This window comes from Drosophila montana, unplaced genomic scaffold (genome assembly GCF_035044405.1).
Source record: "Drosophila montana isolate Dmon_TW-CO22-7 unplaced genomic scaffold, ASM3504440v1 contig_3844_1, whole genome shotgun sequence".
In the NCBI taxonomy this organism is placed as follows: domain Eukaryota; kingdom Metazoa; phylum Arthropoda; class Insecta; order Diptera; family Drosophilidae; genus Drosophila; species Drosophila montana.
This window is the reverse complement of record NW_026998716.1, coordinates 1-53,523: the sequence shown is the minus strand read 5'-3', so window position 1 is coordinate 53,523 and position 53,523 is coordinate 1. Positions and strand designations below refer to the sequence as shown.

Below are 53,523 nucleotides of genomic sequence, written 5' to 3'. Positions count from 1 at the left end.
TGTATATAGGCAAATCTTGACGTGCACCCGCCGTACACCATTAATTTCCTACTCGGACATGTTCAGTGTTACTTATCTAAATAGATTTAATAAATAATAAATAAAACAATTTCATATCACCATTTTTGCAGGGCGAACGCGAAAACAGCTTGAGGAAATTGACGCAGAAGACAAATAAATATAGTTTATCCCAAATAATAAATATAAAAAATAATTTGTATATTTTGCTAGGTTATGTTTATATTTATTTTGGTAGGCAAGTTTAAGTCATAGCCGCTTGCACGTATGGCCTCAGTGGTGTTACTTCCTCATGTATCTTTGAAAGTCCATGTATCCTCGATGGTACCTCTGTTGTTGTAGTCATCTTATTTCTTTCGTCCTTTGAAATAAGACCCATCCTTCCTTGCCACGAAATTATTATTCTTTGTTTGTAGTCTCGATGTTGTATCTTATCCTTCCCAAAGAATGTAATTCAAATATTATTAAAAAGACGAAAAAATAAGAACAGAAAAGACAACAGAAAAAACCAAAATAAACAAATCCCTAATATATATACCACGACTATCAAAACGCCTTATAAGCCCAAGGAAAACAAGGATTAGTCAACATATATCGCATTAAGATATCAAAATAATATACAAAAAAGAGCACTAATGACCCACTGTTTGAGAAGCAACCACCCACCAAATTTTGTTGCAACAACAATCCTACAACAAGAACAACACTACAAATGCTACACATAATTAACACACCACCCAACAAACGACTAAACTAAAATACGAAAAAAAAAAAAAAAAAAAAAAAAAAAAAAAAAAAAAAAAAAAAAAAAAAAAAAAAAAAAAAAAAAAAAAAAAAAAAAAAAAAAAAAAAAAAAAAAAAAAAGCTATAAAACGAAAGATACTTGATATATATAGACTATTCTATAAGCTACATGTCAAGTTCTCGTTCTGCGCGGACATTAAGATGAACTTCAAATTTAAAGTCTCTAGCTCTTATCTTATTCTTATATCCTTGCGTTCATACATACAAACGGACGGACAGACAGATGGACAGACAGATGGACACGGCTACTCAGCTGTTGATGCTGATCAAGAATATATATGGGGTCGGAGATGCTTCTTTCTGCCTGTTACATACATTTGCACAAATAAATTATGCCCCTTGTACCCATTTTTAATGGGTTCAGGGTAAAACAAGTAAGAGGTTCGAGTCGGGAGCCCCCGACTAGGGGATACCCTGAACCCTCTTATTCCAACACGAAATGCAGCTGTCGCTGCGCGCTCGTTCGCTTTAGTAGTGATAAAGATAAATTAAAAAAAAAAGTTTTCTTGGTAGGGCTCGAACTCGCAACTGACCGCATTACTTGCTGCCGTCTTTACTCAACAGCCACACCAGCCAAAACAAAAACAAAAATTGTTTCCTCGCTAGGGTTCGAACTCGCAACAGACCGCACTACTTGCCGCCGCCTCTACTCTCACCAATAACAGCAGTCACACCATTAATTGAGTTTTATCGGGAAAAAACGAATCAATCAGCAGCACAGAAAACAATACAAACGCAATTGCAATGCTATCGATAAATTTTAAAGCAGACGCGCCCGAATGTGTGTGTGTACATGTAAACAGAAATTCTTGGAATTTGCGCTTCCTGCCGTTGATACGTGGAAAGCCAAAAAACGTTTTCTTTAATTACTTCTGTGTTTCTTAACAGATCTTGATGGAATTTTTAGCAGTGTGTTATAGAATATTTGTGTATTCTCAAAAAGTCAATTGCATTTAAATTATGGCTTATATTGACTGACAGTATAAATTGGTGTTTTCACTTGATTTATAGCTACGAGGTAGTAGCGGATAGGTGGTGATAGCTATAAAATGAATATATATATTAATATATGAACATACTTATATATTGATATATATATAGTATTCTAGAAGCTACATGTTAAGTTTGGTGACTCTAGCTCTTATAATTTACCAAAATTGCTCAAAAAACAGGATTTCGATACCGATTTTTATCGATTACTTGGAAAAGGTGAAAGTTATTTAATATCGGAAAAATACTCGATCTGCGCAGGCACTAGTGGGACCTGCAGCAAAAATTTCAAGTCTCTAGCTCTTATAGGTTCTGAGATCCTTGCGTTCATACACACGGACGGACGGACGGACAGGCGGACATGGCTAGATCGCATCGGCTGTTGATGCTGATCAAGAATATATATACTTTATGTATATCGGCGATGCTTCCTTCTGCCTGTTACATACATTTGCACAAATACATAATACCCTTTTTACCCATTTTCAATGGGTTCAGGGTATACAAAATGGAGCATGAGTAAGATATTTACAGTCTTGTCCAACAAGTGCGAACGCATTTCTCCGTTATTTGGAGTGTCATGAATTCGACATACATAAGTATTTAGTACTGAGATTTAAAATTTTTTCTCAAATTTTCTGAAGAATTGAAAAATGAGACCGGATAAAGAGAAAATAATTAAAAATAAATAATTAATAATTAATAGTAACATCAGTTAGTCTGTTGTTAATTCGGAATAACATAATAGCAAAACTACAGTAAAAATTTCAGGCTCCTAGCTCTTACGGTTTGGACTATGCCTTTATCTGTCACGACAAAGAATTTGTAATGATCCGACTTGTCGTTCACATATATTTAATTGATGTTACTGCTAGACATAGATCAATTTATTATTAACGTCGGACATACGAATTGCGGTTGCTGTTCGAGCACACAGTCGAACAACCTGAAAAAGTGCGTATGGTGAACAGATATTAAGGTCCACCCTAACGGAGCCCTCTCCACTATGAGTTGGCCATATAGGCAAATCTTGACGAGCACCCGCCGTACACCACCAACTTCCTACTCGGACATGTTCAATATTACATTTAATAAATTCACCCTTAGCATCAATAACAATTTCGTGTCACTAATTTTGAAGGGCGAACGCAAAACGACTTGACGAAACTGACGCAGAGAACAAATAAATAAATATATTTTATCCCAAATAATAAATATAAAAAATAAATAAGTTTAATTCATAGCCGCTTTCACGTGGCCGCTACCTATAAATAATGCAATTGCTTATAATTAATAGTAAAAAGTAACAATAATTAGAATAATAATAATTAAATTAGTATAACATTACATCTATTCAATATTAAGTATATTAATAAATATATTCTGATATTTTCTTTAGATAACAGTTTTATTTTAAGAAACAGCTAAGGCCACCTAGAGGTGGTGGCCAATTCGCTCCTCTAGTGACCCTTCGCCTGTCCTTTTTGGAGATGGAGGTGGAGATCCAATTGAGGAACATATTAGCCTAAGTGGTGTTACTTCCTTATGTATCCTTGGTATTCCATATATCCTCGGAGGTACCGCTGTTGTTGTAGTCATCATAATTCTTTCGTCCTTTGAAATAAGACCAATCCTGAATAATTGTGCCAAGAAGTTGTTATTCTTTGTCTGTAGTCTAGTCAAATGTTGGATCCTGTCCTTCCCACAGAATGTTGTTAAAACATTATTAAAAAGACAACAAACCAAAACAGAAAAGCCAACAGAATATACCAAAACATACAAAAAACTCAAGGAAAACAAGGATTAGTCAACATATATCGCATGAAGACATCAAAATAATATTCAAAAAAGAGCACTAATGACCCACTGATGGAACAACAATCCTACAACAAGAACAACACTACAAATGCTACACATAATTAGCACACCAACCAACAAACGACTAAACTAAACAAGTAAGAGGTTCTAGTCGGGAGCTCCCGACTAGGGGATACCCTGAACCCTCTTATAATAAAGATAAACTAAAAAAAAAAGTTCCCTTGGCAGGGTTCAAACTCGCAACTGACCGCATTACTTGCTGCCGCCTCTACGAAGGTGGCTGCTGCGCCAAAAAAAAAAAAAAGCTTCCTCGGCAGGGTTCGAGCTCGTAACTGACCGTGATACCTTCCGCCGCTTCTACTCAATAGCCACACCAATAATTAACGATTAATGTAAAAAAAAGCGAATTAAAATAGCAGCACACAAAACAAACAATCGCAATTGCAATGATGTTGATAGAATTCAAAGAAGACGCGCATGAATGAGTGTGTGTACATGTATACAGAAATTCTTGGAATTTGCTCTTGCTGCTGCACGTGTTTGGAGGCCAAAACACATTTTCTTTCGTGTTTCTTAATCGATCTTGATGAAATTTTCAGTGGTGTATCTTATTGTACTATAAAATATTCGTGTATTCTCAGAATGACAATTGCATTTAAATTGTGGCTTAATTAGATTGGCAATACAAGTTGGCTTACTAACATGATTTATAGCTTTTAGGTGGTAGCGGGGAGGTGGCGATATATATACTATTTTAAAAGCTACATGCCAAGTTTGGTGACTCTAGCTCTTATTATTTACCAAAATTGCTCAAAAACAGGATTTCGATATCGATTTTTATCGATTACTTGGAAACGGGGCAAGCTATCGATGATCGGAAACAGATCTGCGAATGGGCTAGGAGGACCTACAGCTAAAATTTCAAGTCTCTAGCTCTTATGGGTTCTGAGATCCTTGCGTTCATACAAACGGACAGACGGACCGACGGACAGACAGACGGACATGGCTAAATCGACTCGGCTCTTGATGCTGATCAAGAATATATATACTTTCTGGGATCAGAGATTCTTCCTTCTGCCTGTTACATACATTTGCACAAATACATAATACCCTTTTTACCCATTTTCAATGGGTTCAGGGTATAAAAACAGACACAGAAAATTGCGCTCACTTGTACAGACACCTATTGAATAGTTTCAATCTCAACGTCAGAAAGCGCAGACGTGTTAAATAATATATGTAAAAGGTTCAATTAATTGTTTAACTTAATGTATTTTAATGTTAATTGTTTTAATTGTTATTTTGTATCTTGGTGTTAGTGCCGTAAAGACAGTTTGCCGATGTGCAACCGAAGTATATTGAAAGAGAAATTGATTAACTTTATGTATTTTAATGTTATTTGTTATTTTGTATCTTGGTGTTAGTGCCGTAAAAACGGTTTGCCGATGTTTGCCGAGACACCAACTTAGTTTCGAGGAGTTTGGTCCTGATTATCGGTGCTGTTAATTAACATAATTTTACTCGCTGTCTCAGTGACAAATGTCAAAACGGCTCTCAACTTCGCCTTGAGGTCCCACAACAAACTTGCATTTGCTGAGTTCGGTCTTTCCGTTTCGAGCGATCTTCGAGAGCAGATAGGTCCACCTCCAACAATAGTTCCCAGATTGCAAATTTGTCACGGCCCAGAACATAGAGGAAATCAATCCGCACAATATATAGCCATCTAAGGATATAGGTCGGATAAGGTAATTCCAATAGCCTTCACCTGCAAACGGCTGCAGCCCAATAAAATATTTATTGACAGGTAACAAAAATAGTTGTTCGATTCCATCATGACTGACAATTCATTTATTGAGACCCCGGCCAAGCAAACCGATCTCTGTGCAGGCGAACAGGAGTAACAGAATCATTGGCCAATCAAGGCGAGAACCGAGGCGAGAAACGAGGCGGTTGCGCTTGCGCGGCAGTCCCAAATAATATGTTTCAACCGAAACAAACATACTAAATAAAAAATAAATAAAAACAACAAAAAGCCGGAGTATGAGTAATATATTAGCAGTCCTGTCCAACAAGTGCGAACGCATTTTTTCGTTATTTGGAGGGTCATAATTCGATATACATAAGTGGGAATCAAGGTATTCAAGACTTTTGCAGGTGGGGCTTATCGAGCTTAATATATTTTACTCTTGTTTCGGACCCCGTATATTTATTAAAGATAAATTTTAAAGAAATGCAGTTCTTTATTTGATATTTAATTCCGTTATCATGGGAACAGAAAATAATGCCGCTTTTGGTGTCTTCAACCAATAGCAATTTAAGAGACCACAACAGCAAAAGAATACTGCCTCCACTTCAAAACATTTAGAATGTGCCAAATGTTGTTTAAATTCAGGTCATCGCTTGGATAAGGCATTTGCATTCGCGCAGTGTAGATCGGATGTTTGTTATTTTTTTGTGAGGATTGTCACATAATGGTAGATTCAGTAGGGACTCTATATAAAATCGTATGTAGTAGCGATCAGCAGCGGCAGCAAAAACCACCATCCCGCTAGAGCTAGGGTATTATAGGGTCTTGCGTGCGGCTTAGCTGTTGGTCCACTGGCCCAATGCGAGTAATCTCTGCCTGTGGCAGAAAGTGTTTAGTGCGGAGACTCCCAAACAGGGGGCGATTTGCTACATCCTCCCAACAACAAAACCGCTCTCCTTTTTAAAAATGCATAAAAAAAATGCAATAACAACTCGGCATATTGTTTTGCTTCGTTTTTTTTTGTTGTTTGGATTTGCCCTTTGGATGCTTGCCCTTTAAACAGGAGTGGAGATCGGGCTGTTGTGGTTGTTTCATCAGCGCCAACGTAGGCCATCACCTACACCCAGATTCTTCACAAACTTATATCTACTGCTTCAGTTCCTTGGTGTAAAAATTCCCAACGGCAACCCTCGCAGCGTCTCGAGTTCGAAGAGACTGAATCCGACCACCCTCGACTCTGCACTTGGCGTATTTGGGACAGAAATTTGCGTTGCGGCTTTTTGCGAAGTCACTCATGATAAAGTTGCTCTTGAATATCTCCTATCGGGATTTCAAGTTGTAAGGTCTGGTCGCTTTCTCATAGGCTGCCTGCATAGTGCCCTGAAGGCACAGCGGGATGGATCTATCAATCTGGTGTATATCGACACGGGCCAAGTTCTGCACCTACGTGTCGCCTACGGCCATCAACTTGCGTGCCAGTTTGTAATCTTCGCCGTTCATAAACATATGCTGTCCGAACATAGCGACGTTCCGATACTGCTGTGTATCGCGCTACGCAGCGATGCCTGTATATTAGGCAGTTGCTCGTCCCATCGCGCATGATCGTCGCCGATATTAATCTGGAATGCCGCCAGCACAGACTGGCTCACCCTCTTAGACGCGTTCGCTTGTGGCGCATAGTTCCTAGTTTTCTGGAAAGCCATCCCATATTTACTCAAGCATTCGGTAAACTCCATAGACCTGAATTGTCTGGCATTGTTTATGTGAACAATTTCAACTCCGAACTGCGTTAATATATGATCGCGTAAAAATTTCACCACTGCCATAGTCGTCGCCTTTGCCAGCGCTTGCAGCCAGACGAATTTGGAAAATTGATCCACTATAAAACGGTGTGTATTGCTATTTCGAGGACGGGGATTTTTTCCCAAAAAGTCCATACATAACTTTTGACTTCCTTCCCCATAGGTGGACGACTAACCTGTGTTGAGTGCTTTGTCTTTTTACAGGCTTCACAGTTTATGATTTATTCTTGAAATTGAATTGAATTGAATCCCGGGCCAGTAGTAGACCTACTTAACTCTGACCAAAGTCTTCGCAATCCCACCATGCATCGCCATCTCGCATTCGTGCGACTTTTGTATAAGTGTCGACGTAACCGCTTCAGCTACCCACATTTTCAAGAACAATTCGTAGCTGTCTTCTCTGTTAAACTGTTTTCTTTGAAATAACAGTCCATCCTCGATCCGTAAGTACGGGAACTTTTCCATGTGCTCCTCGACAACCCTCAGCCTTTCCAAATCCTCCTTGCTCTCAAACTCGGTGTCTTTGCCTTTGCGATCTTCTATATTAAAGTTGAATTCCAAATTGGCTTGCGTCGCACTGTATATTATACTGTATAAAGTGCTTGCGGAAATCAGTGTGCGCCAGTACGGTTCCACATGTGAGTCCCTCCTTGGGGTTCTGAAAAACCTTTTTCGCTTCTACGGTCAAAACTAGCTTCGTGTTCGCTTTCAACCAGTCTGTCTGTTAGTCCAGAAAAGTGCTGGGTGAATCTTCTGTATTCTCGCTGTGCCTAAAAAGCTTCGCGGTTGCCCAATGGTCTTCAAAAGAGCGATCTGCAGTATTGCCTCTACCTTCTTTGGATTGGTGCGCAATGCGCCATCTCCGATGATGAACTCAAATATCAAAGGTATTTGAAACAGATTTTAGATTTTTTCAAACCCGAGTTCGAGATGATTAGCAAGTCATCCAAGTAGGTTAAAACGAGATCGCCCAAGCGTCGAGGAATCACCTTATACATCAATCTGCACAATCTCTAAACTGCGTTGCATAGCCCGAATGGCATCAATCGGAACTGATAGAGAGGCCTGAGTGGTATAGTGAATGCTGTGTATTCGCGACTCTTGGGGTCCACTTCTATCTGCCAGAACGCAGGCTTCAGATCTACGTTACTGATGTATATTGTGTAGTCAACCCTGCTCAGTATAGACTTGATGTTCTGCAACGAGTATGCATCTTTGATGGTCAAGTTGTTCAACTTGTGAGCATCATTGTCGGTTCTTTCCGGGCTTCCTGATTTATTCGGTTGTTCCACGGACTCTCGCTCGGCTCGATGACTCCCAGTCGAAGCATCGCTCTTTGACTGGCACCACATCATCCTCTAGTAGAAAAGTAAGTATTTCCATATTTGTGTGTCCCAATCGTCGAGATTCGTAATCTATGAAACCTTCTTTTGCCTCTTGCAGTCGATGTTGTTGTTCAGCTTTCATGAGCTACTATCGCTTCGATTTGGTCTGCATCGACATATCCCTCCTCGACTCCTAAAATTTCCGGTGCCAGACCGAATTTGCTTGAAAAGCCTACTCCTAGGTAAAGTGACTGCTTGAGAGATAGGCGTAGGTACAGCGCTATTTGGTGAGTCCGGTCGTCGAACGATATAGTGGCATAGACACGACCCAGAATGTGATGTGCGTGCCCCCAGCTGATTGAACTGTCGATCGTACCCGGTATATTTCTAATCCCAATTCTTTTGTCAATTGCAGGCAACCTTCTCCCAGCAAACTGACGGATGCTTCCGAATCCAGTAGCGCAGCAATCTCTCGATGGCACAGCTTGGCCGTTACGAATGCTCGATCGTCACCTTTGACTGACGATTGTGTCGCAGCGAATACCATCCAACGCTCCTGGCGTTGTTTGTGACGAAAGCGCGCTCGTTTCACCCTGGGTGTGTTCTCTGCTGTCGCTTCCGGGATGCTGTCGAAAATTTGTGCTTAATTACTTTAAGTGGATTACGCTCTGACCATCTAATTATTATTAGATTATCTTTAATATTAAATTATTTACTGAAGTTATCACTTATCTCTACTAACGCGTTAGAGGAGGTATTTTGTAAAGAAACAACATAAGCACGTCAGTGCTGGTCTTCAATAATATTTAGAATGTTCTTTATTCGGAAATCTGTCCGCTTCGAAACCTAAGATATTGATATTATTAATAATTAAAAGAGAGAGAGTATGTGGTATGTGCATGCATTGGTGAGTACATATATGGTACTCTTGGTACATAAGCAAAGCGTGAGATATGCGCCGCCAGCTAAACGGCCAGCTAGAGTACTAGCGGTCCGCGCTGCGTAATATGAGGTTGAGTCAATAAACTCAAGTGGCTCTGCGCTTTTGGCTTTATGTTTGTTATTGCATGCAAAAAGTGTCGCATACTTATTTATTTAAATACAGGGTGTTATTGACACACTACACCTCCAATTTTAGAAGAATAACGTAATATAATGTAGTTGTTCAATTAACTTATATATCTAGTTTTGTATTGAAAAACTTAATGGGGTCTTGATGAACAATAAGTGAGTTGATATAGAAAAAAAAATTTTTTTGTTTTATTCATAAACATTTTTTTTTTTGTTAGGATAAATTTTAGATTTTTACTTTATATAATATATTTTTTATCTATGTTTATGTAACCTTTTTTCCCGATTGGACAAAGAATGGATTATAAAATATAATTTTTGTAACGATAATTTTTTTTTATTTTATATATTTTTGTAATTATATATTGATAATTACTTTGTGGCTGATCAGGCCTAAAAATGTAATATGTTCTATGCTCGAGCAAAGCTAAATTTTGAATAATTTTAACCTGTTCTTATGTATTACTTGGGGTCTCTTTTTTCCTACATCTACTTTTCTGTTGTTTCTATCTTCTATACTTATAACTTTATAAGGATTTAAATATTTACTTTCTAATTTATGCGCTGTGTCGTTCTTTAGTAGAACTAAATTTCCATGTTATATATAGGGTCTATTTAAGTTTGGTTATTAAATTCTATGAACTGTCTTGGTAATCTACCATAAACAAGTTCGTATGGACAGTATTCATGTACTGTCGATGGTGTAGTATTGAAAGAATATGTGAAATAATTCAACCATATGTCCCAATCGTCTTTGTCAATTGAAATATATGAACGAATAAATTCGTTAAATGTTCGATGACTTCTTTCTACTGTTCCAGACATTTCTGGTGATGATGTGCTGTGATTTTATATTACTTATAATCATATTAATGCACAAGTCATTTATTAGCAAATTTTTGTATTCAATACCCATGTCCGTTATGAACGTTTTCATAGGACCGTACTTTAGTATAAAAGATTGAAATATTGCTTTAGCTACTGTTTTTGCACTTTTATCTGTTACTGGAATTGTAACTAGATATATAGTCAGATCACATATTATAGTAATTGCGTACTCGTTGGCATTCTCTGTATGAGGTAATGGACCGATTGTGTCTATTAAAACAGTGCCAAATGCAATATTTGGTGTATTCGTTAATATGATTGGGGCTCTAGTATGTGTTGTGGTTTTTGCTAATTGGCATTCCACACAAATTTTCACACACTTTGTAATTGTCTTAGTCATTTGGGGCTAGTTATAGTATTTCTTAAGTTTTAAGAAAGTAGCCTAATCCCTGTATGGCCTCCTTCTATAGAATCATCATGATATTTCGACAGTATTGCTTTTATTTGACTTTCGTCATTTTTGTCTATTTGTGTCACTTTTGTTAGTAGCGCTACTTTTAATGTATTTAAATTTTTATTTCCCATATTTTTAAACTCATGTAATGATACAAGTTCGAAAATTTGTTCATTTGTTGACAACTGTAAGTTAACAATTTGAAGCCTTTGAAAAATTGACCTAGTCGAATTTTCCATTGGAGTACAAATCATTAACGAAACTTTTGAAATCATTCGTTTTTCTCTTTTAAGTAAACAATTTATTTTACCGAATTTTATTTTCACAAATTTCTTTACGTCGTTATTACTAACGACTTCATAGACATTGGTCTCTTTTAGATCTTTTTGCAATTTTATTTTGACATCTGCGCAGATGTTTTCCTTTTTGTCTTTTTTCAACCATTAATATTTTCCTATGCAGGTCAATTAGTGTCTCTATGTTTATGCGGGATAATGCATCCGCTACATGGTTATCCCCTTTAGGTATTCTACCGAAGATTGGTATTCTTCTAAGTCTAGTCTCATCCTGGTTAATTTTGATCTGGGATTTTTCATTGAAAACAAATAGGTTAGGGTCTATGGTCTGTTTTAACTAAGTTATGCCTTCCATAAACATATGGTTTGAAGTGTTTTATTGCCCAGTGAATAGCAGCTAATTCCTGCTCTGTAGTTGATTTACTGCTTTCTCCCTGTGTGAAAGCTCGTGATGCGTATGCAATTGGTAATTGCACGCCGTTGTACTCTTGGGATAGTACAGAACCACATGCATGTTTTCTTGCATCTGTGGTTATGCAAAATACTTTGCTGAAGTCAGGGTATTGCAATAATGTTGGTTTCATTAATGCCTTTTTTAAAATATTTAAATGCATATTCGCATTCTTTTGTCCATTCGAATTGGACATTCTTTCTGCACAATCTAGTAAAATGATGTGAGTGTTGTGCGAAGTTGTGTAGAAATCTTCTGTAGTAATTACAGAACGCGATGAAAAGTCGTTCACTATCCGCATCAGTAGGGGTTGGATAGTTTTTTTATAACCTCGTACTTTTTGCCATCTGGAAGGATGCCATGGTCTGTGCACTTATGCCCAAGGAATGTTACCTCGTGACTGAAAACGCACATTTCTCTGGGTTTAATTTTAAATTATGTTATCGACAAAGAGCAAATATGATTTTCAAGTTCTTGCACATGTGCTGCTCTGAGCAGCCGATAACTACTAGGTCATCCATATAGAGAAATGCTTGGGATAGCTTTAGGCCTGAAAATGGGAGTGTCTTCATTCGCATAAATGAACTTGGTGCTACCTTAGGACCATATGGAAACCGCGTGGAACGATAAGAGTCTGTGCTCGTTGAAAATGATGTTATATTTCTAGATTTTTCATCTAGTTCAATTTGGTGGAAACCTGACATAAAATCGAGACATGAAAAATATTTATCTCGTCCTAATTGGTCCAGTATTTTCTCAATTCTTGGCAGTGGTTATTTGTCTGATAAAAGTTTTTTGTTTATTTGGCGATATTCAACTACTAAACGCCATTTTATGGAATTTGGGAGAGATTTCTTGGGTACCAAGAGAAGTGGGCTATTGTATTCTGAGATAGATGGTTCTACTATACCATCTTTCAATAGTTTTTCGACCTGCCTGTTAATTTCTGGCTTTTCTGTGCCTGCATTTCTGTAGTTTTTAATATATACGAGTGTTCAGTCTGCTAATCTTAATTTTTGCTTATAAAAATTATTACTTGAAATTGGTCAGAAGTGTAATTTTACTCATTACTTCTGATCTAGCTGGTAATAATATTGAGCTATCAATATCATTATGTAATAGTGATACATGTATTTGATAATAAAACGATTTTGGTTTCATGGTGAATTCATCATATTGGTAATCTATTATACAATTAAATTTTCTGATGAAGTCAAGTCCAAGAATTCCATCGCATGGTATGGGAAATTCATTGTGGACTATTTGGAAATTGTGACTGATTACGAAGTAATCGAAAAGTAGATCAATTGTGGATTGTCCAATTGACTCTATTGTCCCCTGTCCGATTCCTATGATATTTGTTTTGTAGTTTTTATTTATATGTAAATCTATTTTATTTTTCTTTTAAATTGAGAAATTTGCTCCTGTATCTACTAGCAGAGTTAATGGTATATTATTTTTCCCATTGTGTATTTTGATGAGACTACTGAGTCTATGATTAATACGCAACATTTTTATTGTTCGTTGCTCAAAGGGGTTTGTTGGTTTTCCGCGGTTTCCACCACGAGGAGAGTAATATTGGTAATAAAGGACAGTATTAGTTTGTCCGGTTGCATCTGTGCAACTATCGACAAATTTGGATATGGCATGTTATTGAATTTGCCTGCCTGCATGATAAGTTTCACCCTATCTATAGCGCAGTTCTGGCAGTCATGGCCTTTGCTGCTTGGGCTGTACTGTATTTATTGGCCAATTCTGGCGTTAAGCCATCGTTTATAAAAGCTCCTTCTAAAGCTTTTGTTAACTGCTCAACCTCTTGAGTGTACTTGTTAGCAGTTTTCCTTTTTTGATGCAAGTTAATTAGTTTGACTGACAATACTTCGACTGATTCGCCTTTTACTGTGCTTAATAATTTTGCAATGACTTGAGCGATAGTTTGCTCATTGCTTATTAAGTTTCTTGCATGGCCTTTTAGTTTTGTCTTTATAAAACTGAAAGCTGTTGCTTCATGATCTTCTTTTAGTGAGTCTATAAGAATTAAAGCATCTTTGAAGCTTTGTAAGTTTTCTGCATTACCATCAAACTCTGATAAGAGCGATGAGGATAGATTGAGAAAACTTAAAGCTGTTTGGGCCATTGTGTTGTCAATTGATTGGATATTTACTTCGGTAACTGAAGGTTTAGTATCAGCTGGCAATGAAAGTAGTTTCGCGTCGAATGACGCTGAAGTGTTAGGAGAATTTGGAAGGAATATTGTTATATTATGCCTATCCGAAATTTGTTTAATGTTTTCTTTTAACGTGTTTAATGCATCAACTGTCTATTTCTTTTAATTTCGTTGCATTGTCACAATTAAGTGCACGGCTGATATTGTAGGAATCTACAAGAATTTTAACGTGTTGTAACTTTGTGTCGTTTGAAATCGGTGCACTTTTGTTAAGGTACTTGAAAGATTTATTTAACTCGGCACCTTGTTCCCTAAGAATGGTAACGATTTGCGTCCGTTCCATTTATTGAGATTTTTAATTTATCAGTGCAAGCGCACAATAATAATGTCGATAGGTCCTAAAATAGGGTGTTCTAATTGAAGTGTGTTTTTTAATGCTACAAAATTCAACGTTCTTCCTAATATTGGGTGTTCTTTAATTACTGATCTCACTTGCATACCAGGAATAGTACTTAACACTATTCCTTTTTGAGTTTTTGAGCAATGTATCAGAGGTGAGTGATCGAGATTGAAAGTATCCATATATAGAAACATAAGTTCGTATATACTTATTGGAGTTGCAGTTACTAATTGCTGAGCTCTTTCCCTAAAATTTGGGTCTCGTAAATAAACTTATGCTATCGCTTTGTTCGTAGCCATTGAGTTTATTTAGGAGAGATCATTTATTTTTTCTTTAAGCACCTATTGTGCACTTTGTACAATTTGAAGAAAAGGCTAATGCACATTAGCACTACGATAATTACAAGGAGAACTGTTATTATTTTTAAGTCTGGTGTTTCCATCTCAACTTTATTAATGACGTTGGCGGTGGAATCCACCGTCTTTGTGTCTATTAATCCCATGTTAGACCAAGGGAGATGATTATGGAATGTGAATAATACCTCCGTTTTGAAGGCTTGAAATATAAAAATTTAATAATTAGCGTGAAATTAAAAAAAAAAAATGTTTAGTGAATTTATAAAATCAATAGGAGAACACTTTGTAGTGTACATTGGCAAATGTCAAGTTCACAAAAGTTTACGTAGCATAAGTTTACGCTACAAAGTGTTTGTTAGTTTTTTGTTGAACTGAGACATTGTTAGTTTTCATACCTAGCGCAAGCGCAAGATGGGTTCTTAAAAAAATTAGGCGAGGCACTAACGTGTGAATCTCCTATATTTAGTGTCTGCTTCTCCTTTTCCCCATTTCGGCATTATCAAATTTTATTTGCCTAACAGTTTCTAATTGTTTTGGCAGCCACTAAAGATTTCTGCTCTTTTGTATATTTATATATACATTTGCACATAAATAATTGGGTGAGAGAAGTTTTGTGTCAGGGGGTGTCTTTTTTCTACTAATATATGTTATCCGTTTTCCTACATTTTTATGCAGATTGGCTCCTGGCTATGGCAAAGGAACAGCGCTATGGACAACAAATCGCAAGTGACATATTTTGAGGCACCTGCTGGGCCTCAATCTGTAATTTAAAATTTTCTTTTATTTAAATTTAGACGAAAAATTATTATTAGATATTATTTGTGCTTCACAGATTTTTTATGATGTATTGTACTTGACATTTAAGTTGGGGCAGCAACAGGTCAAGCTTTAAGATCCTCCCCGCAGTCAACCAGAGGTGAGTAAGACCTCGAGGAATGGAAATGTCGGTTAACAAAATAATTAGTATTTAAAATCGGACTTACGTATTTTTGTTGCTTTTCGAGCACATAAACGGACAGCCTGCAAAACATTCATATGGTGAACAGATGTTGAGGTCCACCCTAACGGAGCCCTTTCCACCATGAGTTGGCCATATAGACAAATCTAAACGTGCAGACGCCGTACATTTCCTATTCGGACATGTTCAATGTGACATACAATAAATTAACTCTTAACATTATTAACAATTACATATCACTATTTTTGAAGGGCGAACGCAAAACGACTTGACGAAACTGACGCAGAGAACAAATAAATAAATATATTTTATCCCAAATAGTAAATATAAAAAAAAATAAGTTTAAGTCATAGCCGCTTTCACGTGGCCGCTACCTATAAATCATGCAAATGCTTATAATTAATAGTAAAATGTAACAATAATTAGAATAATAATAATTAAATTAGTATAACATTACATCTATTCACAATTAATTATATGAATGTCTATATTAATATATATTCTGTTATTTTCTTTGGAAAACAGTTTTATTTAAGAAAACTCTGAGGCCTCCAGAGGTGGTGGCCAATTCGCTCCCCTGGTGACCTGATCTTCGCCTATCCTCTTTGCGGCACCTCCCCTATTGTGACACTTTTTGTTCATCAACACTATTAAATTTAATTATATCTCTATATATAAAACTGTTTGTCCTGACTGACTGACTGACTGACTGACTGACTGACTGACTGACTGACTGACTGACTGACTGACTGACTGACTGACTGATTGGTGATCAACGCACAGCCCAAACCGTAAGAGCTAGGAAGCTGAAATTTTCACTGTATCTACCTTATGTGATGGAGGTGCACGTTAAGACGGGGTTTCAGGAAATTCCACCCGCAAGTGTGGCAAAATCGCGAAAAATGTTTGTATGTAATTTTTTTGTTTACCATCGGATTGGCCTCAAACTTATTTTCAAAGATCTTTGTTCAAATTCATTTGAGGGGTGTTTCACACTTTTCGAAAAATACGTTCCTCCTTGGTGGAAATGGAGGTCAAAAATTTGGTGGGTGACGTTTCGCGCTCAAATTCATTTCCAGAGATTCATTTCAAAGATTTTTTGGGCGAAGTTTTAAGTTGTGTCCGATTTGCTTCAAACTTATTTTCAAAGCTCTACATAAGAACTTAATAAATACGTATTTTAGCGATTTGGGAAATTCCACCCACAACAGTGGTAAATTGGCGGAAAACGTTTGTATGAAAGTTATTTGTTTACCGTCCGATCAGTTTCAAAGTCATTTCAAATTTTTTTGAGAACATTGATTTTATAACATACGTGCCACGGGCAAGGCCGGGTTATACCCGCTAGTATATATATATTTTTATTATTTTAACTACCCTTTTATATTTTCTTTTCATCACTTGTCTTTTATTTATTTTATTTAAATTACCACAGTTTCGATTTTTTTTTTATAATTTTCAGGCTTTGCATACGGCTAGCTTGTAGTGGGCTCAGGGATTTTTCATTTTCTAAGGCACCGCCCAACAGAAAACCCCGCTCTCCCTTCGAAAATGCAGAGACTCACGCTAAGGAACTTGTCACTCCGATAATTGCGCACCCCTTGAATCCATCGATAAATTTTCTCATCCATCTTCAATTGGCAATCGACACATAGCATATTGTTTAATTATTGTGTTTTTTTTTTATATTGTTACGGAACTGCTTGTTTCTCAGTGGACCGCGCAGGCTGGCTCATCGGGTTCTCTGGGTGTAGTCCCATCCCTTGTCCGCAGTCCGCATAATCGATAACAACAAAGCTACAACTTCTGTACACAACACTACGCAAAACCACTAACCAAATAACATATAGACCGGACAAACCGTACTTTTGATGGTGACATTCGTTATTTCTGCGGCTGGTCCAAACTCGCCTTCGTTTTTGTTCGGGTTCGAGACATGCCCGCATGCTCTCAGAGCAAGAGAGTAAGAATACATATGGCCTGTGTCGGGGAACGGCAACGCTGTCTTTTTACTCGCTCACTCTACAAGAAACTCCTGTGGCTTACTCTCATCCATATGATTTGTGCGATAGAACGGCATCGCTGTTTTTTATCTCGCTCCCACTACAGGAAACTGCTTTGGCTTACTCTCAGTGCTCTTTCAATTTGTCTATGTACCGTTTAAATGTTTGTGTGTGTATGTGTCCGCACAAGCAAAAATGCCCACAAATTCAATTTTTCTCAAAAGTCGGTGGCATATCTTCCCTTTTGAGGGGACGAGTAATATGAAATAATGAAAGGGTTTGCCCCGTCGATGCGAAATTCTTTCATTTTAGCTCGTTCTTCTTCGAAAGGGTACCTAAGCGTTGGCATGTGTGCATTTAAAAGTTTTTGGACTTGCTATTCACGCATACTTGCGTATTTTGTATATGAATAGAAGCATTTATGCGCATGTGTGCCTGTTGGTCCCTGCCTGCCTGTCCGATGCAAATTTGACAATATTTTTGGATTTCTGAATTTCGAGCTCTACACACACACACAGAGACACAAATGTGTGTGAATGGGCTGATCATGGGCGCAAAATTTAAAAATATCATTATTGGCACGCGTCTGACGCGCGCCCTTCTTTTTATGATTTAGGGTTTGAATTGATGAATGAATGTTGACCCCTTATTACCTGCAGCAGCCCGTTGGGCCGAAAGGGTCAACTTTTGGCAAACACCTGCACCTGCATATGTAGGTCAAGTGACCGATCACTTAACTAATTTTAGGAGCAATTATATATTGATAGTATTAATAATTTTATTGTCTTAAAATATTTAGCTTTTTCATATATGAATTTGATCTACAGGATTTGGTGGGTGACGTTTCGCGCTCAAATTCATTTCCAGAGATTCATTTCAAAGATTTTTTGGGCGAAGTTTTAAGTTGTGTCCGATTTGCTTCAAACTTATTTTCACTCGCGTGTGGGCATTTTTGCTTGTGCGGACACATACACACACAAACATTTAAACGGTACATAGACAAATTGAAAGAGCACTGAGATTAAGCCAAAGCAGTTTCCTGTAGTGGGAGCGAGATAAAAAACAGCGATGCCGTTCTATCGCACAAATCATATGGATGAGAGTAAGCCACAGCAGTTTCTTGTAGAGTGAGCGAGTAAAATGAGGGGTCAACATTCATTCATCAATTCAAGCCCAAAATCATAAAAAAGAAGGGCGCGCGTCAGACGCGTGCCAATAATGATATTTTTAAATTTTGCGCCCATGATCAGCCCATTCACACACATTTGTGTCTCTGTGTGTGTGTGTAGAGCTCGAAATTCAGAAATCCAAAAATATTGTCAAATTTGCATCGGACAGGCAGGCAGGGACCAACAGGCACACATGCGCATAAATGCTTCTATTCATATACAAAATACGCAAGTATGCGTGAATAGCAAGTCCAAAAACGTTTAAATGGACACATGCCAACGCTTAGGTACCCTTTCGAAGAAGAACGAGCTAAAATGAAAGAATTTCGCATCGACGGGGCAAACCCTTTCATTATTTCATATTACTCGTCCTCTCAAAAGGGAAGATATGCCACCGAATTTTGAGAAAAATTGAATTTGTGGGTATTTTTGCTTGTGCGGACACATACACACACAAACATTTAAACGGTACATAGACAAATTGAAAGAGCACTGAGAGTAAGCCAAAGCAGTTTCCTGTAGTGGGAGCGAGATAAAAAACAGCGATGCCGTTCTATCGCACAAATCATATGGATGAGAGTAAGCCACAGCAGTTTCTTGTAGAGTGAGCGAGTAAAAAGACAGCGTTGCCGTTCCCCGACACAGGCCATATGTATTCTTACTCTCTTGCTCTGAGAGCATGCGGGCATGTCTCGAACCCGAACAAAAACGAAGGCGAGTTTGGACCAGCCGCAGAAATATCGAATGTCACCATCGAAAGAAGGGTTTGTCCGGTCTATATGTTATTTGGTTAGTGGCAAAACGAACCACAAAACCGATAACATCAAACAGTCGGAACTTCTAACTCATGAACAATGAACAGCTGTAGCAACCAAAAAATGTAAACAGTCTTCGATCTCCTGATCTTGTCTCCCTCATTTTGGCCACTAGATGGCCTGCATCAGCTCGTGTCGGCTGTTATGCCCACTCTCCCCATCAAGTTAAACTTAGCCGGACATTCTTTTCCGTCAATATGTGCGTATAATTGGTTGCATTCTTTATAATTATTAACAATTAATGTTTCTTATTTCTTTCTATTTTGCAAGGTATCTCCATTCAGTTATTTATCATTCTATGCCAGCTGACTTTCCATACATTTCAACAGGTGTGTATTCCACTTTGCATTATTTTATAATTATAGGCAATTGATATATATTTCTAATTGCAATTTTTCTTAGCAGGGTATCTTCACTCGGCGATTTATAATTGTATACCAACGAACATTTCTTCTCAGCTCCAGCAGATGCTTATAATTATTGTGTTCTCGTATTGTTATGGACAGTTGACATTAATTTATAAAATTTCTATTTTTTTAGAGTACATTGGTCAGAGGTTATTGCCAGGCGCCGCAAAAAGAAAGAGAAAGCAATTACGAGGCAATCGTTGCACCGATTTAGGAACAGTGTACCCACGCAAATACTTATAACCGGATATGTCACGATAATCAGTCGTGCAGCAGGTAGGTGATATATATTAAATCGCTTAATTCTACCTTACCCTACCTAACGAGCTCTCTGGGGGTGGTAAGGGGCGATAAAAAGGGGTAATTCAAGTTTGATATGTATGTGAGTATTGTTCGCGCAAGTACCAAATTTGAAACTTTTATATTTTATCGGCGCATATGCATAACCTTTGGAGTTTTCCCTCACTGTTCGAACTCTAAAGTGAAGCTTGGCGTAAGTACCTATGTATATATAATTTACAAACAAAAAAACTAAATTTAACAACTACAAAAAATCTGCTCTCTTTCAGGGAGCACAATCGGGAGTCTACGTCTGACTCTGCCTATTACTCGGGCGAGGAGGGCCGAAATGGAACTGGCTCAGTCGGAGGTTGTGGGCGTGGTCTCGCCTGTGGCCGATTCTTCGCTTTATGGTTGCGCCGAGGCTTGGGTGACGTGCGCCGCCGATAATGCTGACATGCACCGCTGATATGGCTGACGTGCGTCGCTAAGCCAAATCCTGGCCTTTGGGGTGACCTGCTGGACCCTCTGGTCCGAGAACTGGTAACTTCGTTGTCGGAACCGGGGGTCGTTTTCATTTAGTAAGTGTCTTACTGTTTTTATGTGTAAGTCACGTGTCGCGCTTAAGTTGTAAGTCTTTCTAATTTTTGTCTATATGGTGACCCAAATGGTTGAATTCACGTTTATTTATTTAATTGCCAGAACAAAAAACGATTTTATTTGTTAATTTTTGTTGGTACGCGCCGGCTTAATTAGCCGGATGGATAAACTTTTCTCGAATATTTGGAGCCGACACGCAAAAGGAAGAACTTAAACTCGCTTCGAGCCGGCACGCCCGCCGTCGACAGCTAACAAAACTAAACTCCTCGCTGGATACCCAACGTTGGCCACACCCACGACAAATACTCTGTACTGGCGCCGCTGACCAAAGAGGACGGACACTGCCGCCGTTAACGCCTGTGAGGAAATTACGCTTATGTTCGTAGATCTTCTGCGTAGTAAAAGCGCAGCACACGTCTCTAACTCGTAGGCGTTGGTACCTACGGCTTGGGCGACGTGGCTCTTCAGGAATTTCTGGGCGAACTTGGCATTGAAGGCCCAGATGGAGTTGGCGCGCGCGTTGTTCATAGCGTTGGCGACTTCTCTCGTACGCGATGTGCAGGTGTTCCTTGAGCTGGTTTCGGATTACATCCAGTCTGTCCTTCGCGTCTAGGTCAGAAATGCTGTGTTCCGCCAATGTCCTCTGCTTCCGGGCCAGTTTGTAACTGGAACCATTCAGGTCCATGTGCTGGCCAAACACCGCGAAGAACGGAGTCACTCCCGTAGCGCTGTGCACCGCATTCCGGATCGCCACTTCTACCTCTGGTAGGTACGCGTCCCATTCTCTGTGATCCTGGCGCAAGTAGGTTCTTATTGCAGACGGCGCTGTGCGGTTCACGCGTTCGGCGGCGTTACTCTGAGGCGAGTAAACTGGGGTACGCAAATGCGTAATGCCAAACGCCCGGACCATTACATCGAATGACTTGGAAATAAATTGCCGCCCAATATCCGAGTGGATCACTTCCGGCACGCCAAATTTAAAGAACACTTCGTGGACTAGAAAGTTGACGACTTCCACCGCGGTGGCTTCCTTCATGGCCTTCAGAAAGGTAAACTTTGAAAAGTGGTCGACGACGATGAATATCTACGCATGTCCTCGTTTTGACCGTGGATACTTCCCCAAGAAGTCGACGTATATCTTATATAACAACAAACAGCCGGAACTGTTAACAAATGAAAAACACAAACAGCTGTAACAACAAGAAAATTTAAACAACAAACGTGAGACGCTCAATATAAATTAACAAAAAAACACTATTTATCCACTTTACTCTTCCAGATCGGGTCCCGGTTCCAGACCCTCGTCTCTCTCATTTTGGCCACTAGATGGCCTGCATCAGCCTGTGACGGCTGTTATGCCCACTCTCCCCATCAATTAAAGCTTAGCCGGACATTCTTTTCCTCCAATATGTGCGTTTAATTGGTTGCGTTTTCTTAGAATTAATAACAATTAATATCATTTCTTACTGCATTTATCTTTGCAGCCACTTACAATCTCATGCAAGCGGACATTGCATTAGCTTCACAGGTGCGTATAATTATTCGTGTATTCTTATAATTATTGACAACTAATATTACTTCTATTGCAGGTATCTCTGCAGGCTATCTCCACTCAGTTATTTAAGTTCTCATTTCTTCACCACGTGCGTATAATTGTTGTATATACTTATGATTATGGACAATGTGTATTCATTTCAAAAAAATGCAATTCTTTCCTAGCCGAACAACACAAATAAAGGGAAAGACGTCACCGAAAGTTATGGCCAACTGCAGCTGGGAACAACGTTGGAGGACAAATTTATAAATCTTAATTGTGCGATTGGCTAAAAAAAATTGTATGTAGTAAAATTTCTTACATATAAAATATTTATCTGAATTAAATCGCCTAATTATTCTTAGCCTACCTAAAGAGCTCTCTGGGTTGCTAGGGGCGACGTAAGTAAATGAATATCTCGTTTATATAAATACATATTGTAAGGCGGCTACCTAGAGCGGCCACCCCACAATTCTGTTTCACGGCAAGGAGCCGTTAGAGTTATAGTTTTATTGTTTTGTTAGTTATAAGTAGCATAAGTATTAGTTGTAAGGAAGGCAAGGAGCCATTAGATTTATAGTTTTATTATTTTGTATGTAGCATAAGTATTAATAGTAAAGAAGGCAAGGAGCCGTTTCTGTTAGTATTGTATTGTTAAACATCTATTGGGAATAGATTTGTATTCGAATTTAACCGCCGGCCATCGCAGCAACCGTGCGTTGCTGATCGGTTGCTCATCACCGCCTTCGAGAGCGCAGCTTCGATTCGGCGGCGTAGAGCGAAAGCTCCGAAGCGAAGCTGCGCTCTCGAAGGCGGTGATGAGCAACCGATCAGCAACGCACGGTTGCTGCGATGGCCGGCGGTTAAAGCCCGTAAAGCCCAGCAAGTATGCCCAAATACCCAAATACCCAAATGCCCAACAGGATATTTTTGAGTCGGGCATACCTTAGAATGTATGTACCCCAGCAGAGAACAAGAGAAGGGGAAGACATCATATTGGGGTAAAGTGCCAATCTAGGGTAGTAGACAGTCGAGTATACCCTAGTAAGTGCACTTCATACCCTATGTTAGGCGAAAAGGGAACACCTGCAAGATTTAGGCAACCAACAATGTGCACAGAAGTCAAGCTCGCAAAGCAACGGGGAAAAAAAAGGAGAGATAACGGTCGGTCGAAAAGAACAGCGCGCGCGCGCCAGACGGGCGACGTCGAGACCACGCTTGCACTCGTGTGCACAAACGCGCGCCGCAGTCGACGTCGGCGTCAAAGGGCCGTTAAGGCGTCGCGGCTGTACAGTGGGACGAATTCAGTTCACACGCGGTGAATTCGTCAGTACAGTCGGCGAAAGCGACTACGACGGGTGTGCTTAATAAAACGGAGTGAATAATAAAAGGAAAAAAGGAAACGAGTCAAATGAACAAAAGACTACAAATTAAAAGAACACCAAGTGGGTTAATTTTTTTGTTTTTTTGTGAAATGAACGGAAGATAATATATATAGCAAAGAAGAAAAAAATTAATAATAATAACGAACAAAGGCAAAACAGAAACAAGAAAAAAAAGGGAGAAGCTGAGTGAGAGATGGTCAAAAGTCAAAAGAACATTAAGTGCGATTTTTTTATTTTTTTTTTAGTTCTGTGGGGGAAAAAAAAAGGAGAGAAAGCGAAGAAAATAAAAGAACCAAAGACAAGACGAGCGTGGAACAAAGTAAGCCTACGGAACGAGAGTCGCCCATACAGAATAACAAGGAAAAATCGAACAAGGGCTCACGAGAGGGAGAAGTCAAGCCCAGAGTGAGTAATAAAAACTTAAAATTCAGTCAGGTGCGTCCCAAAATTCGGGTGTAGGCGTGCGCTGGATCCACCAGGGACTTTGGCGGACGGCCGCGTCAAAAATCGGAACCCGACCTGAGGAGCTCGCAACTGTACGAGCGTCTGCAAATTCCGACCCCTAGCTTAGCCGTCACGGGTGTAGGGGAAGCTCATGAGATTGGAAGCAGCGGAGCTCGTCGGACAATAGCGGTCGACGTGGGGCTGGGGCGAACCCCCTGCGAAACGAATAGTGGTCCTTATATTTCTCGGCAATATTCGCAGTCAGAGGCCAGGCATCTCGCAAACGTTCCAGAACAAGTCCGAAAGTGGGGCATGAGGTACGATGGTCGCTCCGACCCCCTTGGGTTTCTAGAGGACATTGAGGAGCGCGCCATCACGTAGGGTATAACCCTCGATCGATTGCCCCGGGCCATGAGTGAGGTATTCTGCGACCGGGCCGCTCGTTGGTTTTTGAGCAGTGGACTGAGGGATGTGCCATGGTCGGTATTTAGGAGGGGTTTCTTAGAGTTCTTTCTACCACCACGCTACTTCGAGAGGCTAGAGGACGAAATCCGATCCCGCCGGCAGCGTGTGGGGGAAGAGTTTAAGGAATACCTCATAGAGCTGAGGGCTTTGATGCATCATGCCACATATGAGCCGGCACAGGAGCTGCACCGTATATATGAGAATGCTGCCCCCGAATACAGGCTTTACGTACGACGGCAAGATTTCTCCACCTTATCCCAGCTGACTCTGCTCGCCGTGGAGTACGAAACGGTGATGAGACAGAGAGCGGAATACTCCGGAAGCAGGTCAGGGAGTCAGGTGGTCACGAGCTCAAGTAGCGCAGAGTGGGCGAGGACGGTACAACCCCCGGGGGGACACCTCAACCCGTTCCGGTCTACTCCCATCGGATCCGGAGCCGGCAACGGCCCCTGCGGAAGTGGCCCACCAAATGATGGAGGTGCGCACAGGAGGGGCACTTTGCCAGGGAATGTCCCAACGCGCCCGTCGTGTTTTGTTGGGTATGCGGGCACCGGGGCAGAAGTAGCCAGGTCTGTTGTCGCCGCACGGAGGCGGGAAACGGGCAACGACGTCGCCCAGGTCAGGGTCCGGTCGACGCCGACACACAAGGGACTCGGAAGTAGTACACCCGCTTAAGGTGGAAGGTGGCCGGATCGTCGCCACGATGCCCGCTACTATCGATACAGGGGCCACTTGCAGTTTCATGAGTGAAGACTGTGTACGTAAATGGGCGATTCGGGGTAGAGTGGAGAACATGCAGGCGCGCATTCGTCTGGCAGATGGATCCACGCTCGAAGTAGGGAAGGCATTGAGGTTAGACGTCGGCCTAGCGGGGAAGGTGGTCAGCATGTTGATGCTTATCATGCCCTCAATGCTGGACCACGTCATCCTAGGGATGGATTTCTTGGGCGCGATGGGCACTACAATCCGCTGCGGCATTGCAAAGCTGGACCTAGAGACGGTGACGGCACCGATCGTGGGGCCAGGAACGAGAGAAGAGCCGAAAGAGGGTCTCACGCGTCAAGAGGCGGGAGCACCTGCTCGGCTACAGGGAGAGAATACCAAGAGGGAACCGAAGGAAGGCCTCCCAGGTCATGGAAATGGAGCACCTGCTCGGCAACCGATGGAAAAGAACTTGAGGAAGGAGCCGAATGAAGGCCTCCCATGTCATGGAAGGGGAGCACCTGGGGGCGGCACGGCGGAAATGTGCCAGAGGACGGAGGGACTAGGAGCAATAGTTAGGATCCACCCAGACACAGGGGATCAGGAGCGACTGCCAGAATGGAACGATCATGAAGCTCCATCTGTAGTCGGAGTGATGCCCGGGATAGACGAGGCACAGGGCGAGTACAGCACCGAAGAGGCAGAGTGGCCAGCGGATCTGGATCCGGAACTTAGGGAGTTCCTGGAGTAGGAACTGGCACTCTTCAAGGGGCTGCAAGGAGTCTCACATATCGCGGAGCATAGGATCCGGCTAAAGGATAACAAGCCATTGAAGCAGAGATACTACCCGAAGAATCCGGCCATGCAAAGGGTGATTGACGAACAGGTGGAGGAGCTGATCCAGGCAGGTGCCATCGAGCCGTCGCGTAGTCCGCACAGCGCCCCAATCGTCTTAGTCAAAAAGAAGACTGGCGAGTGGCGCATGTGCATCGGCAACTCAACGCGCATTCCATCCCAGATGCTTATCCTGTTCCCAGGATTAATCACATCCTTGAGCGGTTGCGTCACGACCGGTTCATCTCCACTCTGGATTTGAAGCACGGGTACTGGCAGATACCGATGGCAGCCGATAGTCGGGAGTGTACGGCGTTCACAGTCCCCGGAAGAGGTATTTTCCAATGGCGGGTGATGCCATTTGGTCTACACTCGGCGTGTGCGACCTTTCAGCGAGCATTGGATACAGTAATAGGACCGGAAATGGAGCCTAATGCGTTTGCCTACTTAGACGACATCGTGGTGATAGGGGCAACGAAGGAGCAACATGTAAACACGATATGCGAGACCGGTGTTCCGCCGGTTAAGAGCGGCCAATCTCAAACTGAATAGGAAGAAGTGCAGTTTCTTCCGGGAGAGGTTGGTCTACCTAGGACATGTCATTTGTGGGGAAGGAATACGTACCGATCCAGAGAGGGTGGAGGCGATACGTAATCTGAGGGCCCCGACAAATTGCAAGGAACTGCGGCAGTGTCTCGGGATGGCGTCATGGTACAGGCGCTTCGTTCCTAACTTCGCGACTCAAGTACAACCGCTCACAGCGCTCTTAAAGAAGGGGCAGAAATGGGCATGGGAGCAAGCACAGGAAGAGGCATTGCGTCAATTGAAGGATAGCTTGACGACTGCCCCTGTGTTGGCTTGTCCAGACTTTTCCGCCAAATTCGTCTTGCAGACTGACGCGAGTGAGTATGGCCTCGGCGCAGAGCTGACACAGACAATTGAGGGACAGGAGCGGGTGATCGCTTACGCGAGCCGGAAGTTACTAAAAGCTGAGGTGAACTATTCCGCCACCGAGAAGGAGTGTTTAGCAATCGTATGGTCGATCCGGAAGTTGCGTTGCTACCTAGAAGGGTACCGATTCGACGTAGTAACGGACCATCTAGCACTCAAGTGGCTCAATTCGATCGAGAGCCCGTCAGGAAGGATTGCGCGATGGGCATTGGAACTGCAGCAATTCCAATTTCACGTTCACTACCGACGAGGGAAGCTCAACGTCGTGGCCGACGCACTATCAAGACATCCTCTAAAGACCTGTCAGCAAGCAGTGGCGGCCGAGTCACCGTTTAAATGGGTCGCGAGTATGCGTGCCAGGATCGCCGAAGAGCCAGCCAAGTTCCCGGATTACACCCAAGAAAACGGACAGTTATATAGGCATTTGGGCCATCGGAAAGACGACGAGGACTACATCCCCTGGAAACTATGCGTGGCCAGTAGTCAACGTCAGAGGGTACTGCGGGAATGCCATGATGCTGTCAGAGGGCCCCAAAGATACCTAGAGCTGCCACCCCACAATTCTGTTTCACGGCAAGGAGCCGTTAGAGTTATAGTTTTATTGTTTTGTTAGTTTTAAGTAGCATTAGTATTAGTTGTAAGGAAGGCAAGGAGCCATTAGATTTATAGTTTTATTATTTTGTATGTAGCATAAGTATTAATAGTAAAGAAGGCAATGAGCCGTTTCTAAAAGTATTGTATTGTTAAACATCTATTGGGAATAGATTTGTATTCGAATTTAACCGCCGGCCATCGCAGCAACCGTGCGTTGCTGATCGGTTGCTCAACACCGCCTTCGAGAGCGCAGCTTCGATTCGGCGGCAAAGAGCGAAAGCTCCGAAGCGAAGTTGCGAAAGCTCGCGGCGAAGTTGAGTAATCGAGGCAAGCGAACGAGCCGGCACTTTTGGAGAGACCTTCACAGTGAGTAGACGTGTGTCAGCAATAACAAAGTGGGAACATAGCCCCAAAATGGGTAGCGGAGCGTTAGGGCTCCAAGCAGTGCGGCTAGTTTTTATCGCAAGGGAACCGTAGGGTAGCCTGGAATAACTGTAGAGATAAGATAAAGTGAATAAAATAACATTCGTAATGAAGTTGCTAATTGTTGTCATCCTTTAATAACTTTAACCTCGGGTACCGTGGCTAGCCGGTACTCAACATAACCTCCCCTACCTAACTCAAAACGTAGGATTGAGAGACGAGGCTTCATTCCGTCGTTCACCATAACAACCCACTTTCCTAACCTGAAGTGTAGGGTACCGCGAGAGACGAGGCTTCGTTACGTCGCTCATGGTATCTTCCCAACACTAGTTTGAGTGCGGGTCGAGACGGACTCTGGCAGGGACTGCTGCGCTATTCATCGAACGCTGAAGGCCCGCTCAGTCGTTCCGGATATGCGCAGGTCTTTCCACCAGACGGGTCGAAGGCAGAGCAGTGATATCGTCGGCGCCCCCCTCGACAATGTCACCCGAGAGGGCAGTCCGAACAGCAACTGACGAGGTGGACGTACAAGTGGACGAGGAGGACCTCCTACCCCTCGAGACGGACGAGCACACGCCACCAATGCGAGAGCCCAGATCGATGGAGGCGGCAGGAGCAGGAATTCCACCGTCGGCCCCAGAAGTCGAGTCGTCGCCATCGGGTGTAGCATGCGACACCCCAGCAGCCGACGCAGAGTCCGACCAACTCCGCAGCGAATCGGACATTGCCGAGAAGAGGAGCCAACCGACGCCGGAGCCCATAACGGACGAGGAACCGTTATTCCGTCGCCGCCTCGCCACCCACCGTTTGGAGGTAGACCCTAATAGCCGCTTCCCGTGGATTACTCTGCGCTACCTGCCAAAGATCCCCGAGATAAGTGGTGCATCCCGTTCCGGCCTTTCAAAGCGGGGAAAATCAAGCACACGAGGTAATCCTGGGGGAAAACGCCGGCGAAACCGCCACCGTCGTCAGACAGCCACCAGAGGTAAGCGTCGCCGAAGTGGGAGCCAACGGCAGCCCAGTGTCGAGAGGACAGCAGTATCCACCCCCAAAAGGTCTCGCTCGGAGACAGAGGCACCCAAAGATCCGCAACTTCGTGTGCCGCGTTCGCTCCGCGAGCGCCAAGAGGGTCCTTCTCAGCCTGAGAAGGATAACCGGAGTTGTGGAGCCGTGGTTACTCCCCCAGGGGGATGTTCCGATCCCTGGAGGGTACCAATAACTGTCTGCCAGATGGTTGCAGAGGAACAGCAGACCAGAGATGATGATGCGATGCCCCCCCTCGTGCCCATAATACGCGCACGGGCACCTGGCACCCCTTCCCGGGAGGAGATGGAAGAGGCATGGTTTGGGCCGCAAGACGGGATGCCGCCGCTGGTGCCCGTCACACGCGCGGAGATGCCGGTTGCCGCCCACCGTACAGATACAGAAAGCGTATGGTTCGAAGAAGCGGAAACGGCACCCGCTTCATCCACAGAGGTCCACAAGACCCCCTCCGATAGCGAGCTGTGGGGGGACGTCGCGGAATTGTTCGACGGAATCGACGGGTGGGACACGAGCTTGGAGTCGGTGTTCGACGAAGAAGTGGACCTGGGAGCAGTCCCTCTGGCTGCCAGTCCCGAGTACGCGCCAAGGACTCCTACGCCTACGAAGACCGTCAAAAGCCTTGTTTCTGATTCCACCCCCTTGGGGTGGAGGGTGTTTCCCCGCGGGATGCCTCTGTCGGCGGCTTTAGTGGATCTCATCGAGGAAGAGGTTACAATCCGCTTGGGCCGATTACGACGGACCCGCTTCCGGGTGTCAGAGGGCCCCAAGGATTACAACGTCACGGTGAACGCAAAAGGCGACGTAACCGTCACCTCCTCGAAGTAAGGGGGGGGGGGGGGTGTGAGGCGGCTACCTAGAGCGGCCACCCCACAATTCTGTTTCACGGCAAGGAGCCGTTAGAGTTATAGTTTTATTGTTTTGTTAGTTATAAGTAGCATAAGTATTAGTTGTAAGGAAGCCAAGGAGCCATTAGATTTATAGTTTTATTATTTTGTATGTAGCATAAGTATTAATAGTAAAGAAGGCAAGGAGCCGTTTCTATAAGTATTGTATTGTTAAACATCTATTGGGAATAGATTTGTATTCGAATTTAACCGCCGGCCATCGCAGCAACCGTGCGTTGCTGATCGGTTGCTCAACACCGCCTTCGAGAGCGCAGCTTCGATTCGACGGCAAAGAGCGAAAGCTCCGAAGCGAAGTTGCGAAAGCTCGCGGCGAAGTTGAGTAATCGAGGCAAGCGCACGGCTCGGTAGCGAACGAGCCGGCACTTTTGGAGAGACCTTCACAGTGAGTAGACGTGTGTCAGCAATAACAAAGTGGGAACATAACCCCAGAATGGGTAGCGGAGCGTTAGGGCTCCAAGCAGTGCGGCTAGTTGTTATCGCAAGGGAACCGTAGGGTAGCATGGAATAACTGTAGAGATAAGATAAAGTGAATAAAATAACATTCGTAACGAAGTTGCTAATTGTTGTCATCCTTTAATAACTTTAACCTCGGGTACCGTGGCTAGCCGGTACTCAACATAACCTCCCCTACCTAACTCAAAACGTAGGATTGAGAGACGAGGCTTCATTCCGTCGTTCACCATAACAACCCACTTTCCTAACCTGAAGTGTAGGGTACCGCGAGAGACGAGGCTTCGTTACGTCGCTCATGGTATCTTCCCAACACTAGTTTGAGTGCGGGTCGAGACGGACTCTGGCAGGGACTGCTGCGCTATTCATCGAACGCTGAAGGAACGCTCAGTCGTTCCGGATATGCGCAGGTCTTTCCACCAGAGGGGTCGAAGGCAGAGCAGTGATATCGTCGGCGCCCCCCTCGACAATGTCACCCGAGAGGGCAGTCCGAACAGCAACTGACGAGGTGGACGTACAAGTGGACGAGGAGGACCTCCTACCCCTCGAGACGGACGAGCACACGCCACCAATGCGAGAGCCCAGATCGATGGAGGCGGCAGGAGCAGGAATTCCACCGTCGGCCCCGGAAGTCGAGTCGTCGCCATCGGGTGTAGCATGCGACACCCCAGCAGCCGACGCAGAGTCCGACCAACTCCGCAGCGAATCGGACATTGCCGAGAAGAGGAGCCAACCGACGCCGGAGCCCATAACGGACGAGGAACCGTTATTCCGTCGCCGCCTCGCCACCCACCGTTTGGAGGTAGACCCTAATAGCCGCTTCCCGCGGATTACTCTGCGCTACCTGCCAAAGATCCCCGAGATGAGTGGTGCATCCCGTTCCGGCCTTTCAAAGCGGGGAAAATCAAGCACACGAGATAATCCTGGGGGAAAACGCCGGCGAAACCGCCACCGTCGTCAGACAGCCACCAGAGGTAAGCGTCGCCGAAGTGGGAGCCAACGGCAGCCCAGTGTCGAGAGGACAGCAGTATCCACCCCCAAAAGGTCTCGCTCGGAGACAGAGGCACCCAAAGATCCGCAACTTCGTGTGCCGCGTTCGCTCCGCGAGCGCCAAGAGGGTCCTTCTCAGCCTGAGAAAGATAACCGGAGTTGTGGAGCCGTGGTTACTCCCCCAGGGGGATGTTCCGATCCCTGGAGGGTACCAATAACTGTCTGCCAGATGGTTGCAGAGGAACAGCAGACCAGAGATGATGATGCGATGCCCCCCCTCGTGCCCATAATACGCGCACGGGCACCTGGCACCCCTTCCCGGGAGGAGATGGAAGAGGCATGGTTTGGGCCGCAAGACGGGATGCCGCCGCTGGTGCCCGTCACACGCGCGGAGATGCCGGTTGCCGCCCACCGTACAGATACAGAAAGCGTATGGTTCGAAGAAGCGGAAACGGCACCCGCTTCATCCACAGAGGTCCACAAGACCCCCTCCGATAGAGAGCTGTGGGGGGACGTCGCGGAATTGTTCGACGGAATCGACGGGTGGGACACGAGCTTGGAGTCGGTGTTCGACGAAGAAGTGGACCTGGAAGCAGTCCCTCTGGCTGCCAGTCCCGAGTACGCGCCAAGGACTCCTACGCCTACGAAGACCGTCAAAAGCCTTGTTTCTGATTCCACCCCCTTGGGGTGGAGGGTGTTTCCCCGCGGGATGCCTCTGTCGGCGGCTTTAGTGGATCTCATCGAGGAAGAGGTTACAATCCGCTTGGGCCGATTACGACGGACCCGCTTCCGGGTGTCAGAGGGCCCCAAGGATTACAACGTCACGGTGAACGCAAAAGGCGACGTAACCGTCACCTCCTCGAAGTAAGGGGGGGGGGTGTGAGGCGGCTACCTAGAGCGGCCACCCCACAATTCTGTTTCACGGCAAGGAGCCGTTAGAGTTATAGTTTTATTGTTTTGTTAGTTATAAGTAGCATAAGTATTAGTTGTAAGGAAGCCAAGGAGCCATTAGATTTATAGTTTTATTATTTTGTATGTAGCATAAGTATTAATAGTAAAGAAGGCAAGGAGCCGTTTCTATAAGTATTGTATTGTTAAACATCTATTGGGAATAGATTTGTATTCGAATTTAACCGCCGGCCATCGCAGCAACCGTGCGTTGCTGATCGGTTGCTCAACACCGCCTTCGAGAGCGCAGCTTCGATTCGATGGCAAAGAGCGAAAGCTCCGAAGCGAAGTTGCGAAAGCTCGCGGCGAAGTTGAGTAATCGAGGCAAGCGCACGGCTCGGTAGCGAACGAGCCGGCACTTTTGGAGAGACCTTCACAGTGAGTAGACGTGTGTCAGCAATAACAAAGTGGGAACATAACCCCAGAATGGGTAGCGGAGCGTTAGGGCTCCAAGCAGTGCGGCTAGTTGTTATCGCAAGGGAACCGTAGGGTAGCATGGAATAACTGTAGAGATAAGATAAAGTGAATAAAATAACATTCGTAACGAAGTTGCTAATTGTTGTCATCCTTTAATAACTTTAACCTCGGGTACCGTGGCTAGCCGGTACTCAACATAACCTCCCCTACCTAACTCAAAACGTAGGATTGAGAGACGAGGCTTCATTCCGTCGTTCACCATAACAACCCACTTTCCTAACCTGAAGTGTAGGGTACCGCGAGAGACGAGGCTTCGTTACGTCGCTCATGGTATCTTCCCAACACTAGTTTGAGTGCGGGTCGAGACGGACTCTGGCAGGGACTGCTGCGCTATTCATCGAACGCTGAAGGAACGCTCAGTCGTTCCGGATATGCGCAGGTCTTTCCACCAGAGGGGTCGAAGGCAGAGCAGTAATATTTTGGAACACTTCCCCTCTCCCTAAACCTTCTACTCCAGCAACTAACAAATGTCTTGTAGGCTTGCTGAACCTGGCGAGACCGAGATTTGTACTCCGGCCAGTAGCTTCCTTACAATATATACGGATGGTGTGGTATCAAAAACTAAACTTTTCCTTTTCATATTCCCCTGGCACTAACCGTAACCTTTGGGTCGTCTCCTTCGACGCAACCTGGTATTCCCTTTTCTTCTTTAAAGTTAAATTTTAGATTACACAGAAGGCAAAAAAAAACTAACTGATCTTAATTATTTAAATATTTCTTATTCTTATTTTCGATCAATTCAAATGGGACCCAGAGGTGGACTGCCCCTCGGGTTCTCGGGGTCCTGCCTCTAGGCTGGGGGTGGTCAAACGCTCTTGGAACGGACTCACTCGGTACTTTGGGCGAGGTCTCGCTGGTGGCCGCTTCTTGGCCTATCCTCCTGGACAGCGTAGGTGATCAGTGCGCCGAGGGTATGGCTGACGTGCGCCGCTGCATCGAAACTATGCCTGGGGTTGCCTCTTTGGCCTCTCTGGTCCGTGAGCTGGTCTTTTCGTTGCCGGAACCGTGAGCTGTTTATTTTATTTATTGTCTTATTGTTTCTATTTGTTCGTCCCGTGACGCACGTAGGTTTTAAGTTTTTTTTTTTAATGTTTGTATTATGTGACACAATGTTTGAATTCACGATTCCTTAATAAATCGCAAAAACAAAAAAATATTCATTTGACAATTTTTATTTTGCAGAAACTTTTCTAGAAATATTTTTTAAGGGGCCGACATGGGAAAAACTTACTTTAAGCTCGCTTCGAGCTGGCACGCCCGCCGTTGACCGCTGATCAATTCGAACTCCCTGCTGTACATTTTGGCAGCAACATCATCGGTGCCGAATTTCGGCACACGCATACATTTTCGAGGAGGGCACTGTTTCTGCCCATCTGCACAGCTGCATTTTTTTGGGTCAACGGCCCAAATGAAGGCCAAGGGCATATCCAAGGGCAGGCGATCCGCTCTCCCTATAATCTCTTTAGGAGCGATCAGGCGACCAATAGCGACCCTTTTGGCGCCGTGGAGTAGGAACTGGCACTCTTCAAGGGGCTGCAAGGAGTCTCACATATCGCGGAGCATAGGATCCGGCTAAAGGACAACAAGCCATTGAAGCAGAGATACTACCCGAAGAATCCGGCCATGCAAAGGGTGATTGACGAACAGGTGGAGGAGCTGATCCAGGCAGGTGCCATCGAGCCGTCGCGTAGTCCGCACAGCGCCCCAATCGTCTTAGTCAAAAAGAAGACTGGCGAGTGGCGCATGTGCATCGACTACCGGCAACTCAACGCGCATTCCATCCCAGATGCTTATCCTGTTCCCAGGATTAATCACATCCTTGAGCGGTTGCGTCACGACCGGTTCATCTCCACTCTGGATTTGAAGCACGGGTACTGGCAGATACCGATGGCAGCCGATAGTCGGGAGTGTACGGCGTTCACAGTCCCCGGAAGAGGTATTTTCCAATGGCGGGTGATGCCATTTGGTCTACACTCGGCGTGTGCGACCTTTCAGCGAGCATTGGATACAGTAATAGGACCGGAAATGGAGCCTAATGCGTTTGCCTACTTAGACGACATCGTGGTGATAGGGGCAACGAAGGAGCAACATGTAAACACGATATGCGAGACCGGTGTTCCGCCGGTTAAGAGCGGCCAATCTCAAACTGAATAGGAAGAAGTGCAGTTTCTTCCGGGAGAGGTTGGTCTACCTAGGACATGTCATTTGTGGGGAAGGAATACGTACCGATCCAGAGAGGGTGGAGGCGATACGTAATCTGAGGGCCCCGACAAATTGCAAGGAACTGCGGCAGTGTCTCGGGATGGCGTCATGGTACATGCGCTTCGTTCCTAACTTCGCGACTCAAGTACAACCGCTCACAGCGCTCTTAAAGAAGGGGCAGAAATGGGCATGGGAGCAAGCACAGGAAGAGGCATTGCGTCAATTGAAGGATAGCTTGACGACTGCCCCTGTGTTGGCTTGTCCAGACTTTTCCGCCAAATTCGTCTTGCAGACTGACGCGAGTGAGTATGGCCTCGGCGCAGAGCTGACACAGACAATTGAGGGACAGGAGCGGGTGATCGCTTACGCGAGCCGGAAGTTACTAAAAGCTGAGGTGAACTATTCCGCCACCGAGAAGGAGTGTTTAGCAATCGTATGGTCGATCCGGAAGTTGCGTTGCTACCTAGAAGGGTACCGATTCGACGTAGTAACGGACCATCTAGCACTCAAGTGGCTCAATTCGATCGAGAGCCCGTCAGGAAGGATTGCGCGATGGGCATTGGAACTGCAGCAATTCCAATTTCACGTTCACTACCGACGAGGGAAGCTCAACGTCGTGGCCGACGCACTATCAAGACATCCTCTAAAGACCTGTCAGCAAGCAGTGGCGGCCGAGTCACCGTTTAAATGGGTCGCGAGTATGCGTGCCAGGATCGCCGAAGAGCCAGCCAAGTTCCCGGATTACACCCAAGAAAACGGACAGTTATATAGGCACTTGGGCCATCGGAAAGACGACGAGGACTACATCCCCTGGAAACTATGCGTGGCCAGTAGTCAACGTCAGAGGGTACTGCGGGAATGCCATGATGCTGTCAGAGGGCCCCAAAGATACCTAGAGCTGCCACCCCACAATTCTGTTTCACGGCAAGGAGCCGTTAGAGTTATAGTTTTATTGTTTTGTTAGTTTTAAGTAGCATAAGTATTAGTTGTAAGGAAGGCAAGGAGCCATTAGATTTATAGTTTTATTATTTTGTATGTAGCATAAGTATTAATAGTAAAGAAGGCAATGAGCCGTTTCTAAAAGTATTGTATTGTTAAACATCTATTGGGAATAGATTTGTATTCGAATTTAACCGCCGGCCATCGCAGCAACCGTGCGTTGCTGATCGGTTGCTCAACACCGCCTTCGAGAGCGCAGCTTCGATTCGGCGGCAAAGAGCGAAAGCTCCGAAGCGAAGTTGCGAAAGCTCGCGGCGAAGTTGAGTAATCGAGGCAAGCGAACGAGCCGGCACTTTTGGAGAGACCTTCACAGTGAGTAGTCGTGTGTCAGCAATAACAAAGTGGGAACATAACCCCAAAATGGGTAGCGGAGCGTTAGGGCTCCAAGCAGTGCGGCTAGTTTTTATCGCAAGGGAACCGTAGGGTAGCCTGGAATAACTGTAGAGATAAGATAAAGTGAATAAAATAACATTCGTAATGAAGTTGCTAATTGTTGTCATCCTTTAATAACTTTAACCTCGGGTACCGTGGCTAGCCGGTACTCACCATAACCTCCCCTACCTAACTCAAAACGTAGGATTGAGAGACGAGGCTTCATTCCGTCGTTCACCATAACAACCCACTTTCCTAACCTGAAGTGTAGGGTACCGCGAGAGACGAGCCTTCGTTACGTCGCTCATGGTATCTTCCCAACACTAGTTTGAGTGCGGGTCGAGACGGACTCTGGCAGGGACTGCTGCGCTATTCATCGAACGCTGAAGGCCCGCTCAGTCGTTCCGGATATGCGCAGGTCTTTCCACCAGACGGGTCGAAGGCAGAGCAGTGATATCGTCGGCGCCCCCCTCGACAATGTCACCCGAGAGGGCAGTCCGAACAGCAACTGACGAGGTGGACGTACAAGTGGACGAGGAGGACCTCCTACCCCTCGAGACGGACGAGCACACGCCACCAATGCGAGAGCCCAGATCGATGGAGGCGGCAGGAGCAGGAATTCCACCGTCGGCCCCAGAAGTCGAGTCGTCGCCATCGGGTGTAGCATGCGACACCCCAGCAGCCGACGCAGAGTCCGACCAACTCCGCAGCGAATCGGACATTGCCGAGAAGAGGAGCCAACCGACGCCGGAGCCCATAACGGACGAGGAACCGTTATTCCGTCGCCGCCTCGCCACCCACCGTTTGGAGGTAGACCCTAATAGCCGCTTCCCGCGGATTACTCTGCGCTACCTGCCAAAGATCCCCGAGATAAGTGGTGCATCCCGTTCCGGCCTTTCAAAGCGGGGAAAATCAAGCACACGAGATAATCCTGGGGGAAAACGCCGGCGAAACCGCCACCGTCGTCAGACAGCCACCAGAGGTAAGCGTCGCCGAAGTGGGAGCCAACGGCAGCCCAGTGTCGAGAGGACAGCAGTATCCACCCCCAAAAGGTCTCGCTCGGAGACAGAGGCACCCAAAGATCCGCAACTTCGTGTGCCGCGTTCGCTCCGCGAGCGCCAAGAGGGTCCTTCTCAGCCTGAGAAGGATAACCGGAGTTGTGGAGCCGTGGTTACTCCCCCAGGGGGATGTTCCGATCCCTGGAGGGTACCAATAACTGTCTGCCAGATGGTTGCAGAGGAACAGCAGACCAGAGATGATGATGCGATGCCCCCCCTCGTGCCCATAATACGCGCACGGGCACCTGGCACCCCTTCCCGGGAGGAGATGGAAGAGGCATGGTTTGGGCCGCAAGACGGGATGCCGCCGCTGGTGCCCGTCACACGCGCGGAGATGCCGGTTGCCGCCCACCGTACAGATACAGAAAGCGTATGGTTCGAAGAAGCGGAAACGGCACCCGCTTCATCCACAGAGGTCCACAAGACCCCCTCCGATAGCGAGCTGTGGGGGGACGTCGCGGAATTGTTCGACGGAATCGACGGGTGAGACACGAGCTTGGAGTCGGTGTTCGACGAAGAAGTGGACCTGGGAGCAGTCCCTCTGGCTGCCAGTCCCGAGTACGCGCCAAGGACTCCTACGCCTACGAAGACCGTCAAAAGCCTTGTTTCTGATTCCACCCCCTTGGGGTGGAGGGTGTTTCCCCGCGGGATGCCTCTGTCGGCGGCTTTAGTGGATCTCATCGAGGAAGAGGTTACAATCCGCTTGGGCCGATTACGACGGACCCGCTTCCGGGTGTCAGAGGGCCCCAAGGATTACAACGTCACGGTGAACGCAAAAGGCGACGTAACCGTCACCTCCTCGAAGTAAGGGGGGGGGGGGGGTGTGAGGCGGCTACCTAGAGCGGCCACCCCACAATTCTGTTTCACGGCAAGGAGCCGTTAGAGTTATAGTTTTATTGTTTTGTTAGTTATAAGTAGCATAAGTATTAGTTGTAAGGAAGCCAAGGAGCCATTAGATTTATAGTTTTATTATTTTGTATGTAGCATAAGTATTAATAGTAAAGAAGGCAAGGAGCCGTTTCTATAAGTATTGTATTGTTAAACATCTATTGGGAATAGATTTGTATTCGAATTTAACCGCCGGCCATCGCAGCAACCGTGCGTTGCTGATCGGTTGCTCAACACCGCCTTCGAGAGCACAGCTTCGATTCGACGGCAAAGAGCGAAAGCTCTGAAGCGAAGTTGCGAAAGCTCGCGGCGAAGTTGAGTAATCGAGGCAAGCGCACGGCTCGGTAGCGAACGAGCCGGCACTTTTGGAGAGACCTTCACAGTGAGTAGACGTGTGTCAGCAATAACAAAGTGGGAACATAACCCCAGAATGGGTAGCGGAGCGTTAGGGCTCCAAGCAGTGCGGCTAGTTGTTATCGCAAGGGAACCGTAGGGTAGCATGGAATAACTGTAGAGATAAGATAAAGTGAATAAAATAACATTCGTAACGAAGTTGCTAATTGTTGTCATCCTTTAATAACTTTAACCTCGGGTACCGTGGCTAGCCGGTACTCAACATAACCTCCCCTACCTAACTCAAAACGTAGGATTGAGAGACGAGGCTTCATTCCGTCGTTCACCATAACAACCCACTTTCCTAACCGGAAGTGTAGGGTACCGCGAGAGACGAGGCTTCGTTACGTCGCTCATGGTATCTTCCCAACACTAGTTTGAGTGCGGGTCGAGACGGACTCTGGCAGGGACTGCTGCGCTATTCATCGAACGCTGAAGGCCCGCTCAGTCGTTCCGGATATGCGCAGGTCTTTCCACCAGACGGGTCGAAGGCAGAGCAGTGATATCGTCGGCGCCCCCCTCGACAATGTCACCCGAGAGGGCAGTCCGAACAGCAACTGACGAGGTGGACGTACAAGTGGACGAGGAGGACCTCCTACCCCTCGAGACGGACGAGCACACGCCACCAATGCGAGAGCCCAGATCGATGGAGGCGGCAGGAGCAGGAATTCCACCGTCGGCCCCAGAAGTCGAGTCGTCGCCATCGGGTGTAGCATGGGACACCCCAGCAGCCGACGCAGAGTCCGACCAACTCCGCAGCGAATCGGACATTGCCGAGAAGAGGAGCCAACCGACGCCGGAGCCCATAACGGACGAGGAACCGTTATTCCGTCGCCGCCTCGCCACCCACCGTTTGGAGGTAGACCCTAATAGCCGCTTCCCGCGGATTACTCTGCGCTACCTGCCAAAGATCCCCGAGATGAGTGGTGCATCCCGTTCCGGCCTTTCAAAGCGGGAAAAATCAAGCACACGAGATAATCCTGGGGGAAAACGCCGGCGAAACCGCCACCGTCGTCAGACAGCCACCAGAGGTAAGCGTCGCCGAAGTGGGAGCCAACGGCAGCCCAGTGTCGAGAGGACAGCAGTATCCACCCCCAAAAGGTCGCGCTCGGAGACAGAGGCACCCAAAGATCCGCAACTTCGTGTGCCGCGTTCGCTCCGCGAGCGCCAAGAGGGTCCTTCTCAGCCTGAGAAAGATAACCGGAGTTGTGGAGCCGTGGTTACTCCCCCAGGGGGATGTTCCGATCCCTGGAGGGTACCAATAACTGTCTGCCAGATGGTTGCAGAGGAACAGCAGACCAGAGATGATGATGCGATGCCCCCCCTCGTGCCCATAATACGCGCACGGGCACCTGGCACCCCTTCCCGGGAGGAGATGGAAGAGGCATGGTTTGGGCCGCAAGACGGGATGCCGCCGCTGGTGCCCGTCACACGCGCGGAGATGCCGGTTGCCGCCCACCGTACAGATACAGAAAGCGTATGGTTCGAAGAAGCGGAAACGGCACCCGCTTCATCCACAGAGGTCCACAAGACCCCCTCCGATAGAGAGCTGTGGGGGGACGTCGCGGAATTGTTCGACGGAATCGACGGGTGGGACACGAGCTTGGAGTCGGTGTTCGACGAAGAAGTGGACCTGGGAGCAGTCCCTCTGGCTGCCAGTCCCGAGTACGCGCCAAGGACTCCTACGCCTACGAAGACCGTCAAAAGCCTTGTTTCTGATTCCACCCCCTTGGGGTGGAGGGTGTTTCCCCGCGGGATGCCTCTGTCGGCGGGTTTAGTGGATCTCATCGAGGAAGAGGTTACAATCCGCTTGGGCCGATTACGACGGACCCGCTTCCGGGTGTCAGAGGGCCCCAAGGATTACAACGTCACGGTGAACGCAAAAGGCGACGTAACCGTCACCTCCTCGAAGTAAGGGGGGGGGGTGTGAGGCGGCTACCTAGAGCGGCCACCCCACAATTCTGTTTCACGGCAAGGAGCCGTTAGAGTTATAGTTTTATTGTTTTGTTAGTTATAAGTAGCATAAGTATTAGTTGTAAGGAAGCCAAGGAGCCATTAGATTTATAGTTTTATTATTTTGTATGTAGCATAAGTATTAATAGTAAAGAAGGCAAGGAGTCGTTTCTGTAAGTATTGTATTGTTAAACATCTATTGGGAATAGATTTGTATTCGAATTTAACCGCCGGCCATCGCAGCAACCGTGCGTTGCTGATCGGTTGCTCAACACCGCCTTCGAGAGCGCAGCTTCGATTCGATGGCAAAGAGCGAAAGCTCCGAAGCGAAGTTGCGAAAGCTCGCGGCGAAGTTGAGTAATCGAGGCAAGCGCACGGCTCGGTAGCGAACGAGCCGGCACTTTTGGAGAGACCTTCACAGTGAGTAGACGTGTGTCAGCAATAACAAAGTGGGAACATAACCCCAGAATGGGTAGCGGAGCGTTAGAGCTCCAAACAGTGCGGCTAGTTGTTATCGCAAGGGAACCGTAGGGTAGCATGGAATAACTGTAGAGATAAGATAAAGTGAATAAAATAACATTCGTAACGAAGTTGCTAATTGTTGTCATCCTTTAATAACTTTAACCGTGGCTAGCCGGTACTCAACATAACCTCCCCTACCTAACTCAAAACGTAGGATTGAGAGACGAGGTTTCATTCCGTCGTTCACCATAACAACCCACTTTCCTAACCTGAAGTGTAGGGTACCGCGAGAGACGAGGCTTCGTTACGTCGCTCATGGTATCTTCCCAACACTAGTTTGAGTGCGGGTCGAGACGGACTCTGGCAGGGACTGCTGCGCTATTCATCGAACGCTGAAGGAACGCTCAGTCGTTCCGGATATGCGCAGGTCTTTCCACCAGAGGGGTCGAAGGCAGAGCAGTAATATTTTGGAACACTTCCCCTCTCCCTAAACCTTCTACTCCAGCAACTAACAAATGTCTTGTAGGCTTGCTGAACCTGGCGAGACCGAGATTTGTACTCCGGCCAGTAGCTTCCTTACAATATATACGGATGGTGTGGTATCAAAAACTAAACTTTTCCTTTTCATATTCCCCTGGCACTAACCGTAACCTTTGGGTCGTCTCCTTCGACGCAACCTCGTATTCCCTTTTCTTCTTTAAAGTTAAATTTTAGATTACACAGAAGGCAAAAAAAAACTAACTGATCTTAATTATTTAAATATTTCTTATTCTTATTTTCGATCAATTCAAATGGGACCCAGAGGTGGACTGCCCCTCGGGTTCTCGGGGTCCTGCCTCTAGGCTGGGGGTGGTCAAACGCTCTTGGAACGGACTCACTCGGTACTTTGGGCGAGGTCTCGCTGGTGGCCGCTTCTTGGCCTATCCTCCTGGACAGCGTAGGTGATCAGTGCGCCGAGGGTATGGCTGACGTGCGCCGCTGCATCGACACTATGCCTGGGGTTGCCTCTTTGGCCTCTCTGGTCCGTGAGCTGGTCTTTTCGTTGCCGGAACCGTGAGCTGTTTATTTTATTTATTGTCTTATTGGTTCTATTTGTTCGTCCCGTGACGCACGTAGGTTTTAAGTTTTTTTTTTTAATGTTTGTATTATGTGACACAATGTTTGAATTCACGATTCCTTAATAAATCGCAAAAACAAAAAAATATTCATTTGACAATTTTTATTTTGCAGAAACTTTTCTAGAAATATTTTTTAAGGGGCCGACATGGGAAAAACTTACTTTAAGCTCGCTTCGAGCTGGCACGCCCGCCGTTGACCGCTGATCAATTCGAACTCCCTGCTGTACATTTTGGCAGCAACATCATCGGTGCCGAATTTCGGCACACGCATACATTTTCGAGGAGGGCACTGTTTCTGCCCATCTGCACAGCTGCATTTTTTTGGGTCAACGGCCCAAATGAAGGCCAAGGGCATATCCAAGGGCAGGCGATCCGCTCTCCCTATAATCTCTTTAGGAGCGATCAGGCGACCAATAGCGACCCTTTTGGCGCCGTGGATCGCAAGCCCGGCGTTGCCACTCTTCAATAAATTGGGCGCCACTGTGTGCCCGGCTTCACCCCCGACACTCTGACCTTATGACAAAAAATATCGGAGTGACCGATCATAAAGAACGCACACAACTAGGCAAACTATCGATGCTAACGATAACGTCAAATGCAACATCACCATGCAGATTATTATTAACGCGAACCCAACCGTTACAAAGAATCTGCGTGCGCATTTCCTAGCTTGACCCAGCCGGTTAATAAGGATACCCAACGTAGGCCACACCCACTACAAATACTCTGTACTGGCGCCGCTGACCAAAGAGGACGAACGCTGCCGCCGTTAACGCCTGTGAGGAAATTACGCTTATGTTCGTAGATCTTCTGCGTAGTAAAAGCGAAGCACACGTCTCTAACTCGTAGGCGTTGGTACCTACGGCTTGGGCGACGTGGCTCTTCAGGAATTTCTGGGCGAACTTGGCATTGAAGGCCCAGATGGAGTTGGCGCGCGCGTTGATCATAGCGTTGGCGACTTCTCTCGTACGCGATGTGCAGGTGTTCCTTGAGCTGGTTTCGGATTACATACAGTCTGTCCTTCGCGTCTAGGTCAGAAATGCTGTGTTCCGCCAATGTCCTCTGCTTCCGGGCCAGTTTGTAACTGGAACCATTCAGGTCCATGTGCTGGCCAAACACCGCGAAGAACGGAGTCACTCCCGTAGCGCTGTGCACCGCATTCCGGATCGCCACTTCTACCTCTGGTAGGTACGCGTCCCATTCTCTGTGATCCTGGCTCAAGTAGGTTCTTATTGCAGACGGCGCTGTGCGGTTCACGCGTTCGGCGGCGTTACTCTGAGGCGAGTAAACTGGGGTACGCAAATGCGTAATGCCAAACGCCTGGGCCATTGCATCGAATGACTTGGAAATAAATTGCCGCCCAATATCCGAATGGATCACTTCCGGCACGCCAAATTTAAAGAACACTTCGTGGACTAGGAAGTTGACGACTTCCACCGCGGTGGCTTCCTTCATGGCCTTCAGGTAAACTTTGAAAAGTGGTGGATACTTCCCCAAGAAGTCGACGGATATCTTCAGGAATGGGCGGTCGGTGCGCACTTCTTCGCCGATTCCGACCTGCATCTGGTAGTTTTGTGCCTTGGTCTCCTTTCAAATGTCGCATTTCCGCACGTAGTCCCTGACTTGGGCCATGTTGGGCCAATAGAATCACCGGCGCAGCGCGTGCAGCGTTTTTCTCATGCCTCCATGAGCTGACGTCTCGACCGCGTGTGCTCGTTGAATGAATCCTGCAGTCAGCGACTCCGGCACCCAGAGCTTCCAACTCGTGCCCTCGACTTCATCTTCAAAGCTATCGTGCACTGTCCTCTTGAACAGGAGTCCGCCCTGCACTTTCAAATCCGGCAATTTCTGTTGTTGGCTCATCACCCCCTTTACCAGCCTTTAGTACTCGGTGCTCTCGAGCTCCATGGTCTGAAATCCCAACAGATCCTCCGGGGCCAATGCAACTTCTTCCACGCTTCTGGACAACGTGTCAGACCACCTGGCCAATCTCCCGCTCAATTCTTTGAGATTCATCAGCCACTGCAGGCTCGCATGAACGGTCGGAATCAATGTATGGCCAGTTTGGCGGCTAGGCATTCTTTCTCGATCACCGAATAGTTAATCTGGTGCTTGTTGAGTTTGGCCGAGAAGAATGCGATCGGCCTTTCATGCTGCTCATCGTCTAGCTGGAACAACACGGCTCCTACTCTGTAGTGAGATGCGTCACATTGAATAAAGAAGGGTCTTTTAAAATCCGCGTGAATTAATACTGGGGCTGTGGTGAGGGCACTGTTTCTGCCCATCTGCACAGCTGCATTTTTTTGGGTCAACGGCCCAAATGAAGGCCAAGGGCATATCCAAGGGCAGGCGATCCGCTCTCCCTATAATCTCTTTAGGAGCGATCAGGCGACCAATAGCGACCCTTTTGGCGCCGTGGATCGCAAGCCCGGCGTTGCCACTCTTCAATAAATTGGGCGCCACTGTGTGCCCGGCTTCACCCCCGACACTCTGACCTTATGACAAAAAATATCGGAGTGACCGATCATAAAGAACGCACACAACTAGGCAAACTATCGATGCTAACGATAACGTCAAATGCAACATCACCATGCAGATTATTATAAACGCGAACCCAACCGTTACAAAGAATCTGCGTGCGCATTTCCTAGCTTGACCCAGCCGGTTAATAAGGATACCCAACGTAGGCCACACCCACTACAAATACTCTGTACTGGCGCCGCTGACCAAAGAGGACGAACGCTGCCGCCGTTAACGCCTGTGAGGAAATTACGCTTATGTTCGTAGATCTTCTGCGTAGTAAAAGCGAAGCACACGTCTCTAACTCGTAGGCGTTGGTACCTACGGCTTGGGCGACGTGGCTCTTCAGGAATTTCTGGGCGAACTTGGCATTGAAGGCCCAGATGGAGTTGGCGCGCGCGTTGATCATAGCGTTGGCGACTTCTCTCGTACGCGATGTGCAGGTGTTCCTTGAGCTGGTTTCGGATTACATACAGTCTGTCCTTCGCGTCTAGGTCAGAAATGCTGTGTTCCGCCAATGTCCTCTGCTTCCGGGCCAGTTTGTAACTGGAACCATTCAGGTCCATGTGCTGGCCAAACACCGCGAAGAACGGAGTCACTCCCGTAGCGCTGTGCACCGCATTCCGGATCGCCACTTCTACCTCTGGTAGGTACGCGTCCCTTTCTCTGTGATCCTGGCTCAAGTAGGTTCTTATTGCAGACGGCGCTGTGCGGTTCACGCGTTCGGCGGCGTTACTCTGAGGCGAGTAAACTGGGGTACGCAAATGCGTAATGCCAAACGCCTGGGCCATTGCATCGAATGACTTGGAAATAAATTGCCGCCCAATATCCGAATGGATACTTCGTGGACTAGGAAGTTGACGACTTCCACCGCGGTGGCTTCCTTCATGGCCTTCAGAAAGGTAAACTTTGAAAAGTGGTGGATACTTCCCCAAGAAGTCGACGGATATCTTCAGGAATGAGCGATCGGTGCGCACTTCTTCGCCGATTCCGACCTGCATCTGGTAGTTTTGTGCCTTGGTCTCCTTTCAAATGTCGCATTTCCGCACGTAGTCCCTGACTTGGGCCATGTTGGGCCAATAGAATCACCGGCGCAGCGCGTGCAGCGTTTTTCTCATGCCTCCATGAGCTGACGTCTCGACCGCGTGTGCTCGTTGAATGAATCCTGCAGTCAGCGACTCCGGCACCCAGAGCTTCCAACTCGTGCCCTCGACTTCATCTTCAAAGCTATCGTGCACTGTCCTCTTGAACAGGAGTCCGCCCTGCACTTTCAAATCCGGCAATTTCTGTTGTTGGCTCATCACCCCCTTTACCAGCCTTTAGTACTCGGTGCTCTCGAGCTCCACGGTCTGAAATCCCAACAGATCCTCCGGGGCCAATGCAACTTCTTCCACGCTTCTGGACAACGTGTCAGACCACCTGGCCAATCTCCCGCTCAATTCTTTGAGATTCATCAGCCACTGCAGGCTCGCATGAACGGTCGGAATCAATGTATGGCCAGTTTGGCGGCTAGGCATTCTTTCTCGATCACCGAATAGTTAATCTGGTACTTGTTGAGTTTGGCCGAGAAGAATGCGATCGGCCTTTCATGCTGCTCATCGTCTAGCTGGAACAGCACGGCTCCTACTCTGTAGTGAGATGCGTCACATTGAATAAAGAAGGGTCTTTTAAAATCCGCGTGAATTAATACTGGGGCTGTGGTGAGGGCTAGCTTCAAGGTTTCCACGGCATCAATGGCTTCGTCGCTCAACGCAAATTAACCCGTTCTTTTCTTTAAGGCATCAGTCCACGGTACTGAGATCTCGGTGAAGTTCTTTATGAATCGGCGATACCACCCCGCCGTAGTTCCTTGACCGTCCTCGGGTTCTGGATGTTCCGGATCGCCTCCACTCTTCCCGGATACACGTACAATGTCCCGCCGCCTATGATGAATCCCAAGTATATTAGGTTGAGGAAACAGAATTTTGACTTCGCCCTGCCTATGGTGCGGTTCGCGTTCTTCTGACACTCGGTCACCAGTCCCAGGTATTTCAGATGTGTCTGAAATTCTGCCGATATTATGAGTAAGTCGTCCAGGTATACGAACACGTTTCACCTCAGACTCGTCGGGATCACCTTATCCATGTATGCTGTATACGATGCTGAAACAGGTGAGTTTTCAATAGGCCATCCTCTTCAAATTGACGAAATCTGTGTTTCACGCCTTCCAACTGACTCTTCTGCTCATTGTCCAGGTTCCACATTTCCGGATCTGTCACGCGGTCGTCGTCGTCTCGGTAATAAACTCTGGGTTCGTTACCGTTACCTCAGATGCCTCTTGTGGTGCTTCAGACTTTATGGCCGGGCCGAGCAACTCTAGGGCAATCTCGAAGGCTCGCCAGAAGTCGATTCCCCGGTATAGTTCCTGTCTTAGGTCCGGGCACATGTAAAATACGATCACTTCATTCTTACTCCCGTATTTCACAGGCAGAACAACGCGGCCTAAAATTGGGCGATTGGAACCCGCCGCTGTCCTTACTATCGATGCGTATGGCTTCGCTTCCCATCCCAATTCCTCCACTAACTCCCGGCAGCCTCGTTCCAGCAGACTAACTGAGGCTCCCGTCTCAAACAACCCTTTCATTTTTATGCCGGCGACCTCCACATCGAGGAATACGCGTGGGTCTGTGCCATTATCTCATCTCACAGCTTAAATGACCTGGCGCATCGTAATCCTGCGTCTGCGGAAGCGCGCACGAGCCTTTACCACTCTTCGGGTTGCCAGCGTCATCCCATCCAGGTGTCGCTCACCAAAAATTCTATTTCGAGTAAGCCTCTTAATGTTCGTCCCTTACTCATATCCTTATACATAGCCTTATCCTGGTCCTTATGGTCTATATTCTTCTCCTTTTCAATTACTATTGGCATTGGTAGGTGTTCTTCTCCTGTTTTTCCGCGGTCACCGTCCCCAAACGCGTCTGTCCCGCCACCATCGCGCTCCCTCTGGGGTTTCCCGGACAATTTTCGCACTGTGAGCAGAATGTGTCCGGCTTTCCGCATCTATAGCAGAATATTTTCCGGTCTTTGGACAGGCAGTTTCTAAAGACATGGTCGAACTGCCTGCAGTTCCAGAATACTAGCCGGGATGAGTTCTCTAGACGGCATATCCGCACGATGTGGAGGTACTTCAGCCTCGTGAACTGTCGGCTTCGTTCCTTACGAGTAACACGACGGCTGCCCGTACCCAGTCCGACTTCGGCGACCAATGTGCCTCTCCACTTCTATGCACTCTTTTCGCAGCTCATCCACGGTGAGTACATCCATGGAATAGATGTATTTAGACAGACTCTCCTTTAAAGCAGCGGCTTCTGGAATAGCGCGGCGAGCTGATGCATGTGATGGATGTAATCATCCACTCCTTCGCTGGTCTGTTGCTCTCGCTGTAGTAGCTCCTGCATCACATCATGCTCCGTCTGATAGCCCCGGAACTTGTCTAAGAGAGCGTGCCGCAGTTGCATCCAGCTGTCGACCCGAGAATGCCGCACGTCCATTCAATACAGATCGCGGGCACGACTGGTCAGGAGCAGGTGAAAGCCGCGCAGGACCTTCTTCCACGGTGTATTAAGAATATATTTTGAAACGACCAGCACGTCAGTGCTGCTTTGTATCTTTGTTCAGAATGGATTTATTCGTATTTAAAATTATGCGCTTAGCCTATAGATATACATATGTACTTATGCTGTTATCGGTTAACAGCTACAAAGAGAGGGAGAGTGAGTTGCTTGCATATGCCTGTGTTAGTGAGCATATATATTGCTCATGGAATGCGCTCAGACGGAGCGTGGGATATGCAGCGTAAGCATAAACGGTCAGCTAGTGAGGCTAGTGAACCGCGCTGCGTAATATGAGCCAGAGCCAATGCATAGAGTGGCTCTGGGCTTGATTAACATATAATTGTTTTTGTATGCAACAAAGTGCCGCATACTTTATATTTGCATACAGGGTGTTCTTTTAAGGCATATACACACTACAACGGGCATTGATATTGCCTCTGCAGGAACTCCAGCCGAAACACAAAGTGCTTGACAGAATTCATGGCGTCCTCGCCATCGAACTTGACGTTCCACCGCTCAAGCTTCAGGTACGCTGCTTCTCGTACGTTGGCATACGCTTCCTCTGGCTGAAAGTCATCCGCTCTCCGATCCTCTACTCGGAAGTGGCGATTATTCGGATTACGCCAGTTCCTCGCCTGATCATCTGCAACGTATACTGGGCTGCTGGATGAGTACGCCGCTCCTTGCGCGCCTTGTCTGTGTGGCTTCCGGTGGCACCGGTGGTGGAAATGCATCGCGCTGGATTGCTTCTCGCTCTTTCGGAATGGCGCCTGTTCGCATTCCCGGCACTACGTGTCCTAGCGGCATCGGTGCAGTGTAAGGCTCTCCGGCGTGGCTCCCTAGTGGCCTAAGCACATCAATGATGCCCTTCATCATCTCCATGAATCCTGTTCGCATCTCCTCGCGGATGAACTCGCTAATATGTCTCGTGGGCCTGAGCTATCGCCGCGTTCGCTGCCGATGTGAGTACTGAGTCTTTCGTCGCTTTTGGGAACTCCAGGTTCCGTGGATGTCCATCTTGTTGCGCCAAGTCTATAGTCTATAGTCTAAGTCTTCTAGATGACCTTCCCTTGGGATCTGTCTCTCAGGAAATCCCCGGAAATTCATTGGCGTTCTCACCTGACCTCCTGCCGGACGCGGCGGTGGCAGTGCCGACGCTCCGTCAGCGTCAGAAGCCCAGTCCGACACCTGTTCTTCAGCCATACTAATCCCTTCAGAAAACCGTTCCCCCTCTACTATCAGGCTTACTAACCCTAATACAATAAAAAACTTCACAAATAATACTTATTAAATAAATAAATAAATAAGCATCTACCAGCAAATCTTACTAATATTGAATAAATAAATAAATAAAGATCGACCACAAAACTAACTCACAAAATACCTTTTTTATATTTTCTCGAACAAACCCTAACACAGGCTAACTTGTCTACGCATGATCTGGACTGTGGACAACATTTAAGCATTCTTCAAATGTTCAGTTCGTCAGTTTGACTGGCGAACGGCATTCTGTTGCACTTCTGGGAACCTCTGGAACAAGCTGTGTGACAGGTGCGGCTCAGGATCAAACCTATATCGTCCTGGGTCACCTGTCTCCGAAGCTCATTTATCTACGGCCAGCACACACCAAACGTAAACACAGAGTGAGACACAACAAATAGTAAATGAACGGATATGTCCAAGTTGAGTATTTGAAAGATACTAATTTTATTCTTACGAATCCTATGTCGAATATACTAACAGAGTGTCTTAATTTAGGCCTGCTGTCAATGCATGCGGCAGCAGCGGTCATAAACTATTGTGTTTAATTAGGGTATTTTTTACCCTTGCTAATTATATATCTAATATGAAATTTCTTGGCGTAGGTCGCTCTTACAATCTTAAGCGACCACAAGTGCGCTATCTATTATTATGCTGCTGGCTGCAGTCGTACACGATGGTGTGAGATTTAATTTTATCGAGGGTCAAATTTAGACTCGGTGTCACGTGTTCATGTGTGAACATTCTGCGGAGGGCCGACAAAGGTGATGGCCTGCAGTTTTTTGTTACAGTTATTTTTCTTATCAGGTACACAATAATTATTACGACTAAAATAAATACAATCATTAACGAAGCATGTCCCGATACGTGGTGGTAGTTTGAACATTTTAATTTAAAGTGATGGTCTTTTAGTTCTTGAACTTTACTTAGTATCTTATTTAATTCCTTAGAAGTATTAATCTTAGTTTCCGTTTAAGAGGGCATAGTGGTTTCCTGCCTTTCTGATTGCATCTTATGGTGAGCAATTAACAATTTGTTCCGTTCTAGCCTTACAGTCAGATTTGATTGATAGTATTCCTTGCTCTGGCAAGTTTACTATTTCTGGTGGTATTTTTTCACATTTGATCCTAGTTGTCGTATTACGCAGGTTTTTAAAGAGCCAACTGCTTCTAATTCTACCCAGTATGTTTTGGGTGCTACTACAGATCTATAAACACAATTCGATGGTCTGTTTGGTTTAAAAGGTGAAGTTTCACAGGTGCTATCACTGGAACTGCTCCAAGGCCAATTTCCTTCACACACTCGCTTGTTTGATTGCCATTTTTGGCATTTGTTTAATGTCGATTCAATCATTAGATGGTACGAATTCATTTCAAAGTTATATACTAAATATTCTGAACTTAACTGTATCATTATCATCTGTCCATCTATTTGCATTGGTACTGGTATAATTCTAAACAGCTGGGACGGGTGTTTTTTGTTTGCCCTTAACAGTGTGTAAATCTCCTTAATTTCTGTATTTGTTCTCTTTCCTGGAAGTACTAATTTTTCGGATAGGCTATCTTTTATCTTAGAGACTTCGTCCCTTAATTGTATGGGCTTTAAAATGTTTGGATTGAGTCGCCCATGATTTATGTCAATTAATAGTCCTATAATTCCTATTTGTGTTTTGTCGCATTCATCAATTAATGAGCTAAGTTGTTTAGTTATTATGAAGAAACTAATGGATTCTTTATAAACATAATAACTCTCCTTGAGAAGTTCGGTCATGTTCTCTACTCGCTGATTCATTTTTTCAAAGTTTCTCTTTATGTCCTCTGCTGTCGTTTTTATTATATTTGCACTAACTTGCTTCCTCTATGCAGCATTTCAAAATATGGTTTCATGTCGTAAAATATGACCAGATCCCATGAGGATGACACTATTTCTACCTCACCCATTGGATCTAGATACATTGCTGAGGAGCTATTAATGTTTTCTATCACTCATTTTCTTTCTTGTTCCCTTAACGGGGTTGTATTTGATACTTGAACAGCATGAGTATCATCATCATCATCAATCCTAAATTTGAGATTTTACACCTCTTAGAGCTTCTCCTTTCCTCCTCATTAATTGTCTGCTCATTTTAATTTTTGTCTTGTGCCTGTATGCCGATAAGCGGGCACACTTTTGAAATTGGTCTTGTGGTAAATCTATCCTGTAATTTTACTTTTACTACCCTGACTGTGTTATCTTTTCCCCTATGTACCTCTCCTACTTTGCCCAAGGGCCACTTGCTGGATGACAGTTTTCGCCTTTCATTATTACTATTTGTCCCTCTTGTATATTCTTTTTTCTTTTTTCCACTTACTTCTCTGTTGTAGGATATACAAATAATCTTCATTCCACTTTGACCAAAACTCTTTCCTCCTTGAATCAGTTTCCATCTGTCTAAATTGCCTTTTCTATTCTGTGTCTCTGATTCTATGCTATCTAATGTTGGTCTGCCAATTAGAAAATGACCTGGTGTCAGCACTTCGTTATCGTCAATGTCTTCTCCGTCTGTGTACAAAGGTCGTGAGTGTAATACTGCTTCAATTTGACACAACAATCTTAGATTGTTGTCGCCTATTACCCTTTTTAGGTAATATTTTACTGACTTGACTCCGGCTTCGCAAATACCTCCGAAGGAGGTCCTGCCGGCGGTGAGCACATTTTCCGCGTCTTGCTATAAATCTTCTTAGTGCTGCTAAAAACGCATTTGATGTTAAATCACTAACTACTTCTATGTGAATTGCTTTTGTGGCCATACATACGAATACTGCTATGTACCACTTATATGTTTTTTGTCCCCGAGTTTTTGAGCAAATAATGTTATATGGTTCTGCATAGTCTACTCCTGTATTTAAGAACGGGAAAGATTCTGTTGTCCTATATTTCGAGAGATTTCCCATTATTTGTTCTACTGTGTGTTGCCGGTATCTAGTACATTTGACACATTCTTTCAAAAATTTCTTTAAGGAATTTCTTAATCCGATTATCCAGTATTTTCTCTGGATATAATTTCTCATTAGGTTAATTCCACCATGCAATGTTTTTTTTTGTGCTTTTCTTATTATTAGAGAAGCTATGTGACCTTTGTCCAAAATTTAATATCAAAATTTGCATTTGAATTTTGAAGTCTACCCCCGACTCTTAATATCCCATTTTGATCTAAAAATGGGTTTAGTCCTAGTATTTTACTCTTCGTTTCAATTTCTTTTTTCTGACGTAAGCAATTTATTTCTGTGATAAATTGGTTTGTCTGTTCTTGCCTAAGTAACATTATATTGGCTTTTCTGATTTCTTTAACTGTTAGATGGGATGGAAACACCTTCTTTGAAATTTTGATTGCAATAAATCTTAGTATATAAGCTATTATTCTTTCTAATTTTTGTAAGCAAGAATAGCTTATATACTAAGATTTATTGCAATCAAAATTTCAAAGAAGGTGTTTTCCATCCCATCTAACAGTTAAAGAAATCAGGGAAAAAGCCAATATAATGTTACTTAGGCAAGAACAGACAAACCAATTTATCACAGAAATAAATTGCTTACGTCAGAAAAAAGAAATTGAAACCAGCAGAGTAAAATACTAGGACTAAAACCCATTTTTAGACCCAATAGGATATTAAGAGTCGGGGGTAGACTTCAAAATTCAAATGCAAATTTTGATATTAAATTTTGGACAAAGGTCACATAGCTTCTCTAATAATAAGAAAAGCACAAAAAAAAACATTTTTTTTTTTTTTTTTCCTAATGAGAAATTATATCCAGAGAAAA

General features: G+C 45.3%; 1 protein-coding gene and 2 long non-coding RNA genes across 3 annotated transcripts; all 3 read left to right on the top strand.

Moving 5' to 3' along the window:
- The first annotated feature begins 14,246 nt into the window (after positions 1-14,246).
- LOC135438071 (uncharacterized) lies at positions 14,247-15,851 on the top strand. The gene is made up of 3 exons (XR_010437835.1): positions 14,247-14,325; positions 15,203-15,289; positions 15,360-15,851. It is a non-coding gene; the product is annotated as an uncharacterized LOC135438071 (long non-coding RNA).
- Positions 15,852-22,242: 6,391 nt separating this feature from the next.
- LOC135438070 (uncharacterized) lies at positions 22,243-22,582 on the top strand. The gene is made up of 3 exons (XR_010437834.1): positions 22,243-22,286; positions 22,348-22,401; positions 22,478-22,582. It is a non-coding gene; the product is annotated as an uncharacterized LOC135438070 (long non-coding RNA).
- A 1,950-nt stretch (positions 22,583-24,532) lies between these two features.
- On the top strand, positions 24,533-27,989 carry LOC135438069 (uncharacterized). Its single transcript, XM_064696189.1, is given in 5 exon segments — positions 24,533-24,912; positions 25,370-26,035; positions 26,245-26,626; positions 26,628-27,561; positions 27,838-27,989. Coding segments are annotated over 5 exon segments (2,514 nt in total).
- The last annotated feature ends 25,534 nt before the right edge of the window (positions 27,990-53,523 follow it).